Here is a 72,089-nt window from a genome sequence, read left to right as displayed (position 1 = left end):
TCAATGGTTTGGGGGCCATCTCTCCTTGATTCTAATTGGGTTTCCATCGAGCATGTCTAAACCCTTTTTTTTGGCATATTATCAAATGTCATCGATTCACCCCCACAGTATTATTCTAGTTGAGTTCAGGGCCCATCCCTTTATGTTGGTCACTATTTTTTATCTTATTTGGTTTCTTCACTGTCTTTGTGGTTTTGCTGACTTTTTGGGTAACTGATTGAGATACTCTTACTTAGCTTATTGCTCCTCTATCATTGTAGTGGATTTTGATCTATCCTCCCAAGCTCATGGTTTACACAGGCCCCATCTTTGTTGAGCTCAATTAGGATTGATATTGACCACCTCCCTCCCTTCCAATTCTCTCATGATGCTCCTATTCACCTTCTCCCCTCACAATAGGAGTTGAACCAGCATGTCAGACTTGACATTTATAGAAAATATATCACCACGACTTGTTGTAACCCTATAAGCAAGTTACACCTGAAGATGGCCTTTTACATCGAGCACTTTTTGGTCATTAGAGACAATAGTATTATTGCCCCCCAACTACTTCTCTTGCCTTTGGTTTCATGCCTTACGTATCTCTTTGGGTTCCTTTAGGGTTGGGTCCCACCGGCTTCAAATTCAGACAAATCACCATATGGATAGAGAGGACTAGACTAGTTATTTGTGTACCATGGGCATAGCCAAGATGGAGATCCATTTCATTTTTCACTATCCTGCTTACTACAAGATTTGTGGTAGATCCTATTGCTTATTTATGGAGTGTAGCTCCCTCATGGCCTTTTTCAATTACACGGACCAGAGATGCCTTGCACTATACCTCAGAGAGATTGTGCAGCTCAGTGACCACACCTTACAGCTCTTATTCCCCCAAAGAGTGACCCTAGTTTAGCTTATCACTTCTTCCTTCTCTCCCTCATCTCCTACTCATGGTACAAAGAGTCCTTTCAATGCCACCATCGCCAGCCACTCCAGATTTGTGAGACCTTGTTGTTGTTATACTCATCAGTGACACTCTCCCAACTTTTCTCAATGGTGGTTTAGGGCACCCTTCAATGCTTGTCTTCTTTTTACTGAGGAAGGACCCTTAGTCCTTGCCTCATTCTTGTGCTCCTTGCTTCTTTTTGTTTCTCTTGTTTTTCCTATTTGCTTCTTTCCTTGGCACTGTTTGGTGCTCTTGCTACTAGCAGTCCTTCATCTTGTATGCTTTTCAGTCCCATAGACACTTGTAGTTTCTTGTTGGACATTAATAAATTTATCTTATCTCAATGACATCTTGTATGTTTCCACTACTATGGGAATCACCTCTATTCTATCTTTTATTTATTAGCATATTCCATAGAACCTTAACATATCATCTGTTTGCATATATTATCTATCTTAAACCATCTAGCTCTATGTATATCAAAAATCAATTTAAGAGAATCATTTAAACCATTATGGTATCAACACCTAGGCCCAAAACTAACCTCTTTTTGAATCAATAACTACCACATATATGTTAACATTGTCATTGTTGATCCAACCAGTCACATTGGCATAATGTAGTAGAGTTGGTATAAGTGTGTTGTCATTGAGTGGCAACTAGTCGAAGAGTACATAGCATCTCATGTGTACTAGTACACATCTTCACTAGTTTGCACAAAAGAATAAGACAAAGCAAAAGCTATCACAATCATCATGATGATTCATCACTATGACATGGAAGAACAAGTATGGAAAAATTTCAAATTGTTTGGTATTCTGACAAGAACGGTGGAGCATAGAAAGGAAAATTGAATTTAGACAATGTAGGTGTCACAAATTGATCATGAACCATTGAGAAGCTTGAATTCACTAGTTTGAGTAGGATATTCTCCATGGGTTTTATCACCCATAGATAAGAGGAGACTTCACACATTCAAGTGTGTGGTTGGAATGAACAAGTAAGTATGCTAAGATGAAGAGATTGAGAACTGGAGAAGACAAAAGAAACCAAAAAGAAGATAGAATGTCACACTAAGATCATAGAGAATGAAAATCAAAATGATAGGCAAAAGCTATTAAAAAGAAGACTAAGAACAAGGAGCAACATCCAATCAAACATAGTAGTGTGCACTATAGGCACATGCAAGTAAAAAAGTGAACAACTAAGGAATATAATATATATCACCAAGTGCACCCAAGTGATAGGAGAGAACATGATATCTCAAGAGGTATACACTAAAGATCTATCAAAAAAGGAAGTTTTATTTATTCTATATCATATTTTTATTGCTTTCTAACAACTGTAATCATCTTGTAAGCTCTTGATTGAGCATGCTTTAGTAGTAAGCATATGTTAAATCCTCTAACTAGGTGCCTCTCAGAAGGAGTGCTAAATCCTATAACCAGGTAGCCTTAATAGGCTATTTGTAATCCTAACATGTTACTAACATTCTTGACAAAATGTGTTCTAAAATAGAACAGGTTGTAGCTCTTAACAAGGAAACCTTTTATCTATAATAAACAACTAGTGGATATATTATCCCCATTGTGGTTTTTATCCTCACTTCAAAGGTTTCCACATATAAAAATCTAAGTGTCCATTGATGAATTCTTGTGTGTGTGAGTTCATTTGCTTCTATCTTACTACATTTATATTTTTTTTGGCAATCAAGTGGTTGTCAGTTAACATATTTGGAGCAATTGAAAACGTAACCAGTTTTAGAGTTGGTACTAATTCACAACCCCCCACCTCTATACCAATTGGGACCAACAATTGGTATCAAAGCTTGGACCCTAATAGTTGCAAGTATGTTATCTTATCATATCACATTAACATGAAACTTTCACAACTACTTGTGGATCTATCTCTTAACATATGATATCTTTGGATCTTTTTACCTCTCCCCCTTCTCTAGTGTTGCACATTAACCACGTGGAGTGTGATGATTTTGTATATTTGTAATGTAATGTTCCCTATAGAAACCATTATATCTTGTTTAGTGTACCCATGATTAGTAATTATACCCTTCAATATAGAGTTCACATTCCCACACATGTTTTGATTTGTTTATTGTGTTTGTTATTTTCATGTAAGTATTGCTTCCCATGTTTAGAATTGTTCTCATGACATGTTTCCATTTCTATATCTATGGTTTATGGCATTAATTTTTGCTCTTTATGTAATAACTTGCTCAAAGTGGTGCATTGCACTAAGATGTACAATCACAATGCATGATGAAGAATTTGAAGGCCCATATCATTTTTTTCGTATTACTAAATTATCACAGCAATATGTTAACCACGAATTTGCATTAATATACTTCTTCTAGTTAAGCTCATTGGCCTATTAAAATATAATAGAACTAAAACTTATTGAATTTTTACACTCTTTCTAATGTAAATTTCGTTAGATTCACTTTAGCCTACTTTAACCTTTCATCACAACTAAACAATAAAAACTTCCCAAATCTTACCCTAAAACCATTAACCACATCTACAAAATTGTCTTTACATCATGTAAACACAATTGTGCCCCTTAGTGCCCTTGGTCCTATGCATTCTTGACTCCAACATTTTCATAGACATTCTTATCCTTTTCATAACCATGTGCCTATGTTTACCTTTAAGCTTCACAAGACATTAAACCATTCCCTCACTAGACATCATTAGCATTTCCTCCATTATGAAAGTAAAGCGCAAGCACATAGTCCAACTTGCAAATCATATCATATATTTGATGTTATGTTTCACTTAATATTGTTCCTTTTGGTATTTCCTTGAGTCTATTGTTGTATCATCCTCTTGTTTCCCTTATTCTTCTCTGAAAACCCTTGTCCGACCACTTCCAAACCTAAAAATCATTACTTTTGGAACATTTGTCAAATATGCATCCTTTCATTTAGGCGTAGAATTTCATGGTCATATTGGCTGTTTCTTTTACTTTTGAGCCACATAAGATAGACTACAAATTTATTGTAGTGTATAGTGACATGCTAATTGTTTATAAAATTATAAACACGTTGCTGAAATTTCTTAATAAATCATAAAATAATCACTATAGACAATAAATATTCTATTTAGTAATATAGATAGATGTTAATTTATTTTATATATATATATATATATATATATATAATTTATTATATATTTTTATACTTACTTTAGTACTTTAATTTTTGCATATATTATATAACAATTTTTTTATATTTTTATAATTTTTATGAGTTAATTTTATATTATTTTTATCACAAATAAAAATTTCTAATTTATTGTATATTATTATTGATTTAGAATCTTTTCTAAATAAAATATATGAATTTTGAAACAATTAAATGCATTGAAATGACCAAACCATCATAAAAATATTCATATTACAAGAGGGGTGACTATCAAACCATCTTATCCCTTTGAACATCTTGTCATCTCTTTATGCAAATTAGTTTTGCTTTAGATTCTCCATATAGAAAACATAGATTACAAGTTTCACTTCGTGATAGAGAACTTAAGTTCTTAAAAGAAAAATCATGAGTTCAAAATCCAAGAAAATAAACCTTCTGTGTAACACAATCAAATATAATAGACTATAAATTTCCTTTCCTCCCTTTATTTTGATTGATATAACGCTGTCATGATTTCTTAATCATTCTTACACCATTGTAACCACCCACTTTGGAAAATATTCTAGCGACTCCCTTTAAAAGAAATGTTCCAAACAAGTAAACTTACCATGTTGACTTGAGTTGACATTTTTTTCCCTATATTGAATTTTTAAATTGGTTGCCATCAAGGTATGTTTGTGGCACTAATTGGGAACAAGAGGATGATGTCGTATATTTTTTAGTCTATGAAAATCACTATACCTTTAAGAAACAACATTGAATCAAAAAGGATCAATTTGTAAAGCTTTTAGTATTCCAGTAACTTCACATACTCTATTGGACTGTAATCCTCTCTTTTCCAAATTAAAGTAACATTAGACAAGGGTGTATTAACTTAAATCTTTGCATTGTCCAGTTAGAATAACATTAGATAGAGGTTTGGCATATACATTTTAAAGGGACTGGTATTCCTCCTATCCATGTTGATATTGAAAGCATTCATCACCTTAAGCCACCATTTAAAGCATTACTGCAACAATAAGAATACCCATGTTTTCTTAAGATGATACTGAAGATATGAAATCCCTTTGGATTTTTCATATTACTAAATTTGAAGCTATCAAGCCCATCTAAATCTTTCATATAACCTCAGAAATGCTAGCTTAATATATGAACTATATTGTTGTTTACCAACATTTTGTTTATTGAGATTTTTTATAGTTTGCATTTATAGTGCTAATGATTGTAGTTTCGATAGGATGATTTCAATCAATGAAATCAAATGTTTAAATGACCTATTGACCTTAAACAATTGATATCTATTCATCCTTGCTATTATCATGGAGCATTATTGATAATAATTGTTAAGTAGTCGTCTGGTATTGTGGTCGAGCTTGAGGTTGTGGGTTACCTCGATGGTCTCCAGTTTGAGACCACCCAAGGTTTGAATGGTGCATGTGTGTTATGGGTGTGTTTGTGCTCCAAGGGGAACAAGTTTCGCCTTGCTCCCCCTAAAATGGTTTGCGGACAGATAGCGAAGACACCCCATTGGTTTTAAAAAAATCAATAATTATTATAATTGTTATCATATATAATCATGATAATACATTGATAAAATATCATAAAAATTGATTAGTAAAATAAACATAAATATCAATTATGCTCACATGTATTGAATACATAATGTATAGATGTTATGAGTGATGGGTCGGTCATGGTTATTGGCTAGTTTCATCATAGTCAATGATATATGTTAAAGTAGTAACTAATGTAAGTTAAAATATTAATAAGGGATAAATAATCATATGGCTTCAGCCTTTTACTGATAAAAAATAATAATAAAATATTAACAAGAGATGTGTTTCATATAGAGACATATCTCTACATGAACTCTTGTTCATGTGGAAACATGTCTCTATGAGAAATACACTTCTTTATATCACATACATATTTATTGAAAGAGTAACTTGAAACACACATAAATCAATAAGTGTTATTACAAGCTATAGTGGAGATATATCATATCATTTCAAGTGAAAAACATTACATTAGCATCTGGGAAACAAAATAAAATTCCCTAAATTTAAATATGATCAAACTTTAATATGATATCATAGCCAGGTTCACTCTGGCATTTGGAATTGAAGAATAAAATTTGATGATACATTTGGAGGAAATAGTGTTTCAGTTGGAAGTGGCTTCAAATCAAAGGGGATCAACATTTCCAACACATTTATTTGTGGCCCATGATTCTGTGATCAACCGCATTGGTTGATGAACCATGACTTCAAAATTTGCAAAGTTGGTATTTCTACATGGAGGGTCAGTATTAAAGGCTCACAATTGACCTTTATCCTTTTAGACTATCATTTGTCTTGATCAAACACACATACTGATTTGGGTGACCATTTGTGAAGGAGTTTCTCTCAACATTGCTTAATAGCCTATGTGATATGATCATGATCAATCTGGAGGCCCTTAATATTATTGCTTGGCCTGAGATCCCCATTTGCAAGGACTAGGTACTTAGGTAAAGCATGATGTCAAGGTTTCTTTTGTATACACCAAAAGATATGCTATAAATCACTACCTCTGCTATCATGGCTCCTTGAATTCCTTTGTGCATCACTGGGAGACAATGATAAAGTAGCTAATAGCGACAAAACATATAAGAGCGGTTTGGTAGAAGAGAATGACAAACTGCATGTATGATATGGAGATAGTCAACATCAACAATCATTGGCCACCATGTTGTTTTGTTAACAATTGATATAAACAAGGAATTTTGTTACTCAACATCATAAAAATCAAATAGATGTTTGCCAAGTGTATGGAACTATCAATATATGTGACTACTAGTTGGATATGAACCTTGCTATGTTATTTAGATCAGAGTCTATGTTGGAACATGCATGTTGGGTAGATTGGTGTACCCATGCTAGTGGGATCAAGGCACACAACGTGAAAAAGGAAATTACACGACACAATGTCAATTTGGTCTGTGAGATGAAAGGGGTGTTGAACCTACAATGGACGATGTTAAAAATATCACAGTGGGATGTAAGAACTAGATGCCACAACATAAATCCCCATAAAAAAGTGGAAAAGACTACAAGAGTCAAATTTAATATACCCATTGACTGGTCAACATTAATAATTGCATTTAAATTTATTTATTTTAAATATAAGAATGACAAAAGAGTATAAACTAATAGGTTCTAATTTTATGAATAACATTGTTTAACAAATTCAACAATTGACTAATCTAGTATATTTGGAAAAAAAAAAACCACAAGTCAATTATAGGATTATCAAGATTGTTTTGAACATGATGGACTAGCTAACAGGAGCTCCAAAACCTGCTCAAGAACATACAAGGCGAGAATATTGTACGAGTGTTTTACCACCCTATGACAAAGCTATTAAACTTTCCTAGAATCTTTCCTGACATGAAAGATAACCAACCCGACAACAAGGAAGTCTAAACAAGTAAAACTAAGAGGAGTAATGGATTTGTGCTACTTAATGCATCCAAGTCCAAATTTTCAAATATAACATCATCAGGGACATATCCACCCTATATATCCATTTGATTATATTTCATACAAATGAAAAACTTAAAATGGATAACATTAAGGTATATCCAAAAGGAAAATATTGATTACACTACCACAAGTAACCAAAATAGAGATATCTTCACTATTTTTAATAAGGACATTATTCACAACCATAGCCCAACAAGGATAATAAATAAAGTAAAGAAAGATTTCATAATATTATTTTTGGCCAATCACATTTTCAAGTAAAGTAGAGCCCTTAGCCATCATACAATATACTACTTCTTTGGTAACAATTTATTCGTGCAAGAATCTAAATATATAAATAAAAACACATTAGTTTATAAATGAAGATGCAAACTTACATTCAAAGCATATGCCAAAATATTATTAGAATTTTTTTCTCATTTCATGCCCACCTAGCTATTCTCTTCCCAAAAGTATTAGTTAGATCTTATCAGCAATAATTAATTTTCAGTCCCTAAACATTTTCAAAGATCAATTTATACTAACTTCGAGCTACCCACTTCACAAACTAGACTACTTAACAAAGTCATCATAATAACCATCTAATAAAGTTAGAGCACCCAACCATATTCTTATGGGATGTATCTTATAACTTCTTAACTAAAGAAACCCTTAACTACATTAGTTAATGCTATGTTTGATTTCATACTTATAAGGTGCATGTCATTTTGAATCTCAACTTTTGTCTAACCATTCCATAAAATCTATATCTCAAAACAAATTAATGAAGTAGTTTAGAATATTAAATAAAATTCTAATAATACTAAAAATACCCAAACAACATCCTAGCTCAAGAGATAAATCTATATAAGAATACTCATTATAAATAATTAGGATGAATACAATTTAATAAGTTACATGTATTTTGCAAGTAGTTATTTCTTAACTTCCTATTGATGTTAAAATAAAACTAGTGGATCACCCACAAAGTAAAAATAACTAATTTTACTAACCATAAAATGAATTAATATTTATCTAGAAATAAATAGATAAATAAAAATCATAATTAGACCACCATTCTATAAAGTCAACTTTCAAAATAGAAGTCACATTAATTTTCAAAGTATTTTTAATCTCTTATCTATTTATATAAGATAGTACCAACTTAATCATTAGATTAAAAAAAAAATATTTCCATCATTTAAATAAAATAAATAAATTCATGTTTATTTTATTTTTTGATTTTATGAAACTACCTTCACCATCAAGTTCCTTTTGATTTCTATGAATATGCCAATTTCACACAATTCTTACATCCCTGTAGAACTATTCTATCCTAAAATATATACATAAAATTCACCATATAAAAAGGAAACAAACAAATGAGAATATAAGATGGGTTTCTAAATTTGACCCAATTAGCGGCGAGCTAAAATAGTTGCTAGAAAATAGATTTATAGAAAAGAAAAGAAAATAAAATTCCACATACCATGAATGGAGTTTTGAGGGAAGGGTAGGTGGTCAACATAAATCTCTATTGGAAGGAAGAACTATTAATAATTCTTAGCTTAAGAAACTATAATAATATCAAAATTAAATGAATAGATAAACTCAATACATTCTTTACTCATTCAAATTTAATTTAGAAGAGAGAACTAATGTTTTATATAGCATTCATGGATACTGGGAAAAAAAAATTTATTCAAATCAAAATTTAAAAGATACACCTGATGGATCAATGCTCTCTAATCTCACAAGCTTTTCTATTGCTTCCATCAAACCAAAAAAACATGCCATGAATCTCCACAATTTCCTAAATAATTTTTGTTAGTTTTAGTTTTTGATTAAGATAAACAGATTTTGAAGGGTGCCTAAAACCCTGTACAAGATTAAAGATTTCCAATAAGTTCAGATACAAAGATACAACAAACAAAAACAGAACTGGTCACTCCCTGAACATAGGGTAACCAAGGTGACAAAAAGCCTATCACCAACCAAAAGTAAAGATCTAGCAATGGGGCAGAGCCAGATATATCACAGTTTGCCCTTTGATTTAGAGCCACCCTTGCATGATCAGAGGTTCATTTCTAAAGGAGGAGCAGATGGTCTTGTGTTCTTTCTTTTTACAGCAGTCCAACCATCCTCCACCTTAGCTGCCTCAGCAATCCAATCCCCGAATGAAACTAAACAATGAAGCCCAGGGTAATCCGAAACACCAACAATCTTCCTAATAGAGCCCATTGCCAACTGGACTCCCACAAAACCAAGAGGAAGGACAGGGCCAGGGCCAAGAGAGGGTAAAGGGTCCTGGCCCCCAACAGGACCAGGAAGAACATCCAGTTTTAGTTAGTTTTAGTTAAAGAAGTAAAGTTTCTCATTATTCATAATTTCTAATTTTACCAAAACATCTCTGCGCAATAACACAAAATAAAAATAGAATGTGGAAAAATGGGTTGTGACAGCTGAGTTTGTTGGAAGGCATGTTGTCTCTAGCAAGAATGAGCATTGACACCTAGTATCTCCACTTGAAAATCGATGTTTTTAAATGAAACCTTAATCTCTGAAACAAATTGTTGAAGATGTATCAATGAAAGACATAGACGATGGGTCGAATAAACAAATTGTGATATCATTTGTATCGAAACTGAGGAATTACACTGGGCCCCGTATGTGAAAAATTGAATAAGTTATTTTAGAGGGCATTATTCATTGAGTATTAGAGAGTTTGGTATCAAATAATTTATAAATTTGGATGATCTGAAGTTTATTAAAAGCGCAAATAATAATAGATGGGATTTATTTTTGGTTTATGTCCTCAGCATTGTTCATGGGACCCATATTTATAAAGCACGTCCAAATATCTAATATTGGAAGTTGAACTGATAGTTTTATAAGAGTCATCGCCTATGGCATGAACACTATATTTTAGAATATAATTACTTGTCTGTGTTGGATAAGAACTGTCACCATAAGATCCACCTGTGCAAGGACTATGTGTAAGGATCTGCCAAGGGAGAACCACATTGGATCCAGAGTTTGCCTGCGATGGTGAAATGTATTTTTAACTCCATCAATGGTCCTTGTACGTGTATAGCCTGGAGGGCGTTATCCTTTGACTAAAAGAGATGAGAATTTTTATGATTATACCTTGTGATCATGAATTTTATGTAATTTTTCATGCTATATCATTGGAATGGTGAATCGTATGTGTTTCCAGTATTGGCATTTCCCTTTATGATAGTTTTGTTCCATGAGTTATTTGTAATCTCTCTCTGAAATACTTTCAGAATGGATCAATAAGCATAAGTGCTTGCATTCATGGAAGGAAGAATCGATATTTGCTGCCATGAGACTAATTTGGTGGCTGAAACATTTCTTCAAAGACGAGGAATTAACATTCAAATGGAGCCTGACATTTCATTAGAGGTAACCTTGGAGGTAAAGAGGTGGATGCATGTACTTGAAACTTTAGAAGGGAACCACATTATCTTGAATGCTTAGTGTTGCCAAACCTAAGAATAAATCCACAACTTAGTACATTCACTCATGTTACTATGTATCAAGGTATGCATTCGTGACAGAGGAAGCAAATAGAGGACATGATTCAGTTGACTTTTTGAGTATCTTGGTCATAGTTATTCAATATGCAGTAGACCATGTCGAGGTGGATTCTCTAGCAATCAAAAACTATAGCAGTCAGTGGACTATGATTCATGAGATGAAGTTTCATGTGTATAGACTGAAAGTAAACCATAGATGGACACTTGGAATGCTATTCATTCAAAGTACATTATCACTGAAGCTCTAACAATCGATATTTTCTCTAAGCCTTCTGTCAAAGTAAAGTTTGCACATTATTGAAGACAAGCTTGGAGTTATGGATCAAAGCCATTACTGAAAGGGAGCTTCAACATCAGTGATTGCCTGAGATGTACTTTATAGCATCATTCTTTATGAGAGAGAAGTTTGAGGCAAAAACCCTTGTTCCACCCTCTAGGAATATCCATGGTGGACCCATCCTCTGATATGGTTCATGATGAATGTCATGTAAGTTATTACATGATCTTATAGAAACTTCTTGAGAGGTGGTGATCTTTCAATTAAGTTTACTTATAGTTACCATGGTAAAATGACGACTTTAACATAGTTTAACCTATTGTCATGATGGGTATCACAAGGTTGGTATCCAAGAACATGTCATGATAGTTCATGTCTCCTACATACTTTAAACTAAGTAGTGTGCAAGTACGATGAGCCATATATTTGATGCGTCATGGTGGATGTAATGAGACGTGGCATTCGTAGATATCTATGAGCAAATATCTTCTCTGGTAGACATCATGAAATGTGATGTCAATGCACATACCAAGAAAAGATAGTATGGTGAATATTGTATGGTTGATATTCTTGAACATATCATACGCCTAATGATACCATGAGATAACATATGTTACGATGGATATCATTTTTTATATCTACGTCGACCATAACTTTGAATATTACATTGAAGTAATATTCTTCCTCAACAATACAATAGTATACTATATTGTTTATTTGGATAGAAGCCATCATAGTTGAAAAACTCTATTTCGGCAATATCTCAGCTAGCTCAAATTTTTTTTAAAACTCGGCTAAAAAATTGACACTTTTATCGAACATTTAAAAATATATAATTTTTATAGATATATATTAATAAATAATTATAAAGACTATAAATAAATATATTTGTTCTCTATAATGAATTTATAATTTATAAACACTATAAACTTATAAATGTTAATAAACAATGCATTTACATATTAGCATTAAGAATAAATATACAATATTATAATTTATCAGATATACAGTTATTATTTTATACTAATTTATAACTCTCTATAATGAATTTATTAATATACAATATCATACTACTTTAGTATTAATATATAGTATAATAGTATTATAAATTTGTATTATACAGTATTATAAATTTACAAAACCAGTTCAAATAAGTTAAAATTTGTATATTATAAACTTATCTATAAACTCACGATCATCAATTCATAACTTATATAAATTTACAACTTATAGCTTTATAAAAACATATATAGTGATGTTGATGTGTATACTTGAGCATACTAGTGATGTGTATGTGAGGAGATTTGACTATTATGCGCTGACTTTCCAAGTCATTCATTGGGCATAAAATTTGGCATACTTACACAAATTTACATTAATTTTTCAAAAATGTTTTCTATAACCTGTTAAGAGCAAAACCATTATCTGTGTATCATACAATCAATACTCCATGCGATGGCATCTTTGAGGCATATCGTTGAAATAGTTCATGTGTCTAAATCTGTGCTTCTACATTTTTTCAGCAATCTGAATCTATGTGCCTTAACAGTCCTCAGTAATTGCACCTTTCCTCAACAGCCATTGCAGCCCTTTTGTTAATCGTCGCAGTTTGCGGAAAAATGAAAAACTTTAAACATTTTTCTTAAAAAACTTTATTGTTTTGCAAGTTGACTTAATCAACAATTTTTTGACCCAAAAATCCTAAAATTTGTGATTTTTTCATCCCAAATTTAGTGTGATTTTTCCAAAATATCATCGGCAATTTATTTGGCAATTATATCAGCTAGTAGTTTTGTTTGCAATATCTTGTGATATTAGCGATATATCACAATTTTTTAAAACTATGGAAATCATCCTTCCTACCTAAGTGTGAGTGTTAATGATTGTAGCTTCAATCGAACAATCTCAATCATTGAAATCAAATGCTTAAATGACCTATTGACCTTAAACATTGATATCTATCTTTCACTATTATCATCATAGAACATTATTGATAACATAGATGTGAGTATCACCGATTAATCGGCGATACGAGATAAAATCGCGATTTTTTGGGGCCGGCGATTTAGTCGCCCCAAAAATCGCGATTTTTTTTTGCAGATTTTTTCCAAAAAATCGCAGATTAATCGCCTAAAAAATCGCCTAAAAATCGCGATTTTTTTGCAAAAAATCGCTCGCGCCCGGCAGTCACATAAAGTGACGAAAAAACACGTTTTTTTCATTATGTTTTTACATTGCTTAGGGTGTTTTGGAGAGGAGAGGATAGAGAAGGAGTTCTTGGCAAGAAATAGGCAGAATCAAGTGCATTTGGAGGCCTTTTGATTCGATTTCTTCGTTACTAGGTAAGTGATTTGAATCTTTGTTTTTTGTTTTTGCAAGAGATTGTATTTTTTTTTCTTGCATGTAAATGGATAAAAATACATTCCTAATTAGTTAGGAATGCATTTGATGAATGTAAGCAAGATTAAATGCATTCATTTGCATTTTTTTCCATTCTAGATCGAATTTATGCTAAAAATTTGCCCTTTCTAAAAAAATTTGAAACCCTAGCAGCTAGTTTGTTTGAATGTTATTTGGATTTCAATTTATTGGTGCTGTTATTGGAATGTTGCTTGAATTCTTTGTTTAACTGTTAATTTTGATCTTGTTATAATTTATTTATAGTTTTTTTTAAAAATTTGTATGTGTAGGCAGCCCGCAGCAGTTTTAAATGGCAGACAAATGGCCATTGACTCCATGCCCCTCAGGCTACATTGGCACCAAGCCAAAGAATGCGAGAGATCAAGCATGGAAATATGCCTATGAAGCACCTGATGAACCAACCAAAGTGATTTGCATTCGATGTGAAAAAGTAATATCCGGGGGCATTTACCGGTTCAAATATCACATCGCAGGGATCTCAAAACATGATACAAATCCTTGTGAGAATACAACAGAAGAAATAAAAAGGTTTGCAAATGCCTTGCTCGCAGCTGGAGAGCAAAAAAAATTGCAAAGAGAGCGGAATAAATTGCATGTCAGGGCAGCCATAGCAGAGACCCAGGGCAGTTTCGTTGATGTTCAAGAGGAGGAGGCAGCCATTGAGAGCATGGCTGGCTCTTATTGTGGGCCGCGTGTCCACAAACAGGGTGTTTTTTCTTTCACGAGTTCCACTCCCACTCCCACTCCTACACCTCCTAGCACTTCCGCACCATCAGGATCAGCAGGTGCTTCTGGGATAGGGAGCTATTTTGTGACGAGGCACACACCTGGTGCACAACCTTCATTAGAGGCCACTAGATGGAATAAGGAGGTCCATGACCAGTTGGACAATGCACTAGCAGATTTCTGGGTTTTCAACAACCTTCCTATTAGTGTTGTTGACAGTCCCTATTGGGAGGCTTTGGCCACAGGGTTGACAGTTGCAGGAAAGGGGTACAAGTCCCCTTCTCGTTTTGTGTTGGGTGGCAGGTAAGCGAATAATTTTATTACACTCGATTTCCTTTTAATTTTTAACTTTTTACTTAGTTCTAAATTTTAATTAATTTATCTAGAAATTAGAATGTTGATTACTAAAGTCTAAATCAATTTTAAATTACTAAGAATCTAAGACATAACTAAATTTTGTTTTTGTAGGCTTATTGGAAATGCTGTTGAGAGGGCCAAAGCATTTGTTGAGGAACAGAAACAAGAATGGACAAAATTTGGTTGCACCATTCTTTCTGACGGGTGGACGGATGGGAAGAGCAGGACCATAATTAATTTTTTGGCCTGCTGTAATGATAATGTGGTGTTCCTAAAATCAATCGATGCCTCCAACAAGGTAAAAAATGCTCAGACATTAGCATTGATGTTGGAGAATATGGTCTTAGAGATTGGCATTGAAAATGTGGTGCAAATCATCACAGACAATGCTGCTGCATATGTATCAGCAGGTAAACCGTAATTTTATGTTGCATGTGCATTGTGAATTTCACAACAAGAATTTTTAATAGTTTGATATATTTGAAAAGTTGGAAACTAATTAGTATTTGCTTTTACAATTGGCAGGAAAACTCCTACAGCAGAGGCACCCCACTCTCTCTTGGACCCCGTGTGCAGCACATGTCCTTGACCTTCTTTTGGAGGACATGGGCAAACTTGAGTGGGTCACTCCAATTGTGGAGGATGCAAGGCGGGTGACAAAATACATATACAATCACCCATGGGTCCTTAGCCTGATGAGAGAGCACACTGATGGCAAAGAAATTGTCAGGCCTGCCGTCACAAGGTTTGCAACGATTTTTTTGACATTGCAAAGCATTCTCGATAATTTGGCTTCTTTGAAGCAAATGTTTGTTTCCAAAAAATGGCTTGCTTCCACATTTTCAAAGAAGAGTGAAGGAGAGAATGTTGTGCGGATTGTGTTTGATAAATATTTTGAAGATAAGGCTGATGAAATAGTAAAGGTAACTACAAAACTTTAAGTTTTAGTTTGCACTTTACAACTTTATAACATACTAAGTTTGTAACTCAAGTAAATAATAATTTTGTAACTTGTCAACTAATTTCAAATTTATATTGCAGGTGTCTGAGCCTTTAGTCAGAGTTTTGTGTTTGGTTGATGGAGACCAAACGCCAATGGGTGAACTATATGAGGCCATGGACAAGGCCAAAGAATCTGTCAAAAATTACTACAAGGGGGAAAGCATCAAATATGAACCCATTTGGCAGATCATTGATAGAAGGTGGAATAATTAGCTTCACCAACCCATTCATGCAGCAGGATATTTCCTCAACCCACGTTTTAGGTATACTGTAAGCTCATTCTTACTCAAATTTAAGTTAACAAAGACTTGAGTTCATTTTGCTTTCGTAGGGTGTTGGGTGTGTACTAAAATTGGAAGACTTATTTGTTTTTGGTTTTTGGTTTTAGGGCTGATGGTACATATGCAGATCCTGATGGAGAGGTCATCAGAGGCCTAAGTGAGTGCGTCGAAAAGATGGTAACCAGCGAGGAAACAAGAGATAAAATCATCGCTGAGCAGGAGATCTTCACTTCAGCAGGAGGCAAGGTGTTCTCCACTTCTCTCTGCAAGAGAGCAAGGCTTACACAAACCCCAGGTAATACATTTGCAAACTTCTGAATCTCAAATGCTAAATTAATATTTATGTTTCATTTTTTGTTGTCTATTAGTATTTTCTAACTTGTACAATTTTTGTGATGCAGTGGCTTGGTGGACCACTTGGGGTGCAAGCACTCCAAATCTTGCAAAATTTGCTCTCAGAATCCTATCACAGCCTTGTAGCGCATCACATTGTGAGCGCAACTGGAGTTTGTTTGAGGCCATCCACACAAAAAAGAGAAACAGGTTGTCCCAAAAGAGGATGAATGACATGGTCTATGTGCAATATAATCTTAAATTGCGCATGAAAAAGGCGCAACAAGATCCGCCTGGGCCAATCGATTTGGATGAGATAGATCCTTATTATGATTGGACGGCACAAGAGCAGGCTCCCTTATTTACACAGGAGGACATCTCCAATTTGGAGAGGGAGGCCGCGGAGGAGGCTGCGAAGGAGGAAGGGGGTGGAACTGGATATGACATCGATTTGGATGACATCGAGGAGGGCGATGATGAGGATGATGACATTGAGCTTACTGCAGAGGACCTTGAGATCTTGCGCGCAGCGAATGTGGAGATATCGACATCTAGTTCTATAGCTACACCATCTCCTGCATTGGCACAGACACAGACACGGGCACAAACCCTGCGGGGTTCTAGTTCTAGAGCTTTACCCTCTCCCGCACTCGCTAGTAAAGTGACTGGGAAGAGGAAGATGTAGTCCTGTATTTGACATTTGTACTTATTTGTAGTCATGTTGATGTGCTTATTTGAACTCTTTACATTTGACACTTTATTTATGAGAATACTTCTCATGTGTTGTGAACTTGTTAGTTGTTAGTAATTTACAACTTGTCACTACTTACTTGTTAGTAATTTACCAATTAATAACTCTTTTTGCATTGATATATATCTAAACATGATTGTTTCTTATGTATTGTTAGTAATTAAGTCATTAGATGCAAAAAAACATTGAATTCTGTAAAAAAATCGCATTTTTTTATTAAAATTTAGTGGTTTTTTAGTTCCCGATTTTTTCCCGATTTTTCCCGATTAAACTTTTTCAGGCCTAGGCGATTAATCTCCTCAGGCGATTTTTACATCTATGATTGATAATAACTATTGTTTAGATATATAATCATGATAATACATTGAGAGAATCTCATATATATCAATTCGAAAAATAAACATAGCATTATTGATAATAACTATTGTTTAGATATATAATCATGATAATACATTGAGAGAATCCCATATATATCAATTCGAAAAATAAACATACTTATCAACAGTGCTCCTGTATATCAACAGTGCTCTTGTATATTGAATACATAATGTTATCATTTCATGAGTGATGAGTCGATCATGGTTATTGGCTAGTTTCGTCATAGTAAATGATATATGTTAAAGCAATAACTAGTGTAAATTAAGATATTAACAAGGGGTATCTCTCACGTAGAGACATTTCCCTACATATATTCATGTTCATTGAAAGAGTAACTTGAAACACACAAAAAACAATAAATGTTATTACAAGTTACATCAGGCATAATATCATATCATCTCAAGTGGAAAGCATTCATTATGCATCTAGGATACATAAATTAATTTAAAATTTCCTAAATCTAAATCTGATCAAATTTAACATATAGAACATGATTAAAAAGAATAAGATCAATTTTAAAGCGAACCAGGAGCCATTATGTCTTACACAACGAACTGAAAGTAACACAGCTGCAATACGTCCATTAAATTTTGACATTTGGGCATATTTTAAGTGTTCAGCCTTCGACACATATGTTCAAAGCATATCACAACAAAATAGAAAATCTGCAAACAAAAGGAAGTAAAGCTTTGAAAGATTAATCATGGTCAGAGATTGTTTAAAGCCTTTTTTGTTTAAAGTTCTCATATATAATAGGAACATAGTCTAAGCATGTCCCTTCATTGGACTTCCATTGAGTCACAATTCTAAAGGGAAAGAAATTTAATCATTTTCTAATAATTTTATAATTCACTTACAACATTTGAATAATGTTAGTTGAAATATACTCAAAAAAGCTCTAGGGCTAAGGAGAATAAATGCATTCCCTGAACTTGGAAGTGGGACTCACATGTTTAATTGTGTGAAGCGAATGCAATAGTTATCCTGCTGCCATAATAAGCCCCCCTCTTGGATCCATAGTTACAATTATTGTATTGTATAAACAAATGTTGTTTCACGGATTGAAATTAGTGAGGCATTCCAATTAGAGGCAAGAAGATAAATCAACGTTGATCTTTGGGCATGATTTGATAATGTTTTTTCTCATAGCAAACCTCTTCTGGTTATCTATTAAACTGTATCCTGTTATCATGTGCAGGCATTTGAAAACGGGGTAAACTCTAGAAGTTAATATCTAACAGCTTGTTACTCTGTAGTATGAAATGTGTGAGTTTTGATTAGATAACACACTGCTGTAGGGTTTGAATTAGTCATTGTCGTATTCAGTATACAGCCAAAAGCCAATAATTAAATGAACTCTATATTAACTGGATTACTTTTACATAAACCAAAATTTTTCCACTGGGCAATGGTTTTAGGATCTGAAGTAACAGGTCTAGAATAATAAAGGAACAAGTTCGTCATTTAACATTGACTCTGTAACTCTAGTGTTTGGTACCATTTTTGGAAATAATTTCCTCTGAAAAAGGTCTACTAGGGGAATTACGATCATATTAGCATTAGAAAAATGGCTACCAGGAACTATCACTGTCAAGAAAGAACTATCTATAATTTACATTTTATAAACATGGGCTAACTTGCCTCTTTAGAACATATATAAAACAATGATCAGGAAAAGAAGATATGTATGCACTTCTTGAGGTCCCTCAGGTTATATGGATCAACAAAACAACAAAAAGGAATACACAACTCATGACAAATATCATAAGCCAAGTGAAACAACTAGTTTTGAAGCTTTCAGAATAAATCTCTCCAGCTCGTTCAGTTGCGCGTCCTGTACTTGCCAAACTGTGTTCCACTGCCCGCTCTGTAGAATCTAGTATCTGAGGGCACACAAGAAAAGTTATACTCACATCAAGCAGATAAAAACTGGGACTTCATATATGTCAGAAATAGATTTTGTGCGTAAGCTTTGGATGATAAAGTTTAACTACCAAATCAGGGTTTCTAATTGATACCTTGTCAGTATCAAGCAAAGACTGATTAATCATAAGACTAGTTTCCTTTAGCTTGTGTGCTAAATCAACCATTTCTTCAGTCAAATCCTCCTGAAGTCTCCTGTTAAAATTGGCTGTTAGAGGAAATGATACACAATAATATTAAATTTAACTAATGAAAAAAGAATCAAAATTTAGGTTAGGACCTAAAAATCAAATCCATCACAACTATACAAAATGTTCTTCAAGACTTCATTGCAACTTAACAGTATTCCATCTGTCCAAAGTCACACCTGTGCTTTTCGATATGCTCCTGAGCTGGTGCATCCAATTTTACTGGTGAATCTGTCTTCGCTGTTACAATTTCATGACCCTTGCTCTGATCCTTGCCGCTATGCCTGTCTATGTCTGATAGTTAGCTTAATTGGAAGGATGCCCAGTTCTTTAATATATTACTACTGTTTTTTGAAAAAATAATTTATCTATGTGATAGATTTTTGGAATACATTGTATAAATTCTTTGATTTCTTCTTCTTTTTCATCAAGTTTTAGGATCATATGACATGATCCATCATCAGGATGAAAGAAGAGAGCACAATGTTTACACAAAATAATCCAGAAAATTTATACAGATTAAACAGATCATTTACACAAAATTTTCATGACTCCTTAGAATTGGAGAAAAATGCTATGAAATGCAAAGGAAGAGAAATAACAGTAAAAGGTCTTATAATATATTTTCAAAATCTAGTTCCACTGCTTTTTGGGAGATTCTGATGCATATTTCTAAACAATCAACAACATAATCTTTTATTATTTAGTCAAGCCTAAGGCTTACAGCATATGAATTAATTATTTAACTGATATCATGTCTGTTTTCTTTTCTATTTTTATGTGTATGTTTATAGTGTCTCCAGTTTGTCACCCACTTACACATGTCTCTTCCGTAATACTGGATTTGAGGATGTAGATGCAATACTCCCTTCATTGGTTATGTGTCTCTCTCTCACTTCAGTCACTTTTTCAATGGAGATACCATCCGATACTCTTGTGGGCTCTGATGCTTCCAGCTGTAAACCAAGAAATGCAATTAAAATGTTAAGGAAATAACTGTATTCAGTAATAAATATCCTTACACCAGACTTGCCTGAAACAAGAAATAGATGCAGTTGTTAAAACAAAATTACGAGTTGCATAAAAAGGAAGCAATGCACACAGTCAGAATTTACTGAATATTTAAACATTGTAATGATTGCAAATTATTCCCTATCATTGGCCAGATTTATTCAGACAACGTTTAGCCCTGGGGAAAACAACTTGAATTTGTCTCTCGCATTGGCTAGATATCTATGGCTAGTTTACTATCGTGTGGTATAAGATACTGAGGGATTTCAAAAACATATAGATATCATAAATTTTCAATTAAAAAGTATCAACAGCACTGCATGCTTTTGAGGCCAAACAATATTACGTTGGAGTGGCTATCAAGATCTTTCTTGACAGAAAAGGCCAAACAGGCTTTACAGGTAAGGCTCAACAATCATATCCAAATATATTTAATACCTATGTTACCAGGTTCCCCTGTTTGAGACTGAGTTCTGGTTCAAGTTCTAGTTCTGGTCTGGTTCTCCTACAGGTTCGACCCAGCTTCTTACAGTTAGAACCCAAGTGCCCGGGCCACCACCAGGCCAGAAAAAGAGAGGCGAATCCCAGGTGCACCCATAGCTGTTAGTGCCAAAAGACAAGCCCCACATGCCTTAAAAACTATTTTGCACCACAAAAAATCCTTATGCAAATACATTTTGACTCTTGAGACTTGCAAATTCTGAAATATAATACAAGGTATTTAATTTATAATTATAGCCAATAATGGATTTATACGTATCACACTTCTAACTTATTATTTTTATATGATTGAACATGTATGCTGTCCATATAAATTTATAATATATTAGTATGTGTATATATTTGAATATATATATATAGAAGAAACTGAAACCCAAGATGAGGAATTTTGTGATATTGCTATCAGGATTTAACTGTGTGATTTTGAGTCAAACTCATTGACCCATGTTTCATGAGTAGTGATTCAACATGAATCCATCTCTCGTGAGAATAAATGGAACACTTAGCACTCATTGGATCTAGGTGATGCTCATAGGGGTGAAGCACCAGGACTTCCCGGGAGGTCACCCATCCCAGTACTACTCCAGCCTGAGCGCGCTTAACTACGGAGTTTCCTCCATGGTTAAACAAGGAATTTTTTTTGCCAAACCCAAACCCAAAACTGTATCAGAACTAGAATCGGCTACATAGTTTAATACAACAATTTATAACCATCATAGCCAAGGCTAAACAAATTAAACAGGCACTAATTACCAAGATCAAGAAAAAACACGATTACACAAAAACTCTCTGAGTTGGATCTTTTGCAACCTCAACTGAATTTGAGGATTCCTTGGTGATGTAGACCTTCCCTCACAATGTTAATCTTTTAGAGCTATCAAATTTCCACAATCCATTAGTGTTGTGATTTGATTTCTGGATTTGATTATGTGAACAATTTTTTACATCAACATTTTGGATCACATTTCGTGATCCATCATCAAGATGCATGCAAGAGAAGAGAACGGAGGAATCTTCCTTGTCACTTGCATGGAAGAAAGCTTCCAACAATCTTTTTCATTAAAAAATCCCTTGTTATTTGGGATTTTAGAAAATAATCACGGTAAACAAAAAAGCATTATCAACCACCATCTACAGCATGTTAAATTCCCATGTATCGAGTCTTTTGATATCACTATCCTACATGATCAAACTTGCTCCACACCATGCAAATGCTACTGTCAGCTCTCAGAACAATGTTACCATTAGATTTTTGAATCATGGCAGCAGCATGCTCTATACAACCTTTAGCAGTGCTAATTAAAAGCAATCAACTGGTCCATAATCAACTCTTCCATTAACATATACAATTCATCAAGAAAATCTTTTATGGGAAAGAAACTAACTACAGAATGCATTGTAATTGAACAGATATTTGAAGTCCTTAATTTCCTTGCAAAAGGAAATTAGCTAGGTACAAATGTATACAAATATAAGAAAACATACAACTACAAAGGAGACTGAAAATTACTTGGGGAAGCCTACTTGGGGTACAGAAAACCACTAGCAAACCTAGGAAGTATTTTAATTCCTTTTGAAACACTTAAAGAAAAATTCAAAAGAATTCACTTTTGATCACTCAAAAGCTACTTTTTATTTATAAGAAATCTACTGTATTCAACCAATCTATTTCTGAAAATGCTCCCTATGCCCTCCATAACGGCAATTGAGGATATTTCAAGTTTGGTTCTGCTGTGTTACTTTGGTCCACAATTTGAAAGCAGATCATTTATGTCAGTCATATATTTTAGAATCAATAAACCTCTATTCTTCCTCTGTTGTTGTGAAGTTGATGGAATGGTCCAACCAGTGCCTTAATTAAATCCAGATTACATTGGCTCTAATAATTGTCACAACGCCAAAAACTGATCAATAAACTTAGAGCTAATCTTCAATTCATATCCCATGAGATATATCCACTTGAAAGTTAACAAATATTAATTTTCACTTTAAATATTTAAATTGGTATGCGATGTTGCCTCCGAACCCTGCAACAAGGTTTACCACTTATTCCTTCAAGTTGAATGAGGAGAAATGAGAATAAATTAGTTGGAGTGAACACATGCCGAAGATGCCTCTGAAATGAACCGCCACATTAATCAATTCTACTACTTCTATACCCATTGAAACCACTCTTCCTATTAGTATTATTTAATTAATGTCTTTGCTGCATGATCAGTTCAATCGACCACCCTTCTCAAATAGATGACTTCAAATTCCTTCACAACTTTTCTGATCAAAATACCTCGAGCAGATCACAGATAGCTGACCACCTAAATCACAAAGGTAATTTAAACTGAAAGACTCTTCAATATAATAAAATATGGCATTTGTGTCTCAAATAATCCCAAAGACAGAGAAAACAAAAAGGGACTAGTGTAGATTCTGGTAATGTAGGCTTTGAACTTGCCATATGTCAGGGGGTAATTATTTTTCCTACACATTTTATTGAAGCTTTCTTAGGTTATTTGTAGCAGTTAATATGAGAACACATGGCAAAATACTTCAGCTACATGTGTCACTGTCCCACACAAGTAGCTGAGTTGCACACCCTCTTTTGGCTTCTTGTGCTCCCTCTCATACCCACTATTTTGTCATTACCTAAGTAGGTTATGCATAGTTGGGTTTCTCACCTCTTTTGGCTTTATGTGCCACCTTTCATAACTCCATTTTTGTCTTCATGTAAGGAGGTTATACCACATGTTTTAACATTTACCACGCAAGCAAAGCCTCCCACATTTTATGGGAAGTAGGACTTAATGCACCTCTTGAATGTATATATCTTTATTTTGCTATATATTCAACACTCTCCTCTCACATTCATTAAAGTGATAGCTCAATAAGATAAGATGAGATAAATTTATTAATGTCCAACAAGAGACCACCAAAAGGTTCTATGGAACTGAAAGCTTACAACCAACAAGACAACCAGTAAGGGGAGCACCAAACTGTGTCCAGAAAAGAGTGAGCACAAAAAAACGAGAGAGAGAGAGAGAGAGAGAGAGAGAGAGAGAGAGAGAGAGAGGGCCCCCAAGGAAAGGACCAGGGGTCCTTCAAATCCAACACCGACGAGTATGGACCATGGCAATCAGGAGCCCCAAACCGTTAATGAGAACCATTGGAGGAGTATCGCTGACAAGTGAGCCCATTGTGGGGCCTCACAAATCTGGTGTGGCCAGCGATAGGTGTACTACACAGCCGCGTCACCCCTTGGCCAAAGACGAGGTTGAGAAGAAGGTGGTGATAAGCCACTCTGAGGTTTGGCGCTAGGGGAATAAAGATTGAGAAGTGTGGTCACAGAGCTGCATGATCTCCTAGAGGTAAAGCACGAGGCATCGCTAATTTGTGTAGCTGAATAAGTTGAAAGAGACCTACACTCTCTAAACAAACAATAAAATCTCCCTCTAATCTCATAGTAGATGGGGCATCTAAGAATGAAATAGGTCTCAATCTCTATCACAGCCAAGGTACATAGCTGACAAATGTAGTCCTCTCCAAAAATATGGTGATCAACTTGAATCCAAAGCCGGTTGGCATCAACTCTGAAGAAACCCACAAAGATATGTAGGGTGTGGCTGGAATGGTAAGACAAATAGGCTAGGTGAGCAATAATCCCATCCTGGATATCCAAAAAGTTCTCAGCATAAAAAGCCATCTACGAGTGTAACCCCCCAGGCGAGTTACTCCAGGTCGTGATAATGTATTGTTTGTAAATATCAAGTCTGACATACTTGTTCATCTCCTGGTGCAAGGGGAGGAGGTGAGCGAGAGCATCGAACGAGAACTAGAAGGGAGTGAGATAGTCAATCTTGATCACGATCGATCTCAACAAAGTAGTGGTCGGGGCAATCCGCAATATCCACTGAGGAACAATAAGAAAGATATGAGTATCTGTGGCGGCCATCTGCAGAGTCCGCAAAGCCACGGAGACAATGAAGAAACTAGACCAAGTCAAAGATGGCCCTAAGCCTGAAAGGATGAGCATTGAACTTAGCAAGTAAAATACTGTATGAGGTGGATTGATGACATCTGATGATGTGTCAGAGAAGAAGAATCTGGACCCGTTCAATCGTGGCCCAATCCGAACCAAGGAGAGAGGGCACCCACACCATTGAGCCATACAAAGCTTTTGGTTTGACTAAAGAGTCCAAAAGGGACAACTTAGACATAGTGTCCTAGAAGTGATGTCTGAAGCACTCTCTCTAACATGGCAAGGGAATCCAACTCTTTGCTAACTCTAGACAAGATGACTAGCCGCAAGCTGAAGCAAGGCCCAGAAAACTTAACCTCGATGTATGTATACGAAGAAGCAATCTTGACCTCCAAGCCTTGAAAGTAAAAAATGGAGATGTGAGGTCTTTAAGCAATTGAAAACCATAACTCGAGATTGCAGTCACTCTCAGAGAAATGGAAAAGGGTACGGGGGTGGGTCACAGCGGACGAGGGTTGGGAGAGAGTAGGCGGGGAGTGAGAAGAAACACACACTGTCAGGCTAAGGAGGTCATGGTCGACTAAGGGGAGGCGGGAGATGGTGAAGCTGCAGATGGAGGGAATGAAGGAAGCACAAGTGAGAGCATAATCCACCACGCTCACACCACCACAGTGAGGGCCAACAAATAAAGAGCTCAAAGCGAGGAAAGAAAGAGAGACCATTTAGAATCACCACATCAAATGACTGGCAAAGCTAGAGGAGGTGGCAACCATAGCAAGAGAGAGGTTTGCAGTAATCCTCAGAAGAGCACTGAAGACCCATACTGCAAGATTAGTCTCAAAAGTACAAATCAAGACTAAGCCCCTGTCATGAAGAGGAATCTAAAGGTCTCTAGTCTGTGCATTAAAATCCCCTAGGATGATGATATCGTCCATGGCCACGACTTGGAAATGTGCTCATGCAAGTCCATAAAAGGGTCCCCATCCTTGGTATTATGTATGGCATAAGGAGTAGAGGCAGGAGGAAAGTAGCAGACCGAAACGAAGATATCCTTGAGATGTTGGCTAATGTGATTGACATGAACCATAAGAACCTGGCATCAATAAGAGCATTGAGAATATTCTCTATTTTCTCTTGCATTGCCTCTATTTTCTCTCATTTCATATTTTTCTCCATTCATCTATTGCTAGAGTTGCATGTGATCTACAATTGACATCAAATCTTGGCTTGGTTCTCACTTCTCACAAAATTTAACATAGTATCAAAATAGTGTTGTCAAATAGATCACTGTTTTCCTCTTAATTACTGATTCGGGTGTAGGTGTGAGAATCAAGCGTGCATATGCACGATTCTTCTTGGGGGGATATATATATATATATCACGCAAAGAAATGAAAGAAATATACAAAATTAAAACATTTGATAGTATACTACTGCACTAATACACATTTGGAATTCAAAAATTCAATACAATAGTTGAATGGCCTATTTTAGGGCCATTTTAGGGTTAAGTGTTAAATTATATAGGTCGTTGTTGGTGGAGACTAACTAATTGTATTTGCAGAATAATATAATGACCAGAGCAATATTCAATTCTGTTTCTGAATTCTGATATAAGTTTAATTTATTTCTTTTATATATAATATATATCACTTGTGCTGATGAAAAACAACTCTGTCTTGATAAGTGCAGATCACCTTTTGGACTATACTGAAGGAATGTGGCAGATCGAAATTGTGATATATATATATATATATATATGGCAGACTGTATTTGTTTTCACTGAGATTTACATTACCACTTTTATTGATGTGTATCTGCAGTTTTTAACGAGGCATATATATATATATATACTTTGAAACATGGCCATGTAGGGGCATGACCCTACGCATCTCATGCCACATAGAGTCATGACCCTACGTGGTCATGTTCCAAGTCATATCTTTTCAAAGTATTATAGCTGATAGCCGATACTTCGATCGCCAATCTTGATCGGCATTTGATCTTTAACATAACCGATACATATTATGATTTGATCGGTATTTGGCATTTGATAATATATGTAAATATATTCACTGAGATTTACATTACCAGTTTTATTGATGCGTATCTGCAGTTTTTAACAAGGCATATATATATATACTTTGAAACATGGTCATGTTCCAAGTCACATCTTTTCAAAGTGTTATAGCCGATAGCCAATACTTTGATCGGCATTTGATCTTTAATATAACCGATACATATTATGATTTGATCGGTATTTGGCATTTGATAATATATGCAAATATAAGTTGATGATAATTTTGTGTGTGTGTGTGTGTGTGTGTGGGTGCGTGTGCATGCGTGCGTGCGTGTGTGTGTGTATTAAATCAGATTTTCATATTTGGATTTTCATCAACTTGTATATTAACATATATTATATATACTTATAGAATTTGCTTCAATTTACTATGAGGCTAACTTTCTCAACATTTAGGAGCAAACAAGAGAATTAAAAAAATCATATTTGCACATGTCTAATAGTGTGAGTTACACTTGTATACATGGAAGGTGTCACTTGGGTTTTAATGGTCCTGACTACTCTTGACCATGACTTGGACACCCGTTTGGAAGCTCACAGTTTCATGGAAACACAAAGCGGTCTTTTCGATGCCATTGTTGTAGAGATTTGTCATTACCTTGGATGGTATTGCAAGTTTATAAGGTACAAATTAGTTATTTGCAAGATGTTGTCATGTTGATAGTAGTACTCTTCATTTGTGGGATTTTCTGATTATATTGTGTGACTTGTTCCAAGTTTAGTATTATAAAATCTACATTTGAAGGTGGCATTTTTTACCCATATGGGTTTTCCAAGATATATGTTGTGTCATTCTTCTTCTTGCTACTTCTTTTTGTATTTCAGTTTAAACTAAGTACTATTTATGATTTATATAAGCACTGGATCAAATTTTAAGATGTTTATTACTTCTAAGTCTAGCTAACGATATTAACCTCCATATTGAACATGAAAAAGGGAGAAGGAAAAACACCTACAAACAAAGTTCACAAAACCAAGACAAAAAATGTAAGCTTTTCTTTTGAGTTTCCCAACTTCAACTTATTTATTTCCATTTCAAAACAATTTCATTCTAAGTAATGCAAGTCTTCATATATGCAACAAAACTAATGTCAATTTGAAAATGCATCAGATTTTGAAACCAAAAGTTTCATAGCTCAAAAAATAAAAAGCTCGCATACTAAGAACCATGCAAGCACCATCCAGTTAAATTACACAGAACAAGATAAGAAATCAAAACGGACAAGTTTATCTGACTTCCCACATAATTGTTTATATAGTAATAAATTGAAAGGCACAAACTGGATAAGATTAAAATTGGAAAATAATTCCAGTCTGTAGGGAGATTGCATTTTGAAGAAATGAACTCACAATACATAGCCACCTGTAACATAAAAGCATGAGTTATTATATACCTGAGAATCAGAATATATTCTTGCTGCAAGTGCCTCAATCTTCTCAGAATATTCCTTGGCTTTTGAAGCAGATATACTGCACAAAGACAATAAGCCTCATTGGCAATGGTGTACATCTGACTAATGAAATACATAGATCTAAGACTATGCTTAAGCGTAGCCATATTAAAGACCCAAATCCATTCCACTGTTCAATACAAACTATGCCTACATATATAGCCTAACAGTACGTTGAATGGGATGACACATAGTGAAAAGGCTATCAAGATGGTGCTCCGAATTCAAATCCCCGAGATGTAGACATTCTTAAGGCATTGCATTTAGATTTAGAGATTACACTACAAACTAATCATTCACGAAAGAATTGTTTAAAAATTTCTCCCTTCCACAAACAAGCCTATCCCTCTGAAGAAAACTACTTAGTGGAACGCGACTAACCTCAAACAACAACATGTTAATCCTGATGCTAGGGATGGAGCTGTTATGGTAAATCGATGTTGTTGTAGTTGTATTAAACAAAGGACATGAAAACTCCTTATATAGATTTACAAAGGCGATGTTTCTAAAAGAAATAATCGTGAACTAAAGATTGAAATACAAACTATTTAATAAACTAAAGACTAACTAAGATAACAATTAAAGAAACATTATAACATTCTAATAGCCTTCCTTAATGGTCATCGTCTAACTGATATCTTTTAGTCACATATTCTACGAATCATTTTGCTACTGCTGAGACCCTCCCTGAATTTGCAAAATGTTAATGACCAAAAAGCCAAAATCTGTCCAAAAAATAACAAAGAAGGTTGTTCCCTTCTTCAAAATGCTCTGCAAAATGAGTCGAGCCTCCCACTAACTCGGCTACTGAGATGAGTCTACCACTAACCCTTTCAGAATCAGCAAAACATCTAATCAGAAGTCATAAAATATCAAACCTAATGCTGGATAATGAAGCTGCTCTTCCCTGGAGACATAGATAAACACTAAGAACAGCAAGCACAATTTTGAGGAAAAATCAGCAAGCCCTCCAAACTTTGCAAGTGAGCATGATGCTCCAAACAAACTACGAAAAGCCACGATGTTTGAGAAGAAAGATCGATGAAAACCCATTACAATTTTTGAGGTGAAAAATTGATCAAAACCCAACATGATTTTGGAGATGAAAAATCAATCAAAACCAAATAGAATCCAAGGCATGGATAATAGAATACAAAATTTCATTTTTGAGGAAAAAATAGTAAAACCCAATAGATAAATTTAGAAGAAAAAATGATTAACCCACAAAGAAATCCAACGCAACTTCCGAAATTACAGAATCATAAAAGAAAATTAAGCAAAAAATTATGAATGAATGAAAGATTATAATAATGTCCACAAGGCCAAAGCAACTTATGGGACCCCTAGAAAAGCACAAACCCCAGCAAAAGCGGCAAACATTGGGCCTTTTGAACCTACTTCTTTAAGTCTACTCTTTGACAGTGGATGTTGACCACTAAGTTTGCTGACTTGTCTAGCTGTGATTCCTCATAAGAGCACCTAAGTTGTCCGTTTCTAGAATATCCGCATAGCTGGAGCAGATGTCATTATATGTTGGGCATTCCATGATGAAATGTTGCTCCATCTCCACCACTCCTGTTTTACAAAACAAATATTCTCTTTTCCCACTCTTTTTTGGTATCATCCATCTACCAGTTTCACATCTCAACTGATGTGAACTCGTTCTAAGATGCGCTATGATCATCTTGGCCTTCCAGCTGATATTTGCTCCTATGTATGCTTTCTCCTCATGGTCTCTCATTGGATTAAATTCTTTGATATAGTAGTCCCTTTTGCGCCCATTTTTTTTTCCATATGAGACTCTTGGATTTTTCTTTAACAAACTTTTTTATTCCATCAATGTTATCCAGGCATTCATGCATACTAACACTCCATTTTTCCATCCATTTGACATTTTATTTCATCCATGTGACATTTCTTCTATCAAGTCTTCTCAATGATCAATTTAGGCCAATGTTGTTTTTCCATGCTTTGAGTTTTCCTTAAATAGCATAACAACTTGACCATAGCTAAAGCCTCTAGAGGGAGATGCCTATTTCTGCCAATAAGATTTCGTAGGGAACCGCTGTTTTAATTTTGAGACTGCTGATGATTAGGTGCTTTTGGATTCTTTCTACCTATCTCCATTTCTGATCTGACATGTTGCTTCCCCAAATCTCACATCCATAAAGGGTCACCTGGGTGACCAACAAACTAAAGAGCATCTTTTTGGTTTTCTAGTCCCATAATTTTGCATTCCTGCATCTATTTTGTAAAGAATATAATTATTTCCAGCCTCCCTGAATTCTTTATGCTCTACATGTTTCCTAGCTGAGCTTGTGTTGAAAGTCGATTACAAGATACTTGTACTCATCAACAATCTCTAAAGGACTACCATCGAAAAGGAAGATGTTTTACTGCTTCTTGTTTCTTTGCAAAGAAAAAATCATCAATTATGTTTTGGTTGTGTTCACTTGCATCCCGGCCATATGACAGAAGGCACCAAGCACCTTCATGTGGTCTCTCAAGCCATCAACAGTTTTAGCGAACAAAATGAGATCATTCGCATGTAGGAGTAGCTTTATCACATTGTTAGCTAGTTGAACCTCATCACCATTAATCTTGTCTAGCCATTCGTCTATCAATATAGCCCAAACAAGGTAGGTGAGAGAGGGAATCCCTCTTTAACTCCTATATCGCTGTCAAAGCTCTCTAACAGCCCCTCCATAGTTCTGATTTTGGCCCCAACCTGCTCATACAGTATATGTGTTGCAGCTCTAAGCTCAACACGAATTTTCAGCTCTTCCATTCTAAGCCACAATTTGTCTCATGGCACTATGTCAAAGGCTTTTCTAAAGTCAACAAAGCAACAAAAAGCCTTACACCCTGTGTGTTCCATATTTTTTCAATCAAGAATCTGAGTGTAGCACCATGATCAACCCACCTACCCCTTGGCTCTTTTACCTTCTGATTTTGCCCATTTACTGATTTTGTGTTCAACCATGCTGCCAAAGAGCTTCCCCAAGAAGGGGTTAAACATGATGGTCCGATAGTTGGATGGGTCATTTATGTTTCTGCTTTTATGAAGAGGGAACCCATCAAAAAAAAATTTAAGGGAAAAAAATTATTGAAACCACAAGAATTTATAAGGGTGGTAAAACACGAGACTTCGCATGGTAAACCCGCACATGCAAGCAACATGCAAGTAAATGCAACCCTAAAAAATCAAAGGCTTTTGCTGCAACCAAGAAATTGTGGGATGAAAACCCTTAACCAAGGTTGTGATTTCTAGCAAAAATCCTCGAAAACAAACCACAAAAGTTTCATAAAACACCTCTAATAATTCTTATTTCTAAAAATCGAAAAAGCAAATTTTTGGGAGAAATTCCATATCAAAAGAGGCTCAAAGTTTCCTTAAAAAATCGGCCAAATTCTATGAAATCCCATTGACCTGCTCTAATAACATGTTATGGTAAATCGATGTTGTTGTAGTTGTATTAAACAAAGCAGATGAAAACACCTTATATAAATTTGGATTTAGAAAGATAATGTTTCTAAAAGAAACAATCGTGAAGTAAAGATAAATATAGAAACTACTTAATAAACTAAAGACCAACTAAGATGACCATTAAGGAAACATTACAATATTCTAATCGGGGCCGATTACAATGTTTCAACAAAGTTTGAGCCCGTTGTCTCAGCTCATAGTGACCTGACAATTGAAGAGGTGATGCTTGCAACAACAAAAAAACCCTACACCCTCTTTTAGAAAGGTATCACAAAATGTCATATAGATTTGCAGTTTAGATCCGTGTACAAAAAACACAAATGTGGAACACCTGTCAAGGAGAAAAAGGAAGCATTGTGCAAAGCAGAAAATAGGAAGTGTCCAATGACTTTTAACTCCCATGACAAGAGGGATAAGCAGGAACCATAGGAAAAATAGTTTTTGTCTTATATGGGGTTCCCACCATTGAGGTCAGTGTGAACTTTGGTACTTATTTTCAGCTCCCTCATTTACTAGGCTGACACAACTACATTTATCTGATGTAATCTTTTGTCAATTTCTTTCCTACACAACCAGCTCTGGGTTGTGTTTGTTTGGCCCTCCCTTTAGAAACAGTCTTTTGTAAAATATTTGATACTTTTTCATGCTGGGAGCAGTCCCCAACACCACAATTCACTGATCAAAAAAAGGAAAAAGGATATAAAGACATTTTTATTATATTTTCAATTTTAGTGTATATATCTATATTAATATAATTTATATTCCCATCCCCAAAACACATTCCCTTCTGTCCCATCATCACCATCCCTGAAGGCTGAAACAAGGGAATATAGTTTGAAAACTAACATGAAATGATTTGAGATTCTATGCATACTTGGAAATTTACAGGATACAAAATCTGCATTTGTGATACAATTTTAATTTGCAAGCTTCTCATAACAACATCAACGGAGAGATGTTTCTTGCAGATTATATCGACCATTAATGTATGTACCTCCAAGTAAGTAGTTCATTTGATTAAGTGATTAAAAAAATCACTAGATGGATTATCATTCACCTCTGTAACCTTTAATCTTTTTCATTATCAAGTCAGTTCATAATAAAAAGAAGCCTAAAAACTTAGATAACGAAGTGCACCAAGATGATAAACAAACCTTGGTAAGCCTTCTGGTGTACCTTCTCCGGTCAATTGTGCCAGTTGCTCACGTAATGTTGCAACATACTGCCAAAAAGTAAACCACCAATTATCATTTTCGTGCCCTAGGGCACCAAAATTTATTATACAGAGAGGATTTAAGCAAAGTAAAAGTGGAGAGTTAAAAAACAACAATGTAAAATGTAAATCACAGAACAAACTAAATCACACAAGAGGCTGCTGCTACATTGAATGCCACACCTGCACCTCTTTGTTTTGTGGATAGGCAAAAAGGGGAAGTGTATGTCACTAACAAACCAACAGGGAAAAGAACATCAAAATGTGATGCAAAGAACAAGTTTTACAATACTTGTCTCCAACTTACTGTTATAACACTTAAAAAGAATACTTAGATATCCATAACAAAATGTGTGTGATATTTTGTATTTTCTTAAGGGCTGTACTCTTATATTTTGTGGTATTACAAACGAAATATGATGCAATAAGTACTCCCTCCTGCCCTATAACACAACACTCAGACAAAAAACACTCCCAGAGACTCTCTGCACTCGAATCAACACAATAGATTGTAACAAAGAGATATAACTCATTTCTCATTAAATATGAAAAAATTCAATTACATACGTGGCCTCTTCAGTGGCCTCCATCATAATTTAGCATTATTCCAATTCATCAGCATGTTCCCACTCTTTGTATTCTTCCTTCAGCAAATTACTGACCTACCTCCATTCTCAGCTTTTTCTTTTCTGCAGTCGTCTTATCTATATCCTGCAACCTCCTGTTCCTATTTCTTTTCTATTGGTCTGCATTTCCAGTCAAATCCCCTGTTCTTATTTATTTTCTATGCCTCTCTTTCCTGTTTCTCTCACGCAGCCTACATTTCATGCAATGAAAGAAGTCTTTGCTTGTCCTCTTATACCCTATCTTCCTTTGCTCCCTCTTTTTGCACCTATTCTGTATCTTCATGCAGGCAAAAGTTGTAGAAGTTGGATCTACACCCACCAATTTATTTGCTTGAAGTTTTTAAGGCTTTTTCAACAGAGCATACCCTGCAATCATTGGGATCCATAAGACTCATTTGTTTGAGGCATCTCTCGACAGTTCGCATGCCCTGTGTATGCTTCCATGGATGTCCATAACCTGTTTCAATGCCCTGCAGCAACGTTGTTTGGCAAACACTGGGGAATTTGTTTTAAATTGGGCACTCATTTCCTTGAGTGCATTACATTTTATGAAGCCCCATATCATTAAAGCACTCTTTTGAATAGTTCACTTGCTCTTTCTACATTTCCATATTTTGAATACATGTTTATCAAGGTAATTGCACTTCAAACATTGATGAGAAGACTCATGACCCCGCTGATTCTATCGTAATCTTGTAGTATGCTTTTAAAGTGCAATATAGAACTCAAAGAAATTAAAAGGCTTAAATACCGATGCTAGCCTGCGAAGCTGAGTGGAAAGACACCAACACACCAAAACTAGAGAAATCAAACTGGAAATGTTTTTGGGTGGTGCAAATTGTTCGTTCACCTGCATGCTCCTGCACCAGACTCGTTAGCTAGATAGGAACTCACAAAAAGGAGTTAGGTAACAGGATTACCCTTATGGGTTGTACACAAGCCTCAGCGAACTCCAGCTCTGTGACAAGTACATGAAATCACCTCTCTTTCCTTCTCTTCCAGGCTTCCAACATCTGTAGAGTGGAATTACCAGCCAAATTTCAAAACACAGAACTATGTTAACTATATAGGACAGTTCAATTTATACACAAGAAGTAAAACCTCGCAGATACTATTCTTACCATAATAATGATAGGCAAGGAAATGATCTTTCTTTATTTAATACCAAAAACCACACACGTACATTACCAATGTTCCAAATATTCATAGATGGGTCGGTCAGTTGGAAACCAACCGATGCATTTCCTCACCGGCTAACTACCCAACCCGACCAAATTAAAAAGTACTAAACATAACAAGTATTTTATTCCGACTACATCTATCCCCCACCAAAAAAAAGTCATCTTCCAGACGACTTTACAACCTGAACAAAAAACAACATTAACTTCAAGAAGAAGGATTGGAGGACATCCCTGTGCTCGGCATTCCCCTTAGCCGTTGTATGTCGCATTCTGTTGTCTTTTGCTTTGCCCGCACGCCCTATAATACTCTAAGTGTGTCCATCTTTTTAGCCTTTGCCGCAACAACGGTGCACTCCAATTTAGTTTTTTCCTTTTTCCAAGCTTCCTGCATAGCAACTTTCTCCGCTGCCCACTGCTGCTGAAGATTTTTTCTTTCTTGCTCCCAATCCTTAGCTAGGCTCTTCTCCCTTTGAAGTTTCAAAAAGGTTCCCCAGAAAGCAACCTCCATTGTTGTCAATGCTGCTAGGAGAGGCGATTGTTCCTGTCCAATGGAAGTGATAGAGCTGCCCGTCCATGTAGCAGCCATGTCCTCATAGGAATAACCTCCCTGTTCAAGTAGGTTCCAGTCCGTATGGCAATCGGTGTGCATAAAGGTGGCCAATGCCTCTACCGTAGCAATGATGGCCTCCAAATTCTAAGCCTTCGCCTGTTGCATGATCCTCCTAGTAGAATGCTCCATGGCATGAAGCTCAGTGAGGAATAGTTCAGCCTTGGCTGCAAAGGATGTTGTATCTGATGGTTCGCCGCGCTCACTTTGTATGTCAACATGTTCCTCAGCAACTAGTGCTAGGGGTGAAGACACCATGCCTTCCTCCTCAAGTAACCTGTCTGCTTCCTCCAATACCATATCTGTATCCGTACCAACTAGTGTCGTCATGCTATCCTGGGGGTGAATTTTCCCAATTGTTTCCTTGCCTCCTACTAGCTATACGAAAAGAGCAACCGAATGGACTACTTCTGGGCCACGGGGTGTTTGTACCCTTCCTTTATGAAGGCATTTGGTTTGGCACCTCAAATCTATGACCTTAGTACCAGAAGATTGTTCTTGAAGGATAAGTGGCGCCATCTTAAGAAACAAATACACGAGAAGCTCCCCATGTCGGGATTTGTTGCCTGCCATCTCCACTCATTTTTTCCGTGAGTCCTGCTTGATGTGGATCACCAGACAGTTTCTAGTAAAGTTTCGGGGGTTTTGCTACCCTTGCTGGAGGTGGTCCCTCTGACAGTGGTAAAAACGTTACTGCCTGTGGAGTCCCCTAGAGATGAATCAACCAAATCTCTACATCCTGGGAGTCGGAAGAGAATGAATCCATATCGCTGCCTTCTTCCTCTGAACTTCCACCATCCTCATCCTCTTTTGCTCCTACTTCTTCAGTCACCACTGTTTGTTTCAGTTTCTTTTTCTTGGGTTCACCACCATTATGAGATCCAACATCCAAGGTATCTAGATAGAGCCAGTAGTTCATAGCTGGTTTATATGGTTCTACTCTACTAGCCGGAACCAGTGTTCCTTGGTGTTTACTGTCCACCTGCATGCGCACTGCCTCCAAGAACAAGGCCACTATATGATGAGGCATATAAAAGGCCTTACGCTTCAACTCCGTAAATTCTCAAAGTCTATCTAAAAGAAATTTAGCCCAGTTATATATATGTCCATTGTATAGTACATCCACTATAGGCAACATCCATATTGCAATGTCAAAAGTGCAGCTGCCCTTAGTGAGCTTACTTTTGACCAAATCTACTAAGCAATGCCATTCATTATTTGCTAGAAAAAATTTCTTCAGACCTCGATTGTTCTTGAGGATCCCTTCCCATTCCACACTTGTAATGTCTTTTCGACACATCAATTTCAGCCACTTCTTTTTGTCTGCTAGTGTCATGGAAATTTTTTCCACTTCTTGTCCTCTATTAGGAATTCCGAACACCTTGCTTATTTCTTCGGCTGCATAAGAAATTGTCACCTGCTGTTGAAAATGTTGGATTATAGATTTATGACTTGCTTTCTCATACCCTGTGATTAAACTCTGTAGGATGGACTCAAACCCTTTTAATTCAAAAATGGGCATGAAAATAATTTTATCTACCTCGGCTATACATAATGCCTTCCTCAAGGGATGGTCGGTCGTTGCCTGCTCCCACCAAGTCTTGCACTCACCTCCCAGCACACTTTCAAATGTAATATTTTCAGCAGTAATGGTGATTTTCTGTGCGCCTTTCCCTTTATCCTATGTCATCTTCCTCAGCAATTTCTTCTTTTTAGGATCGATTATGTTTCCCTTGCTCGGGTTTCCAATGCTCAGTTTCACCATTGTGTGTTGTTGTGTTAGTGCCCAGGTCTTTTTAATTGATTGTAGATGCCACCAGCTGAATTGTAACTGGTTGTTGTAACTCCGCTGTACCACCTGCTGCTGTCGTACGAAAATCTATTGCCATACTGGTGTTTGCCGTACAAAATTCTCCTTACCTCCAAGCTGTCGTAGTGCTTGTCGTACGAAATTTTCCTTGCCTCCAAGCTGTCATACGGACCGATGCCACCGTATAGGAATCCTCCATACTGAATCCTTCTTGTTTCGCTGCCGTACGAGTATCTCTGATATGAAATATGTCTGCCCAGAATGTTGTCGTACAGGGTACGAAAGTCTGTACCTTGCAATGACACCGTACAAAATGTTGCTATTGTCTGTGTAGATACGCTGTACAGAGGGCTGGCGTACAAGTACAGCTACGACTATGTCTTTCTTTTGCCCCTGTACAAATGTTTGTACGGACTGTTCTTGCCCTTTCTTCTCCACTGTTTGTATGGCTAACATTTGTACGAGTACTTCCTTCTCTCCTTCCCTTGCACGTACGGCTGGTGCTTGTTGTTTCTCGGCTGCTATGACAAGTATCTCCTCCTTATATAGATTTCTCCTAATTTGTTTCCCTTCATTGCTCGTGCCTTTTATTTCACGGACTCTTTCTTTTTCTTTTTCCTTTTCTTTTTGTTTTTCAAATTGATTGCTTGTTGACTCATTTCTATCTTTATAGGCTTTTAACTTAGACCCATTTACTAGGTTTCTGATAGGTTTGTTATCCAAAGTAGTTAACTTTATTGCTCCATTCTCCTTTACCTCAGATATTTTAAATGGTCCTAGCCATCAGACTTTAAACTTTCTTGGTTTTATTTCATTTTTTCTTTAAATGTTTTTCATGCCAAAAATTTTGCCTTTGCTGGGCCACTTTCGTACTCCATTGAGCAAAAGTCCTCCTTTCATCCAATTTAAGTAAAGTACATAGCCATTCTTTGAGGCTCTCCTCATCCCCCATCCTGTTTTCAATTGCCACCCGTAAGCTTGGTACTACATGTTCCATGGGTACCATAGCCTCCTGCCCATACATAAGGTAAAAGGGTGTATGTCCCATAATCTCCTTATACGTAGTCCTGTATGCCTAGACCACGGCTAAAATGCGCTCCTCCCAATCTTCCCCTTCCACTCCACAAGTTTTATAGAGGATGGACACTATCACTTTATTCGTGGCCTGTGCTTGGCCATTTGCTCTAGGATAATAAGGACTTGATAAAGAATGAAAAATTCTATATTCACTTATCATTTTGATGGTATGATTAACAAAATGTACTCCTTGGTTACTAGTTAGCTGGAGTGGAATTCCAAATCTGGTAACAATTTGCTCGTACAAAAATCTGGTTGTGCTGAGGGCAGTATTGTCTGGGAGAGCCCGCACTTCCGCCCATTTTGTTAAGTACTTTGTTGCCACCACTATGTATTTACATCGATGACTTTTTCTTATGGGTAAGGGTCCCACAAAATCTAGTCCCCACCATTCAAATAATTATTGTGGTTTAGACGGAAATAATGGCATGAAGTCTCTTTTAAGCGGTCTTCCTGCTCTTTGACAAGTGTCACAACTCAATACCCATTCCCTAGCATCTGCGAACAATGTGGGCCACCACAGTCCTCCCAAAAGTACCTTTCTCGCCATAGCATCTAGTCCCATATGACCTCCTGCCAACCCTTCATGTGCCTCACTGAGGACCCCTAGAATTTCTTCCTCCATTACACATCTCTTCAATATTTCGTCCAGTCCCATTTTGTATAATAACCCTTCAATTAACTGGAATGTGCTACTTTTTAAGGCAATTTTTCTTCTTTCTACTATAGGCATTTCCTTGGGAAAAGTTGTTGTCGATAGGTAGTGTCCAATTTTTTCGTACCATTGGGGTAAGACTGTAATCTTAAACAAGTGTGCATCTCGAAAATCCTCACACACTCCACTACCGAAGGCTTCTCCTGACTTAATCCTTGACAGCTGATCAGCGATCACATGAGATTTTCCCGGCCTCACTATAATTTTGAATGTAAATTCTTGCAGCAGTATTAGCCATCTACTCACTCTCCCTTGGATCACTGGTTTGTTTACCAAATACATTAGCGCCTGGTGGTCGACAAAAAATGTAAAGGGTGTAGCAAGTAGATAGTGCCTAAGTTTTTGAACTGCATAGACCATACCAAGTGCTTCCCTCTCTATGGTACTATAGTTCCGCTCCAATTTTGACAGAAGCTTGCTGGCAAAATATACAGGGTGATCCAACCCTTCCTTGTTTGGGCCAGAGTGGCACCTATAGCATAGTTGGATGCATCTACATGAACTCGAAATTCCTTGTCCCAATCAGAATAGGTGCTTCCACAAGTCTTTTTTTAAATTCTTGAAAAGCGTCTTCCTATTCCTCCTTCCATTCAAACCATTCCCCTTTTCTAGTTAACTTTTCGAGTAGAAGTGATACTTCAACTAATCCTTTGATGAATCGCCAATAATACCCAACATGCCCTAGAAAATATTTGATACCTGTCACATTCTCAGGTGCCTCCATTCCCAAAATTACCTTTATTTTGTCTAGATCTATCTTTAAGCCTTCTTTACATACTATATGTCCCAGGAGTCTGCCGTGTGGGACCATAAACTAACATTTCCTAGGATTGAACGCCAATCTCGCTCTTTGACATTTCTCCAAGCATTCTCTAATAATTTTAAGGTGGTGCTCCTTTTCACTGTAAACCAACCAATCATCAAGGAATGCTTTAAAATTTCTTGCCGACATACCATGGAAAATGTGTAGTATAATCCACTAGAAGGTAGCTAGCACATTGCATAGTCCGAAGGGCATCCTATTATAAGCATATACCCCATTTTCCACAACAAATGTGGTTTTTAGCTTATCCTCCTCCGCAATACTAATCTGGTTATACCTGGAAAATCCGTCCATGAAAGAGTACATCTCATGGCCAGCTACTTCTTCCAAGATACTGTTTGTAAATGGAATTGGAAATGGGTCTTTTATGGTCACTGCATTTAAACTTCTAAAATCTACGCATATCCGAATTTGAGTACCATCCTTCTTGAGTGATATTACAATAGGAGAAACCCATTTGCTTGTCTGAACTTTAAATATTATCCATGCGTCCAACATCTTTGTGATTTCCTCTCCTACTCACTCCGCATAGTTCTTATTCATTCTATAAGGCCGTTTTCGCACTGGTCTTGCTCCAGATATGAGTGGAAACCAGTGGACACACAGTTCAAGTGGTACTCCTTTCAAGTCCTTCTATGTCCATGCAAAAACGTCTCTATACTCCATAAAGATTCTGAGGGCTACTGCTTTCAGCACTGGATCCCAATCATCACCTATAAAGATTTCTTTGGTTTACCCTATTTCTCCTAGGTTTAGGGCCTAGAGTCTAGCCTCTTTGTATTCCACTTTTTGGTCAAAAAATGTGGGTAGGTGTCATGGTCGGGGCGGTTACAACTTCCTTGTAATCCGTATACCCTTTGGGGTATCATTCCTTTGATTCTTGTATTTGTAACATGTTGCAATCTGCTTGGAAGACTTCATAATCTCCCATCTGCCAGTGAAATAAACCCTTAAGGGAGTCTGTATCATCCTCCAAGTATTCCCCTAACATGAGTACTCCCTCCTTGTCAAGTTCCATCCCTTCATATTCTTCTTCTTCAGAGTCAGATGCCAAGTCCTAACTTACTGACTGGTTCTTGAGATCTATTGTGTACTTCCTTCCGATTCAATAGAAAGGGTGTTTCGTTTCCAGTTGTGATTGGCCTTTGCTACTATTAGCCATTCTCTCCCTAATAAAGCATCATATCCTTTCTTTTCCAAGGCAATAACCACAAAGTCTAAAAAAAATTGTTGGGTTCCTATTATTATCTTTTGCCCTATCAAGGTGCCAATCGGTTTGATGCCATGCTGATCTGCTCCTACGAGCTGGAATTCAGACAAGCACAAGGTAGGTTTTCCAATCACCTTCCAAGTATCTTCCGATATATCATTTACTCTGAAGCCTCCATCAATTATCGTGTTTGAGAGTTTGTACCCCATGATCTCCATCTCTACCACTACTGGTGCTCTCCCTAAACCTATTGTAAATAAGGTGTTTTCTTCCTATTCCACTAAAAGTTCTTCTTTTTCTACACGCTCTACTGCTTCTGGTTCCACTTGTTCTACTATTTCTGGTTCCCCTTTGGGATCCTGCTGAGTTGGCAACGTCCCTTGTGTCAATGCAACTTGTAACTGGGGTAGTGTATCTAGTAATTCCCCAATGGAGACCGGAATGGTAGTTTCTAATACTTTCCTCATGATGTTAGGTACCCACTTCCCCCTAGAGGTTTTGGCTGGCTTAGTTGTTGTTTCCCCTCTCAACTCATTTTGGATGTTCTTCTTTGCCTCCTCAAATCTGGCCTTCTCCACAATCACCTCCGGATACATGGCTTTCTTAGCTTGCATCCTTGTTATTGCAAGTACCTCACTTTTTGATCCTGCAATATCCAGAATGTTCACACCTTTTTGCCTTGGGCAATTCGTACCCTCATGTTTGCCCAACCCACACCATTTGTAGAGCATTCCTCCATTCTATCCTCCTCCATTTTGACATTCTCGAGAAAAATGGCCCCATTCGTTGCATCTCTGGCATTGGATCATGGGTCGTCCTCTAGAATTATATTGGATTGCCCTTCAGGGTATGTTGGTGTTGCTATTGTTATTACTATTATTAGCACTGTCTCTACAGTTATTCCTGTACCCTCCTGGGGAAGCTTCTGTATTATTGTTCTTTGGGGGAGTTGTTGGTGGTGTAGACTGTTCTCCAGCAAACAATATCTAGGCGTTCCTTGTTTTTAGGTTGTAAGGGTAGTCCTTGATAGCATGACCCCCTATCTAGCAAATCTCGCAAAACATCTTTCTCAGACATGCTCCTTTTGTATGACCCTCTTTTTGGCAGTCTGTACACCATAAGTCTTTACCTTCCTTCCTCTCATCCTTAGTTCCGACTACTTCCTTCATTAGCCGTTTGAGGTCCTTCATTAGCCGTTTGAGGTCCTTCCTCAAGGCTTGGATTGTTTTTGACTCTTCCTCACTCTCCTCAGAACTCTCATTAGAGCTTCCATGCCGTCTCCTCTTCGAGGTTTTAGTTTCGCTTTCAATGTCCATAGCGCGCGTACAAGCATCTCGAAAAGTGGATGGTGGAACTATCTTCATTTTTTTCCTTAAGGACGAGGTGAGTCCTCCAATAAACCATCTTTTCTTTAACACGTCCGCAGGCTTATTGTCCAATTTGGTGATGAGATCCTTCAGCCGTCTGGTATAAGCCTTCACCGATTCCTTCTTATCTTGCCTGGTGTTATAGATTTTTGTGACAATTTCATCATCATCTCTTAACAATTTGAATTCCTCCTCAGATGCTCCACACAAGTTATCCCAAGTGTTCTTACCAGCATCCAAGTCTGCATACCAATCTATGGCAATCCCTCTTAATGTGGCAGGAAATGCTTTCAACCATTCGTTATTGTCATTCTCCCCGTTCGCTTGCCATATAGTTATACAGGTTTTGCAATGGCGAACAGGGTCCTCTGATCCGTCCCCCGTAAATTTAGGCAATTTTTGTTTATCCATTGTCATTTTCTTTCCTTGTTGCCGCCTTCCTAACGGAACCCCTCCTCCCGAGGGAACACCACCACCCGATGGAACCCCACCTCCAGATGAGACACCACTTCCTAATGGAACAACCCCGTCGGATGGAACCCTACTTCCCCCTGGAACACCCCCTCCAAATGGAACACCACTTCCCAATGGAACTCCACTTCTTGATGGAAGTTTACCTCCCGATGGAACACCACTTCCTCATGGAAATTTACCTCCCGATGGAACATGACTTCCTAATGGGCTAGACTCTTGACTCCTTATCTCCACTTGAGGGAGTTCTTGTTGTTCAGGGGTTTTTGGTTTCCGGCGTGTCCGAAATAACCAAATTGGCTAGTTCCTCAGTAGTATGTTCAATCCACCCTTCCTGACTCTGATGGGAATCCCCTTGTGTTCTCCAATTACGATGTCTTTCTTCTTACTATTGGAGACGTAAGGTTCTTAGGGCGACTTCCTCCTTAGTTTCGTCCTCTAGTGTTGTCCTTCGGTATTTATTTGGAACTAGGGGCATGAAGTAATTCAATGCCTATCTCCCTATCTTGGCTTATTAAGTTCCTCTCCTTTGGGATTCCACGCCCTCTTAGTAAACCACTGAAGAACTTGTCGCCTTCTTCTTTCCCTCTCGATTTGTGCTCTTTTGTCCTCAATATGTAAGAGGTTCCTTGCCAAAAGCCTTGTCATGCATTATCGGTGACACGGAGAGTTTGTCGCGTACCGTGCTCTCAGGAACCATCCTCTCACAGGCTTCCTTTTGCATGTACTGCTCAACCGCAACTTCCCGCGCTATCACCAAGTCACGTGTCAACTGATCTTCCCTAGTTATTTCTTCCTCCTCTCCGTCGCTATTAGTAATTTGAATGCAAGGTGTAAATGGTCTTCCCATTAGTCCATCCTGTCAGCACAATACCTCCAGATCCAAACTTATGCAATGGCGCCAAAAATGTAAAGTGGAATTACCAGCCAAATCTCAAAATACAAAACTATGTTAACCATATAGGACAATTCAATTTATACACAAGAAGTAAAACCTCGCAAATACTATTCTTACCATAATAATGATAGGCAAGGAAATGATCTTTCTTTATTAATACCAAAAACCACACACATACATTACCAATGTTCCAAATATTTATAGACGGGTCGGTTAGTTGGAAACTCACCGACGCATTTCCTCACCGGCTAACTACCCAACCCGACTAGATTAACAAGTACTAAACATAACAAGTATTTTATTCTGCCTATAGCATCTTACCGGAGCAACTATTGTCCTTCGGCTGCAAGTTTTCTTACCACTCTTTTCTCCTCTTGTGGATTTGCTTCCACCATGTATGGTCCCCCTCCATTGGAGTGTTTCTCCACTACTCTTCTCCTTCACAGGATGCAACCCACCATTATTCGGCATCCTCCGCCAATTAATCTCTCAACTCTTCTCTTTTTTTGTGGGTTTTGACCCAACACAAACCAACTACCTCCGCCAAGTTTAAGGGTAGTATTCTCAACTGCTTCCACATCTTGTAAATCTCTTCGCAGTATCATTTGAAAAACGAAATCATCATAGGTCTCCTCATGATCCCTCTCATCCTCTTTGAACTCATTGTCTCCTCATCCACTACAAATCATTCGCTTTGCTTCTAAGTTGCCAATACGGATACAAGAATGAGAATGGATACGAGAATTTGATACGTAGATACAAGCAAAAACAAATTACCTGTGGATGTGTGCGTGTGTATTACAATTATATATCTATATATATAGAAAGGCGGTCACCAAACATTTGCAAACTTGCATGTGTAGTTGACAGTTATTCCAAGTGTTTAGGTTGTTTATATTTACTTTTTGATATGTGTTTTTCAGTTTAGTCACCTATAAATTTATCAAATGTGTAGCATAGATGAAAAAACTTGCAAACTAAAAACGCAATCATCATCATATAAATATAGAAAGGCTGTCACCAAACATTTGCAAACTTGCATGTGTAGTTGACAGTTATTCCAAGTGTTTAGGTTGTTTTTATTTACTTTTTGATATGTGTTTTTCAGTTTAATCACCTATAAATTTATCAAATGTGTAGCATAGATGAAAAAACTTGCAAACTAAAAACGCAATCATCATCCACTCATCCTCTCCTCATCCACTACAACCATTCACTCGCATTCGCAGTGTGTGTGTGTGTGTGTGTGTGCGCGCGCTATACATGCAGTGAATCAAAATTATTGAAAGTGAAATAATATTATATTAAATTTGATTCATTAATAAGTTTCAAATTTTAGTTTACATATTTAAATTTGTTTATTTTAAGTTTTAAAACAAGTGAGGGTGTAAAACTTCTTTGCCATTGCAGAACCTAGTGTGAACCTAGACCTACACATGGAGCGGACTTGGACCTGGACCTGCACCCGCACCCAACCCTTGACCCCTATATTTAGTTTACATATTTAAATTTGTTTATTTTAAGTTTTAAAACAAGTGAGGGTGTAAACTTCTTTCCTGTTGCAGAACCTAGTGTGAACCTAGACCTGCACATGGAGCGGAACTGGACCTGGACCTGCACCCAGCCCAGCCCTTGACCCCTATATTCGGTAACATGGCTTTACTTTGTAGCTTCAAGCTCTCAATCACTCAGGATTTCATACACATGCAATGATCCTCTTGAGCTCTCCACAACCGCTTCACACTTCCAGATGCAAATTGCTTCACAATCAGCATCTGTTTACACAGCTCCACTCTTCACCCACAGGCCCTAGTGTAGACTACACACTCAGTTCCTCTAGTTCTCACACCATTTGATGCAAGTAATCCCTCCTACCTTCTAACACAAAACTCAGGCACAAAACATTCACAAAGTCTTCTTGCACCCAAATCAACACAACAGAACATAACAAAGAGATAAAACTCATTTCTCATTAAATCTGCAAATAATTTGCATGGACTCCCTCACAATTTGGCATCATTCCAACTCCTCAACACGTTCCCACTCTTCGCACTCTTTCTTCAACAATTATGCCTCCAATCCCAGCCTCTTCATTTCTGTAGTCACCTTCTCTATATCCACAAGCTTTGTTCCTATTTCTTTTCTATTGGTTTGCATTCTTCGGCAATTCGTTTGTTCCTAAATCTTCAGCACACTCTGCCTATCTTTCCCATTCCTCTCAAGCAGCCCATCTTTCATGTGATGAAAGATGTCTCTCCTTGTCCTCTTAGCTGCCACGCCTCCCACACTCTCTTGGCCTTGCACTTACTTTACTCCCTCTTTTTGCACCTATCCCAAAATGTCTTTTCAGAATTTCCTCCTCTATCTGACTCAACTCTTCCCTCTTGAGTAATTACAACTTCTCACTACACAGCCACAAGCAAAGCTCTTCTTGTTCTCTGCTTCGTGCTTTACTCAAATCAATTCTCTTGCAAGCATTTTGAGTAACCGCCAAATATCTTGATGCTGGCAACGGGTTGCAGAACTTGGTTCTATGCCTGCCAATTTGTTTCCTTGAAAGGTTTTTAAGCCTCTTCTCGACAAATCCATCTTGTGCATATCCTGCAATCATTAGGATCCATGAGAAACATTTCTTAAGGCATTTTGTCAACAGTGTGTGTGCCTTGTCTATGCTTCCATTGATGTCCCTACCCTATTTCAAAGCCCTGTACCAAGGTTGCTTGGCAAACTTCAGGGAATTTGTTTTAAATTGGCCTCTCATTTCCTTGAAAACCTTCTGTTAAAATGTATCACATAATTAGAGGCCGCATACAATTGAGGCACTCTCTTGAATAGTTCATTATCTCTACCCATGTTTGCAAGTTTTTGCATACATGTTTATCAAGGTAATTGCACTTGAAACATTGACGAGAAGACTTATTACCTGACTCATTCTACAATCATCTAATAATATGCTCTCTAAGGGCCATATTGAAGTCATAGAAATTAAGAGGTTTAAGCAATGATTCTACCCTGTAAAGCTGAAATGAGAGATGTCAACACAAAAAAACTGAAACCAAACCAAAACTGGAGAAATCAAACTGGAAATGTTTTTGGGTGGTGCAGATTGCCAGTTCACCCATGTGCTCCTGCACCAAATTAATATCAATTACATCATCCAACATGATGGGTGTTGGGATTCATATGACTTTTCTAAATTTGGGTCCACGTAAACAAGATTAATAATATATGAAGATGAGACATATACAAGTCACAAATTATTATTTATCTGATATAAAACAATAGCATTCAACAAGTTTCAAATATTGTTATGGACTCCCTAGATTTAATATAGATTATGCTCTTATTGAATAAACTATCTTGAATAAAAAGATTTCATAGCAAAAAAATTAAATGTTGCCAAAAATACAACATGATAAATAATGACTTTCAGTTAAATCATTTTCACCATCATCTAATATGTAAATAGTACTAGATTGGGTTGGAAACAATATTTATTGTAGATACTCATTCCAGATCAGATTCATATTTCTTGACCCACTTGACTCTTCTAAATGACACATTGTCAAATAAACTCTGTATAAATAAATTAATGGAGGAATCAATTTCATTAAATCATGTTCTAAGAATTGAGAAAACCACACAAAATTGACTTAACCTGCCTTTTAACCCTCTAACTGGAAACTAGATAGTCTGCACAGGCCAAAAAGTTAACTTTCAGATGTTAAGTATCTCGCAAACTTTAGCCAAGAATTGAGTAAACTAAGTCAAAAAAAGAACTCAATGTTATAATTCTATATATTTCACTGATCTATTGTGAGTAGCATAACAACATATTATGCTTGTTTGACAATTATCCCAACTACCCATGTGATCTAATTCTAACACTGCACGTGAATGTTTCAACTTGATTACAAATTTGATATAAAATTCAACTTAATGTTATTATATTAAGCACTCAAAAAAATTAGCTGCAACTGAAATCACATTCAATGGTGTCATGCCCCCACCATGAAGGGAACATCAATGCCTTAAGAAAAATAATCATGTTAAATCAGCAATTTACAAGTACCTATTCATGAACAGAGCTCACAAGGACTGAATATAGGCATCATTTTAGATAACACTAAACAGCAATTGAATTGTTGGAAAATGCAAAGAAAGCTGCAATCAATTGTAATAGCAGCAATTATGATTAAGCATAATTGCAAGAAACTAAAGTTATTGGTTTGCATTAATATTTAAGGAACAGTGATCCTTCATTAGACAGGGAGTATACATCATAAAGCAGCGATATTAATTCAAACATGGGGTGTGATAAAAGGAATCATTGTTAATAATTAATAATTATGAAGAGACAAAACTAAAAGTCAGTCCAAGGAGACACAATCCATTCTGAAAGGACAACAATTTCCAAATGACGCCTACCTTCATAGGAAGGTTAAAGATATATGGAAAGAGTCACAATGGAAGAAGGATGGTGACAAGACATTAGATAAGGAGCATTAGTCTCATCAGACCAGAATTTGTAATTACTTGCAGGCAGTAACATTCTTGTCTATTGTGGCATGCACAAATATATAAATATGTACACCTAATATATGCAGCAATATAATGTGCAATTATTTACATATTAATATGGGATAATATATTTGGCAAATAACATCATATATTTATTAGACATAAGCAATTATATGGATTTCCAAATAGCAAGAATCAATCATGGCGCGGTGAGGAAGGGAACTCAAGGAAGAATGGCTATAGGCTTTCTTACTAGGTACACCACCTTGTATGAATAGAAAGAGGCCACATGAAGACACGAGAAGTGGCATATCCTCTCTTGGGCCTAGTGTAGAGGATGGCTTGGGCACCCAATAAAACAAAGAGAAACTTGTAGGCTTCCCCACTAGGTACACCGCCCCATATGGATGGCAGAAAGCCACATAACGCCAAGAGGGACGATATATCCGCTCTTGGACCTAGGGTAGAAGATCGCTTTGAGCACCCTATCATGCCCACTTGTCTGAGCTTCATTATGACAGAATACAAACAATAAATTAGATATCTGACCCTTATAATTACCTTCGACTCCAATAATGGTTGATCTTTTGAATTGTATCTTCAATATTTCTCTAACATGATTGCAAGATCTCAACAAGGATCTATCTTGCTTGTAAATCATTTAGGTAAAGTTATATCTCTAACTATATTATGTTCCCTGTTTTAACGAACTCAAAATTCTAGGGCAAAATATAGGAGAGTCCAGAAAAGGGGCCACATTACAAATTGACAAGTATAAATACCCTCAAAAAAACTAGATTTATAGAATATTCATTCCAAATTTTCAAATGTATTTAGGAAAATTGGAATTGTTGAGCTAGAATATTATGAATTCAAATTTAAGATTTATAATATAACAATATGTTCCATAGGGATGGGGTTATCTCCCACCCTAACCGCCTTGTCTTCTGCATCTTTTCTCATGTTCCCAAACAATTTCAAATATTTTTCACACATTAGAGGCATTTCTTGTGTTAGGTGGGAATAAATGAGGGTCATCCATAGACATCCTCAATAAGCTAGGAAATTCTTACGGACATCCTATTCACTCCACTTAGTTTGCGAATTCTAATATATTCCCAACCTTAATAGCCAAGAATGGGAAAAGAAAAGAACACCTTTTAAGAGTTTAGAGAAAGGAAAAAAGGTAGGATGTTTTCTAACAATAAATTTATTAGTGTTACAATTAAATCACAAAAGTATTTTTCAATAGCTAATGATTAATCATCATTGTTCACTGGCATAAAGTTTTTTGGTAATTTTGAGTTTCATCTCTTTAGAATATTTGACATAGTTTATTCTTGCATAGATGTATTTAGTATATCATTGTTCATTATTTATCATTTGACTTTCAATACTTAAATGTGTAGAAATTCTTCTCATTCGATTTTCAGCTGTGTGAAATATTAAATCATGTTAACAATTCAACAATGCAACTATATGTGCATGCATGTAATGTTTCCTTCCAAATTTACCTTAGATTTTTTCCTAAAATCCTAGTTGCCACAAATAAGGGTGAGAGTTTTGGCTCACTAAATAAAGCTTTCCTCAATATTGCAATCTTGGATTCAAATACTACAAAACAAGATAAAGAAAAACATATGCAATACATGTACATCCATATATCTAATCATTCTATCAAACTATATTAGAAAAAATATTGGGAGAGACAGGTGTGATAGAAACAAATAGTAGCCACCTTGTATAATTAGTAAAAGATGACTTGAATTAGTGAGTCCTTTCTTGTCCTAGGCCACAACAGTCCTACAACAACTATTACAAGATTCAAGAATTGGCAAATTAACGGATTTCCGGATGATTGATTGATTAACAGAAGAACAAATGTGTTCCTTATAAAGAATTACAAGGACGTTGTTTCTAAAAGAAACAACGTAGACTGAAGACGAAATTAGAAACAAAACTGAAGACAGGATAGGAAACATTCCTATCTAGACTGAAAGACACAGGATAGGAAACATTCCTATCTAAACTGAAAGACGGACTACAAACAAGTAGTTGACCATTATAGAAAGTATTCAACTAAGGAGATAATATCTTAATACCCTCCCTTAATGGTCAACGTACAAATGTCGAAACATTCTGGGATAACTAAGACCCTCACTGGATCTACAAAATGTTGAAACCAAGAAGCTTTGCCAAAAGAGTACTATGACTCAAAACAGATAGCAATTACAAAACTTCGTTTTTGTGGAAAAAAAAGTAAAACCCAAAATCTCATACAACCTTGCATATTACAAACAACATAAAATGATTTTTAAGGAGAAAATCAACAAACCGAAAAAAAATAGAAACAGATTCAGAAGGCAAAAAATGCAGCTTCGCCTTGATCAAGAAGCTCGACAACTTGTGTTGTTCTGCTTGGTCAGAGATCAGACGAGTCTTTGTAGTTGACCATCATAGACTGCCCTCCAACATCAAATTAGTCAAAGATGCCATTCTGAAGAATTCAAGTACAAACTTCAAGACTAAAATTCAACAGGCACGGATTTCAAGGCAAATTCCTAGTTGACCCAGAAAAAATCAATAGGTACCCAGAGGAACTAATACAAAACCCAAATAGAATTTGAAGTTGGATCTCAAATCCGTAGGCTCGAAAATCAAGGCACAGAAAACAAGGCACCCACAAAAATCTGATGAAGGCTCATTTGAGATCTCGAAAAACCCACTAAAAATATGATATCCAAAAAAAATTTAAACCCAAAAAACTAGGTATGAGGAAGCAGATATGTGCGGAATAATTTCGAAAATAAGGATCCAAAAATTTCAATGAAGAAATTCTTATGTTCGCAAAAATTTAACCATGCTCTAATACCATGTTACAAGATTCAAGAATTGGCAGATTAACAGATTTCCAAATGATTGATTGATTAACAAAGGAACAAATGTGTTCCTTATAAAGAATTACAAGGATGTTGTTTCTTTTTCAACGTAGACTGAAGACGAAATTAGAAACAAAACTGAAGACAGGATAGGAAACATTCCTATCTAGACTGAAGGATGGACTACAGACAAGTAGTTGACCATTATAGAAAATATTTAACTAAGGAGATAATATCTTAATAACGACAACCTCCTCACTGGTCCCTCATGACCCTTCTCTTACACCTCAGGCCCTTTTCTTTCCAAGATTGGTTTAAAGGCAATCAATCTCTTAACATCATTGTCATCGTAACTTAAAAAAATTTAGCTTTTACTAGATTCACTAGCACAATGCATAGAAACTGTACTTCTGTAAAATTGTTAAATTCTTTCAAGATAGTATCCCTCTTATCTAATTCAGGATTATTTGTTCCTATTTCCTAAATTTTATAAAATATAATAGGAAATTTCTCAAACAGTGTTGTCTCAATAAGGCTAATCTTAGAATTATCTTACCATTAGCTTGCTTAATTTTCCAAAGATTCAGACCAATACTTCTTAAGCACCTATTCCATCGGTTGAGTGTATTTGAAAAAAAAAATTTGTGGTTAAATTCAGCAACTACTCTTGGAAAACTCAAGCCAACATCTGAAATGACATCCATACAAGGTTCCATAGAAAAGCATGCACACCCCCCACCCCCAAAAAATGCACCATGCAAGGTATGGGTCATCCCTATAATCACCCAATTTTGGTCTAGCAAACTATAAGCCCCCATTTTGAGTATTTTAAATCTATATGCTAGACCAGATTATGCTTTAATCAATTTTCCATAATTAATTTAATCAATAATCTTCAAACAAATCATCACATAATCATTATGTGATTATATCCTAAAGTTTGACAACTTTATCCTAAGTTTATTTAATTAAAGGAACGTGTCCCCTTTTCATTGAATAAATATCCCCTTTATCCTAATTTCACATGAAAAAGGCTTGGACCCTTTTATAAACCTTTCCATAAAATGTGTATCCTCAAAAAACTTAGAATCGGACCCTATCTAATCTCAATTTGATCAAACTTATCTCATTTCTACATCTCCCCAACATCATTTCGATTCTGATCCTGAGAGGACAGGAATATTCTATCGCTGCAAATTGATTATAATATCATCGCCAGAGGCATCTCAACTTCATCGCTTCAACATCAAGTTGAGATCCTTCAATCTTATTGCATGACTGATTTCATCACACCACGTCAAATTACTCAGGGTGGGTGCTCAATCTAATCAGGGATATATCAGTTCTCATCGCATCACATCAATTCTAGTATTGTCCGATCAACCAAACTTGTCCTAATGTTCACTTTAATCGCTTCACATCAAATTATGTATTCAAGATTATCTTTCTGATTCTAGTTCAATCGAGTTCAGAATTGGTCTTTCTAATCTTCATTCGATCAAGTTCAGAGTTAGTTATCAATCAGCTCAATGTGCTTCGTTTGATCAAGTTTAGAGTCATATCTTTCAAAACAATTCATCACTTCATATCAACTTTTCGACATCGTCATATTCTTTAACTCAATGTGCTAGCTCGCACACTGACTCAAAGATGGGCAAATGTAATCACCCAAATTTGGTCTAGTAAACTATAAGCCCCCTTTGAGAATTTTAAATCTATATGCTAGACCATATTATGCTTTAATCAATTTTGCATAATTAATTAATCAATAATCTTCAAACAAATCCTCACATTATCATTTATTTGATTATATCCTAAAATTTGACCACTTTATCCTAAGTTTGTTTAATTAAAGAACATGTCCCTTTTTAATTAAATAAAAATCCCCTTTATCCTAAGTACACATGAAAAAGACTTTTTCTAAAATATAAAATAAAAATAAAATCTCACTACTTGGGTGCACTTTCCAATGAAATGGAATCTTTTGACTTTTCAAAAGACTTTTTGCCTCTTTATCCCAACCACTCATTGGAAAGTGTACCCAAGAGGTGGGATTTTCTTTTTATTTTTTATTTTTGAAAAAGTCTTTTTCATGTGTAAGTAGGATAAAGTGGATTTTTATTTAATTATAAGGAGACATGTTCTTTCAATTAAATAAACTTAGGATAAAGTGGTCAAACATTAGGATATAATCAAATAAATGATTATGTGATGATTTGATTAAAGATTATTGATTAATTAATTATGCAAAATTGATTAAAGTTTAATATGGTCTAGCATATAGATTTAAAATACTTAGAAAGGGGGCTTATAGTTTACTAGACCAAAATTGGGTGATTACAATCCTTAAGACACCAGGGCAACTTCCCACACTGCCACTAGTAGGAGAGAAACTGTGAAAGAACCGAACATCTTGAAGGTGTTTGATGGTGTATCCCTGACGGAGATGTTGAAAGGGCATCTCCTCCTCTCTGGTCCCCTCAAACGATAAACCAATTTCAGCATGGGGATGTCCCAAGAAGCCAAAGGAATGTTCTCCCAATGCCACTAGCACAGGAGAGCCATCCCTAGAATGTTTCCCTGTAAGAGGATAAGTCTCCAAGCCACCCCTTTTGATGGGGATTTTGGAGGGATGCTAAGGAGTCTCTAAGGCAACAAGTGGACTTACAGAAGCCCCATAACTATCTCCAAAAGTTAAGAACTCAAATTTTTATTTAAAACATTTTAATATTTTTGGAAATCTAATTCACTAATCCTGATGTTAAAATGCTAATGGGCCTCACCAACCCTAACATTCAAAACAACTATAAATATTTCATTATAGTTCTCTGAAGAATAAAGATTTGATAAAAATAGTGAGGGCTTCATATTGGAGAAAACAAAGTCATTAAATGTGAATGAAGGCATGCAATATTAAGGTGGATCCTTTGCTCCAGTCATGTACCATAACAAGGAACATATCCAAAGTGCTGCCCCAAACCACGCAAGGGAGGTCAACAGGTGTCTCCACCCCTTGACCCTTGTCCCTGAATTTAGGTCCTTGATCCCCCTATCCCTCCATTCCAAAAAATCATGAACCATGGATCAATACCTTCTCAAGGAAGTGTTTATCTTATGCATCGTCTCAGAAAATGTTTTGCCATACAATTGAACAAAAGTTATTCCTCTAAAAAGAATTTGTGGTTCCTTCATTGTCTTAATCTCTTAATATTGCATTTGGACTTCTGCCAGTTATGTCTCATGGCAGTTACAGTTTGGATCATAACAGTAGTACAAACTGAACACAGTATTTTGCCCTCATAAACAAGGAATGACTCAAGGAAGATTACTTACATGTATAAGCTTGGCTTGATTTTCCTGTTGAGGAGCCGCAGCAAGCAACCGTCTTAAATTTATTTCAGTTTTACTCAAACCCATTTCTATCTCAGCAAACCTGGACCAGAATAACACATGTCAAGCAACATGATCATTTGACTAAAAAATTCTAAAACTTTTCTAGTGAAAAGTTTACCATAAAAAACCTATTAGAACCTACCCTTTGAATTCCAAAATTTACCGGTCCATAACAAATCTTACCATCCCTCGAAAATTTTATTGTCAGAATGTCCAATGCATCCAATGATTTATTTTGGTAAACAAAGAAAATAATTCATTCCTAAACTCGACTATTATTCAAAAATATACAGAATGTTTTTATTAGCATCCACAGGGCACTGAGTATTTAGAACTCCTTTTACACCAACAGTATAAACTATAAAGTCCTCGTAAGTGAAAAATTGCATTGCATTTACAAATTTAAATAAACTGCTTTCATTGGATAGGATACAGGATGTCAGCATTGACATGCCCAACTTACTTATTTTGTTGAACAGTTTACATATGTCTCTTGCAAAGTATCAAACTGAAATCTGTAATGAAGTTTCTGATTTGTATGTCAGCTGTTATTTGTATCTCAGATTTTCTGACTAATGGTTTTAACTTTAATGCATTGTTGAAAAACTCAGACTCGGCAATAACTTGGACGCCCCAAAAAATTTGAAATACTCAGCAAAAATGTCAGCAGATTTGTCAAACATTTGAAAATATATAATTTGTTGAAATATGCTTAAAAAACACATACACCAAATTTAATATATAATATTTTCATTACATATTAATCAAAGTTTAAAGTTAAATACAGAAATTTATGAATATATTAATTAATATCCATAAATTTAAAGTTGTATTTATAAATCATTTATCAATGCATAATGATAAGAAATTAGAATCACAAGATTATAACTTATATAAATTTAGAATTATATAAATGTTGTTTCAAAGTAATTGTAAACCAAGATATTGAAATATTGGTGTTGAATAATATTGACCCAATCTTAATAATAATCAATATGAACAGCAGCGCTTTGATTAACTAATATCAAATGAAGTCAAGTAAATGTTAAAACTAATTTTAACAAACTATATAGATATATATTATAAATGTATCATCTGAAAGATTGTATATCTAGCCTTGGGTTTTGTAGCCTTCATTCCCATGGGTGGCCACTGTACTCTTTAGTCATGGGCAATAATGATATTATGCAGGTGATGAAATGCCATTGCCGTCACTGCAAGTTACTGTCACTGCATATGCCAAAAATCTTCACTGCAAATAAAAAAAACTATTGCTGCAAACAAACATACCATCACGGCTGAAATAAAACCTAAACTAACTCACATTTTTTAACTTTTCTCACCAGTCACGATTTTGACTTTAGGTTTGACTAAGAGTTTAGGAATTTTTTGCAGTTACAATTGCAGTGGGCTTATCAATGAAGTGTCCCGAGTTTATCCACAATAATATGGAGAGGAAATTCACTCACGATATATCACTATTTTCATGCGAGATTTTCAACTATAATTTAATGGTTTAAACAGAGAATATGAATTGCAAACATGATAGAGATGTTCATAACAAAAAGAACAAATACATTCTCAAGATAAGCTATGTCATTGACCAACTTGCTTAGTAATCATTTTATTTTAGAAAGGGAGATGGACAAGTTTTATCATCATAAATTTGCAGCATCAACAAAGATATAAACTAGTGAACACCTTCATAAACTCAACGATTAGAACTAATTTTAGAATCAGAATAATATGTATACTGAAAAATTTAATGTGCAGTGTGCACATTTAAATAGGTTCCTTACTCTGCAAAATACCACATCTCAAACAACCTTCAACAGTAGCAACCTCCTTGGTCAATATTTCTGAGGGAGAATCTCAAACAGCAGCAACTGCCTGGTCAATAGTTATGAGGTAGAACAGCAACTGAATTCCACAAGATATGGTTACAGTACATTATCAAATATCTGCTCAATACAACACTCCAACCATCCAGTCTATCATGTAAACAGTCCTGCAACCGAATATAAGCAGTCCACTAAAAGCAAGTATCCTCTCTTTAAAAACTTGAAACCTTCAATCCAGTGCACTAGTAAGTCTCAAAAAATTTACAGACATTTCCAACCAGCCTGAGATGATGTAAATTGATAAGAAATATCACTCTAATAAGCTAAGTCACAAGGTTCGAATCAAATTCCAGATCGTCAACCATAGAATTCAGATGAAATTTGGCAAGCTTGAAAGTTCAAAAAAATATCAATAATAAACTTGCATTATATGAATTTATTTATTTTTAAATAAAGTAATATATCCACATATTTGTCAAAATAGTTTAACATTGCTAAATAGATTAACTAAATACATCAATATATTTAAAATAAAATAATATTATATTACAGATCATAAAATTTGGATTGTTTGGAAGAGGTAAAAATTCACTAAAATTCAAATTTCATAGATGAATGAATGATTTTAATGATGTCCACGAGATCAAGCAGCCTAAGAGACCAAAAGACTGTAGCACTAAGCAATTTCCATATTCCTTTCCATTCCCAATCTTCTGGATGAAATTCAACACATCCTGTAACTTAGCTTAGAAGTACAAACATGCCCAAAAATAACGGAACTGGGATGCAGAAGTTTAGCGAGTAAGGGCACTGTAGCAAGCATGTATGTTGCAGTGCTACACTGTGGCAATCATACAGATCACTGTAGCATGCTTTCAAAACTCATAGAACCTTCAAATCTTCACAAACTATGCAAAGTCTTTACCAACTGATCAAATTAGCACAATGTGAATTCTAAAATGAATTCACCCAATAGGCTCAATGGGTTTTTGTCCCAACCACCTACTCACCCAATGGTTTTTGCCCTAGGGCACAAGCTCTCCAAAAGTCTCCAAGATAAAATATCAAAATCATAAGCATGTCATACTTCCTCCATCCAACATCCTTAAAAAGAACTCCAAGAAGCATCTAGAATATTAGGCCAACTTAGCCTACTTTGATTTTAATCATATTTGGAGAACTTTATCTAATAAACTGGCATTTAATAATATTATTACAATTTTCCCACCTGAGTTTGGAACTATGATGCTATTTGGTTTCTTAGGGTGGCTTTGGCACCCTCCCCTCCCTTTTGATTCCAGTCTAGTACTTGCTCACACTCCTTTATGAATATTACTATGTCAATTAGTCCAACTTTGAGATTACCGGACGCAGGTTTTGTACTAGGATGCTGGTTTGCAGATTCAACAGCATGCCGATCATAACTCAATGCCAATGGCTGCCGGTTTTTGTCTAGTTCTGACCTGTTTTTTGTAGTCTCATTGGGTTTCCATTATAGTTCATGAATTGTTTGATTACTGGCTGGATTCATTGACTGAAGCCTACATACACTGATTGTAGCCCATTTGATATGGGCACTCTAGATTCAATTATGGCTTCTCTCTGTTGCCTTCCACTATATCAGGTTCATCTAGGAACTGTAAACTTTGTAATTTCTATACTTGGTAGGGATTGAGGGTTTTCTTGATGGTTCTTTCCCTCATGAACCTTGAACCGGTGTTATTTATTAATATATCAGTGGTTTGCCACTTTTCCCAAAAAAAAAATATTATTACAATTTTATAATTATTTAATTGAACCCGCATGTTCTACGTAGTTGTGTTTCCGGGATCGAATTATGGGAATTGTTTTCTTCCAGACCTGTTTAATGTAAAGATTCTAATTTGGTCATGATTTTCGCTCATTGTAGTAGTGGATTTGCAACAGTTTTTGTTTAAATTTTATGGAATATGTTGCAGAAATCAACGAATCTAAGGATGTTGATGAAATCTGCAAAGTTTCTCCAGCTGAGGAGAATTTATCTTTGATGGGCTTAAGTTTTGTCTTGCAAAAAAATTGCTTTGGATGTAGTTGCAGGTACAGGATGATTCTATTGGGACTATTGGCAGAGTTGTTGCAGAAGTATGTGACGAGAGATTTTGGTTCTCAAATTATAGACACTGAATCTCTTCCCCATATAATACCCAGCTTAATTGCATCAACTAGCTGTCCAGCTCTCATAAATTTCTAAGGCTTGAACAAATTGTTCTGTTATTGATAAAAAAACAATATCACAAAACTATGCTTAGATGTTAGAAGTAATTTTGAAGAGGAGATTGTTTCAGACATGGGAAGAATTGGACTTCTTTTGTTTCAATAAAACTATGCTACTTAAATTTAACAATAGAATATAAAGGAACTAAAGAGCTGTCATACACACAAATGAAGTGTTCAAATGTGAAAATGCATTACAGACACAATCATTCAGGAGAAATCTTGGGAAGGATGTAAAACTTGGTTTGATAGTGGCAACTACTCTTCTACTAGAGTGCATTTGTCAAATAGACAACTGCAGATGCATGTACACCCCTTGTGAAGGCTATTTTTCCAAAATACAACTTATTCATCTGTAGATACAACTTACAACCATTCAATCGTCCTCCTCCTCTTGCTTTTGAATTGTCAATTCTTTCAATTAGGGTGTTGAATGACTCCAAACATACATATGAAACCTTCTCACGTGAAATTCAAAGAGATAGGATTGCCAAAAAAATTCAGATTATCTTTTCTCGCATTTGGGTGGAACTGCTCGTTTTTGGCAGGCATTGATTAGAAAACAGACCCCTATGGGAGACCACACAGAACCAATTGTTTCATAAAACTGAATTTTATGGGATAATTTTGCACCTGGGACTTGTTGAATTGTCATAAGAAGATGAACTTTTTCGAGGATTCAATATGGATAATGAGTTCTTTAGAATTTTGATTTCTTGTGTACTAGATTCATTGTAGTCTCCTTGAAATATATTGTTAAGCATTACCTTCATGTCATTATCAATAAAAATCATTAGCTTATGATGCAGATCTGAGTGCAGATAGAGTAGGGATGGGGTGGGCCTTTAACATGTAAGAAAGTATATTTAGAGTAATGTCATTTCCTTGTACATACAATTTTGTCCTTGAAATCTACAACTAAACCTTTTCTTTCACTCAATACCAATAAAGGCCATTAGCTAATGATGCAACAATTAGTTCAGATTCAACAGGGTGGGGAGAGCATAAAAAGAAATGAAGATTGTTTTGATGTTTATAGCATCAGAACAATGGGACTTGAGTAATTATTTTTAAAGGTTACAAAGAATTGAAGGAATTGTGAGCTGAACAATGTAAATGTAACCATAGGACACCTTGTAAACCCCAGCAGTATGTTAAAAAGTAACTAGATATATGAGGAGAAACCTAAAGGAACAAGGAGGCAATGCAGATGAAAGGTAGAGACCAAGACTGTTGATTAGCACTGCCACATGCCTATATCAAAGTTCATTGTTGATTAACTGACAACTGGAGACCAAGACTGTTGATCAGCACTGCCACATGTCTATATCAAAGTTCATTGTTGATTAACTGACAACATTCTTTCAAACTTCAAGGCTGGCATGGACTTCATCGTCAAGGGCTTGAAAGGACAGTTGTTATTATTTGTTAAAGCATGATGAGACTTTTTTTTGACCACTCAATTGAAAGAATAATTGAATTTGCTTGGAAGTAATCCAACTTCCACAATGAGTGAGCTTTATAAGTATCCTATATGGTATTATAGACACCTATGTTTTGAAGCGCATATACAGATGGCATCATGATTTCTTCTACTGTTTTCCATCTGTGGCAGTGGGTAGCAGCACTCACTGAACTCTAGGAAGTGGTTAGTTCACTAGATTGTTATAAAGTGGATGGAGACATATGATAGAGAAGACAAAATAAAGCTAGAAAGGTAGGTCCTGCCTTGGATGGAGGCCAGTCACTGCTAAATAAATACTGCAGTGATTGGCAAAGTTCTTCAGTTAATATACCCCGAGAAATTGGTAAGACACATTTTGGCCACCAAGAATCTTCATATTGGCCTAAAAGCCAATTTTCCAATACATTGAACACAACTAAATTTCTCGATTTAATTCTCCATTGTATTAAACAAGATAGATGAGAAGTTTAAGCCTTTTAAGCTATGACATGAATAAAATAACCATCCCAGAAATATAGAGGCAACTCTATGAGACAAACCTAAATCATTGACTGTCTAGAATATCAGAAGAGTTTTAAACCGTTCTAGAGTGAGAGTGAAAATGATGTTTAGAGTTTTCCCCAGTTTACACGCATTGGACTGTCTACTAAAATTTTCTGTAGTGGGTTTTCTTGGTTGTTAATAGGCAAGATCTCCTTATAATATTATACCATCTAAGGGCAAAATTGACATAAGAAAACTAAATAGAGGATCCTTATTTAGAATATGTTGAAATTATTCAGAGATGAAACAAAGGCAAACTTGTATAGACTAGATCATATAAAGAATACATTAATGCTATCTAATATCACAATGCCTGGAAACAGTGTTTGTGCATTTTTAATAGTCAGAAGCATTGTTAACCAATATGATATCGCAGTGTCTGGAAACAGCATCTATGCCTTACTAGTAGCTAGAAGCATTGTTAACCAAGAATAGCAAAGAATGATTAAATGATCATATAAAGAATACATTAATGCTATCTAATATCACAATGCCTGGAAACAGCGTTTGTGCATTTTTAGTAATCAGAAGCATTGTTAACCAATATGATATCGCAATGTCTGGAAACAGCATCTATGCCTTGCTAGTAGCTAGAAGCATTGTTGACCAAGAATAGCAAAGAAAGATTAAATGGATTCAAATGCTTTTGCCTGTCAAGTTCTCTGCGCTGATTTGAATCTACAGCCATGACTTCAAAGGAATTGCCCTAAATAAAAACAAATTTTTAATGCAATTATATAGATCAAGTACTATATGACTTTGCCTATGGCATGCAGGAATTGAATGAAAATTCTTTAGTACGCACGTGCAGCTGCAAAATCAATCTACGAACACCTGACCTTCCAGGTGGATGGGAATAGGAATCATTAAAGAGAGTTCCTCGATTCACGACCAACCCCACAATCAAATCGATCTTGGAATTATTAGAGAAAAGGAAATTCTAGCTGTTACGTATAAAGATAGATCGATATCTGACAAGCCCTCCTATATTATTGTCCAAGATCAATCTTTTTCATGTCAAGGATCGATATGTTCTTCCACCATCAAGACTTTAGATACGATGGTCTGTCTGAAGTTTGTGATCTCTCAATGTTCAAATCTTTATTTTCCCAGTTTGGAAGATGCCGAGCAAACCTAGAAAGGCCACAAATACCTTTAACTCTAATCTCAAATCCCTCACTGCAATCCTTAATAATAAAAGGTCGGGTGTGAAACCAGAATACCCACCATAATTCCCAAAAATCAACAAATTAGTGCGAAGGATCTCAGCTGAAATCACTCACCCACAAATACCGAGCTAAATCGGCAAGAAAACAAATATCCCCTTTGTCCGCGAATCGTTGACAAAAAATCTTCAAAAATGCCAAAGATCAAAAGCAAAAAAACACTTACGCTATTTATATGGGTGTACATCCAGTCGGCACCATGCAGATTGGGAGGAAAGGGCCAACCCAATTTATGAAAAAACAAAGCTAAGACCTTCGATGGTTTGCTAGATAATTAGAAAAATATTTATAACTCAAAACTGAAATGGCCTACATTTGACAAACATAAAACTCCCCATGCTCGCACACCCGTGAAATGAGGTTTGATTTCTGAAATTTTCTATTGTTCTTAGATAATCAGTCAGAAATGGCCGAAAAAAAGTTTCCGAGATTTTCTACTGTTAATAAGCAGAAAGAAATGGATTAGGTTTTATCGTGACAATTCATGCTCGCAGACACATGATGTAATCAAATAAAGTGTCTGCAATTATCTCTTCTCGTTGGATAATTCTTAAAAAAATTATAAAAGTTAGAAGCAAAATAGTTGTGCTTATTTAGAGATTTTACAGGCGATACAATAGCAATACCTCTTTCTGTTCACGACAATGCCCCCGTAGCTCTCCTCTCCAGTTATTTTGTTTGCTACGCCAGTTGTTGAGAATGGCAACTGAAGAAAATAGCCTTTCCACAATACCTTTGGGACATGCGTAAAAAAAAAAAATTCTTTCATTAAATTGCTCTCTACCAACAATTTCGTTTCGCTTTAAGTTTTACCATCCAATCAACAGAAAATGCCACAGGAGACTGTTCTAATCTAAAATATAATTAAAAAATAATAATAATAATCACTGAAAACCACTACCAGATATCTTTCCTGATGGAAACAAAACACAAAATTCATAATCTGATTACAGTTAAGGACTGTTTTATTGGAAGTTCTGTAAAATGTTTCTACATTTTAACTTTTTCTTATTCCGAGAATTTATTTATCAAACTTTTCAAATAGCTCAAGCCTCATCACATACAAACAAGTCCTACTCAACAAGTTATGCCTCAAAAAGTTGTCATGCCTCAAACATTCACGATTAATAATTTTATTATCAAGTTAAATTTTAATTATATTTATAATAATTATTAATTCAACAATAATAATAAATTTTTACATTTAATTATTAATAGTATGTATTCTTTTATTAGTCCCTACCTTTTAAAAGGCGGGGAACTAATGTTTTTTTTTCACGCCCTTTTTTTTTTTTTTTTTTCGTTGAGCCCCTGTCATATTGCAAAGTTTAAGGAGTTGTATTAAGAAAATGAAATTATTATATGCTAATTTCAGATTTATGATTGGCTAACACTATTTTGCTGGGGTTTTATTCACTTTTATGAAAATTATTATTGAACAAAAATCAACATTTGTAGATAGGACTAAGTCGGTTATAAAAGGCAAGAGTATTAATGCAGATTAATTATTATTAATGTCATGATAGGGCGACCAACAATAGAGATAGGTTAGCATTTATTATGTTAACATCAAAGAGCCACCGACAATAGAGGTGGATAAACACTAATAAAATGTTTTCCAATTTTCAAATTACGGAGCAGCAATTTCAGTGCGATTTGTAGAGGCAGAGGTATGAAGGCTAGCTCTTGCGATTTATAAAGTGATCTATTGTAGTATACTAGTATTCCATTTCTTCGTTCCATTGTTTTTTTCTTTGCGATTTTATTTGTGTTAGCATGTGCTTCAGAATGATTTTTGGTCTTGGCTGCAAAATATCTATTTTATTTTGAGTGTTGGACACGATTTGTTGGGAACATTTTTGGTATCGACGTACAAAATAGAGTTTTGATTAGTGATTAAATAGATGTTTTAAGCAATAAAATTAGGGTTTCCAGAAATAATTCTGGTTTGAAGCTGCAATTTCGTTTTTGTAAGCTAAAATATAGGGCTTTTAAAAAGCTCACGATTGCGAGTTCGAGCTTGTGCGTCTGAGCCTGCACCTAGGCGAGTTTCGTTGCCCTCCTATCCAAACTAGCAACAAGCCGCATCTTCTCGTTCTACTTGTGTAAACTGCTTGGAAAGGAGACAAATTTTTGTTCTAAAAGAGCGCAATTCTACGTGCCAATTATAGAGGTAACATCTACCCTTGCCATCCATGTCTCCATTTCATTATTCTGTTCTATTTCAGTCAATATTGATTATCCAGGGGTTTGAGGCATCTTTATTTTGTTTACTCTTTCATCAGGATGTAATGCATCTAGCATTAGAGTGTCTGATTTTTATGTATAGGCATGCTTCAAGAGAAATAAAAAGGGGTCTCACAATCACTTTGGAAACTTTAGATGAGCAAATGTAGCTGATGCTAAAACCCCAGCTAAGGCGGCCCAAAGACGATACATGATGCACCTTCTTTTCTTTCTTCTTCTCATCTGATTGCCCTGTACACAATTTAAGGTCCCTAATATCTTTGGTTTTGGTCTCATTGTTGAAATATACGTGAGAGATATTATATTTATATCCATTCTAATGTTTTGGTGTAATTAAAGGTTAAAGTAAAAACTCCATGCTAACAATAGTGAGAGCAACTAACTTGCCTTTACACCTCCTACAGAGTAAATTGTAAGCTCTTTGAGCATTTCTAAGCTTAGCATATGCTATGTTTGTTTTATTTGGTTTAGTTTTTAGCTACTCCTCATTAGATTGTGCTTGATTTGTCGGTGTACACCAATCCCATTGAGCCACTTCATTTAAACAGGGATACTATCATTTTTCATTTTAGATCCTAGTTGTGCATTAAATATAGATTTTCATTGTACTTCCATTCTATTAAATTAGAAATTCAAACTATAGCAAAATTATTTTGCAAAAATGCTAGAGAAAATATGGCAAGTACCTTTGCTTCAATTAGACATGATTTATGAAGAGAAACTAGATTTGAGTGATCAGGTTGGGACAGTTGTTCCTTTGGCTCCATTTTGAAACAGACACCGTTTGAAGCAATTGAATGTAGCACCACTAAAGGTGAACACCTTTTGCTTTGTCTAGAAAATTCAGAGATACGAATCTTTTTGCTAATTATACTCATCAAATAGGCATCTTCATATTGAGGGTAGATACACACTTCTCCCACATAGTTATCTTTATTATAAAGCTTAAAATTCAGCTTTTCACAATCCATTCTCACTAATATTTTGTAAGGCAATTTCTGAGTATGTTATAAATATGGATAATAAGTGTCAAGCATCTTCCCTTACGGCTATCCACATCTAAAATCAACAATAAATGCCAAATTCTCCCCTTACTAACTAAGCAATAGAATGAGATTGATTCAATGTATTTAACAAAACTCGTCTGCCAGCCTACCATCTCCAACTGGTCAACCACAATTCCAAAAGCTTCTCAAATCTTGAATCCCACATCTCTAGATTATTGCCCAGCATAAATATTATACATTATTCGACCTCACATTTAAAATGCCTATTCAATCTTATTCGTGTTACTATTTACCATCCTAAATTGCTATTGAATGATCAAATGGCTTGATTAGCTCTGCAAGAGGGGAACCAAAAACATATTTATTATATTATTCCTCTTTGAGTATAACATTGATTGGGGTCCTTTTGCAACCTTGTAGGAATAAATTCAGGTGTTTCATTAAGTTTCCATTGCTTCCATTTCCATTTCCTGTTACCTTGATGCTTCAAAAGTCATTTCTGATTTAGCTTTATATTTAAGTATTATACTTTAATTGATTAGATATAATTGATGGATGTATTTTTACTTCTTGTGTACATTGAATTGTGTTTTTTTTGACCTCTATTTTGGATCTTATACTCTATTTTAGATCTTTCAGTGATGGATCTCAAAAAAAATCACAAGCACAATAAAAGCTTTCTAAGAAACATGTATCTCATATTAAATAATTTTTTAATACAAGTAAACATGTTTAATAGCTCTAATTATTTCACTATGAAATATTCCTTTTAATGAATAACTAAAATTATTTCAATCATAAGTATTAGATTTGTGAAGAAGAATGAAAACAATTTTTTTTAATAAGAATTGTATATCTAACATTTAATTTAAAAAGGTGATTTAACATGTTTACGATAATTCTCATTGTTTCATTTTGAAAAGCTTTCACAAGCTAATTTTTATTATTGTAAGCAAATGCATCTAAAAGCACTCCTCTTGCTCACACAGAATATCTTCTCTTTGAGCTTGCTTTCAAATTCATAATTGCGATATTTGTATCAATTGTTTTGGTTCATTGAATTCTACATACATGAAATGTATTCCTAAAATACTCAAGTATTTTGATAAGAAAATTTTATGCACATAGGTGGCAGGTACAAAGTTTGCTGCATCAGGATTTTCAATAAGAAGAAACACAAAAGACAATCTTGTTGCAAGTACGACGAGTTATATAGTCAGTAATCAAGTGAGCATTTTACAAAACCCTTTAAGCATTTAAATAATAAGAATAATATAAAAATTCTTTCAAATTATTTTGTTTTTCCTAATAACCAATTGAATTTTGTATTCCTCGGTTCACTTTTTCTAGGAAATTTTGAAACTTCCATAAATAATGATGTGAGTACCTATTTACAAATAATAAGAATAATATAAAATTTCCTTCAAAATTGTTCTATTTTTCCTAATAACCAATTGAATTCTATATGCCTTAGTTCACTTTTTCTAGGAAATTTTGAAACTTCCGTAAATAATGATGTGAGTACCTATTTACACCCTTCTTTTCAGATACTTGAATATAGCACAATTGCCAAAACGTTGATTTTTCTTTTGCGCAAAACTCTATTAGAAAATGGATTTCCATAATAGCTATGAAAAATTCACATCATCATAATCTAATGAGCCACAAACTGGGCCAACCAAACTACTACCTCCAGCATCATTTAATATCTCATAACATACATAGCTAAGAACACCAACATCGATCAATGCAAATATTTGATACTCACTATGATCCTTAAAAGAAATAATATGTCATGGCGAAAAAAAAAAAAAGGGAACTGACGAAAACCAAAGACAACAATCATCATCTTCCATGATACAAAGTCAACCACCTCCAGTGCAATATACAACACCTATCAACTTATCAAGAATAGGCATAACAACAACACAACAGGGTCATGTCAAAAGCAGGCATTCATTGCATTGCCTCAAAAACACAATATGGAAGAGCAAGAGCACAAGCTTTCTTCAACAAAATAGAAAGCAACAAAATGTTGACAGTGGCAGAACAAACAACAAACTTCGGTTGCATTTCCATCAAATTGGAAGATGCAATTCTAAACAACTGTCACCATGCAGACAAATCTCAAAATCAATTAAAGCATATTGACGCATTATAAATGACACACCCATAAACCCATGCAGCATCTGTGAAATGTTACACTTACAAAAAAACACACAAGTCATCGATGAAACATTTCTCAATGCTTTCAACTCTCTTCCAATAACACATGAAGAGAAGAAAATTGAAATCAACAAATTGATATGTACCCAATATTTCAAAGTTGTTGTATCTGGCAAAGTTCCTCCCTTTGCTGCACCTTGGAGGATACAAAGAAATAGACGTATTGATGTAGTGCATACATTGACCTCACTAGAAGAAAGACTTGTCTCCTCGTGTATTGTGTTTGCACAAATAAGACAACTAGGTTACAAAAGGTCATAGTATGGCCTAAACGAAACAATAATCAATGTGCCTGTAGATATTGATAAAGTACAACGAGTATTGCCTTGACAATTAGATGACAATAGAACAATTACAATAAGATTGAATCGAAAACTAGAGTGAAAAAATGCATACACCCAAGGCAATATAAGACCCCTATGTGTAATGAATGCATTATCAATTCTAGTAACCACGCCCTTGTATATTAGAGAGAACGTTGTCATAGATGAGCATTGGGAAGCCATTCTAAGGGGAAAAAAACAACAAACAACATGTCTTGGCAATATAGAAATAGAAGACTTTAATGAGAATGATGAACTAAGTAACAAACCAGTCTTAGAATCACTTATCCATTGGTTCAATGACACACATTCAATAAAAGATCTTGACACAATGATATTTGAGATTGCACCTTATGAAGGAATTATACCTCTTAGAATATTTCAAGATCAAAACTCGGAGGAAATGAACTTTCCAACTCTCTTCTATGCTTATCCAAGACCACAACATGTTGTCTCAAATTTCTCACTCCAAAAAATAGTTAAGTGGGAGCTCATGCATCTGGATAATGACTTTGCAACACATATTACAAACATTTTCTTCAAAGCAATAAAACTTATCATTCAACAAATCTCCTCAATTGCATGGATTTGCATAAGAAAAGATGAGCTCAAAGGCAAAAAGTTGTTGGCAAAATATATCCGCACCCCCACAAATATTGAACAAATATTAAGATCACCAATTGGTTTCAGATCATTGAAGAGTATTCTTACATCACCTGATTACTTGGACAACACAAGGAAAAACATATTTGCAATGATAAGGCAATTAGGACCCCCAACATTCTTTGCCACATTGAGAAGTGTTGAGCACTTGTGGCTGCCACTAGTACAAGCTTTGGATGATATCTATGCTAGCAATAACTATAAAGAAACTAAAACTATAGAAGATAGAAATCTAGACTTTCAAATAAGACAAAATCTAGTTCTATGCACTCGATATTTCAATCATCGACTCAACACATTCTGTAGAATGATGTTAACAAATATAGAATTATTTGGCAAAGTGTCAGATTACTTCTTTGCCACCGAAGTCCAAAATAGAGGAAATGAACATTTGCATTTTATGGTTTGGACTGAAAACGCACCCATATATGGACAATGCACAAATCAAGAAATTGAGAACTTTGTCGACAAATATATCTCTTCTAATTCTACACTTCTAGATGGAAATCTTGCCAAAATTCAAACGCACCATCACACAAAAAGATGCAAGAAGTATAGGACATCAACTTGTCGCTTCAATTTCCCTATGCCTCTAATGAGGAAAACAACTATTCTAGAGCCTTTACCAACAATAGACACAAGAATGAAAGAAAAAGCAATAGAGCTCTTTAGATAACTTGAGCACAAACAATATTCAAGAGATGTTACATTTGACCAATTCCTTAATGACTTCGACAACATTGAAGACAATTACATCCTAATGCTATGGATGACATTAAGAAGAAGAGTACTATTACTAAAAAGAGACCCGAGTGACATATGGACCAATGCATGTGCAAGGCAAGTGCCATTGTTATGGTATGCAAATACTAATACACAATTTATAATGGATGCCTATGTTGTTGCATCTTATTGTTGCTCTTATATGACAAAGCAAGATACAACAATGGCATTAGCCTTCCAATAGTTGCGCAAGCAAACAACAACAACTTATGACAATAAAACAAAATTCATACGCAAACTTGGAAATGCATTACTAAACTATCAACAAATGTCTAGTTGACAAGCTATCCTTAGCATTACACAGATCATCAAGAAAAACTATGTTTATCAACACTGCACCATCAGAGAACAAAGTTCTCATGCTCAAAAGTCCAAAACTATTGGCTAAAGAACATGATAACTTTGAAAACATCATGTATGCTTTTGCAATAGAAAAATACATATCAAGGCCAATTACATTAGACAATTTACCACTTGCTGAGTACACTGCACTCTACTATAATAAATCAACTAGTTTTGAAAAAAGACGAAAAGCACAAATTATATGCTTTGTGAAATACAATCTACACATTGACTATGATAATTATTGTAGAGGGAAACTCATGTTGTACATACCCTTCCAAGTAAATGAGGAAACATTGTTATTAGAAAACAACACATGGGTTGATGCATTCAATGCTAAAAAGACACAAATAACAAAAATTGAAAAAATGTTCAATGCACAAACTAATTATGCATGGGGTAGCATAGACGATGCACAAAAGGAACTAGAGAACACTGAAAATGCAACAATGATATTCAATTGCCATTTACAATCCAACAATCAAACAAAAACACGAGAACATTATGACTTAGCTAATGACCTAATGCATAATAGAAAACTCAAACCAAATCAAACTATTCAAATTGTTCATAATCCATTATTTTTTAGAAATTGCACACCCATTTCTGCAAAGGACCCAAGAATACTACACAATGCAAAGAAAATTAAACAAAGAGCAACAAGCAATATTAAAAGATGCGGTTATGACAAAAAGACTTTTTCCACATAAACCGCTATACTTATTCCTAATAGGAGGAGTAGGAATTGAGAAGACCTTTACAACAAAACTACTCTATGAGGCTTTGATCCGTCTATATGATAAACAATTACATAGTGATCCACTCAAACCAAAAAACATCATTGTAGCATCAATAGAAAAGGCTACGTACAACATAGGAGGCATAACTGCACATTCCATATTTCATCTACCATGTAGCTCATCAAACATCACACCGTTAGACTCAGACACCCTTGACAGTTTAAGCAAGAGACTAGATCAACTTCAAGTTCTTTTAATCAACAAGACATCACTAATAGGATCAACAACCTTATACAATATAGAAAGAAGACTTCATCAAATAAAACATACACCAACTCAACCGTTTGGAAACATAGACATCATATTTTGTGGTGACTTTTTCCAAGCACAACCAGTATGTGACAAATGTATTTTCAAGCAACCAAGAATTAATGGTGAGAAAATTTCATACACATTTTGGACTGACAATATCAAATACAATAACTTGAAAACTGTTGTTAGATAAAGAAATGAACACTTTGTCTCCATTCTGAACCGTATAAGGATCTTTGAGCAAATAGATCAAGACATTTCGTATATAAATAGAGCATGTCATAGGCCTATACCTAATGATCCAAAAGTGCCACATTTGTTCCAACCCAACTCTGTTATTGCTGAGCACAACAAAAAAATGTTAGACCTACTACCGACAACATTCTATAAACTTGAAGCAATTGATCAGAAAGATACAACATTAGACAAGAACCCTCGTCGAATAGAAAGGACAAGCTTACCATCGACTATATTCGTCAAGCTAGGGATCCTAATTAAGCTTATAGCAGGTAATCTTGACACACAAGATGGTTTGGTCAATGATGTTGATGGCACATTCTAACTACCTGCGGATAATAATGAAGACATCCTCTGGATCAAGTTCAATGATCCTAATGTCGAAAGACTACAAAGATAACAAATGCAACACATATACACAAATACAATACCAGCTACATGGACACCACTCACACAAATTACAAGAAGAATGTGAATATTAACAAACATAGTCATATGATCATAATTCCCTATACAACTTACATCCACAAGAACTATTCACAGAGCATAGGGCTTAACAATGGACAATATTGCTTTTGACCCCACAAAGGTCTATCAACATGGCCTTTCCTATACTACCCTATCACGCATTAAAGACGTAGAAAAATTGTACTTGATGAACAAACTACACCACAATAATTTTAGGCTTTCCCAAAAAGTTAAACTAGAAATGCAACGGCCGCAAACATTATCACAGTGGCCTCTACATTATACTCTTTCTCTTACATCACTAGCCACCATTACAATATGTACTTTAACTACTC

At 35.6% G+C, this 72,089-nt stretch overlaps 3 protein-coding genes across 5 annotated transcripts; 2 read left to right on the top strand and 1 right to left on the bottom strand.

Annotated features, from left to right (window-relative positions):
- Positions 1–14,138: 14,138 nt before the first annotated feature.
- LOC149562876 (uncharacterized) lies at positions 14,139–15,982 on the top strand. Its single transcript, XM_089828035.1, has 4 exons — positions 14,139–14,377; positions 14,450–14,878; positions 15,044–15,342; positions 15,458–15,982. Exons 1-4 carry the CDS (start codon positions 14,139–14,141, stop codon positions 15,871–15,873), a joined length of 1,383 nt encoding a protein of 460 aa, XP_089684161.1. The 3' UTR covers positions 15,874–15,982.
- Positions 15,983–15,997: 15 nt separating this feature from the next.
- LOC149562875 (uncharacterized) lies at positions 15,998–17,340 on the top strand. Its single transcript, XM_089826336.1, has 2 exons — positions 15,998–16,510; positions 16,617–17,340. Exons 1-2 carry the CDS (start codon positions 16,390–16,392, stop codon positions 17,231–17,233), a joined length of 738 nt encoding a protein of 245 aa, XP_089682462.1. The 5' UTR covers positions 15,998–16,389; the 3' UTR covers positions 17,234–17,340.
- Positions 17,341–19,113: 1,773 nt separating this feature from the next.
- On the bottom strand, positions 19,114–63,444 carry LOC149562874 (Membrane fusion protein Use1). 3 transcript variants are annotated; one of them, XM_089826332.1, is made up of 9 exons: positions 63,308–63,442; positions 63,033–63,139; positions 55,019–55,118; positions 33,442–33,509; positions 28,744–28,819; positions 20,608–20,744; positions 19,968–20,072; positions 19,696–19,795; positions 19,114–19,560 (listed from the first exon to the last, which is right to left on the bottom strand). In XM_089826332.1, exons 1-9 carry the CDS (start codon positions 63,344–63,346, stop codon positions 19,384–19,386), a joined length of 909 nt encoding a protein of 302 aa, XP_089682458.1. In that variant the 5' UTR covers positions 63,347–63,442; the 3' UTR covers positions 19,114–19,383. The 3 variants fall into 3 exon arrangements, with proteins under 3 accessions (XP_089682458.1, XP_089682459.1, XP_089682460.1); XM_089826333.1 differs by lacking the exons at positions 63,033–63,139; positions 63,308–63,442 and adding an exon at positions 56,878–56,972; XM_089826334.1 differs by lacking the exons at positions 28,744–28,819; positions 33,442–33,509 and having other exon boundaries at positions 63,308–63,444.
- Between the last annotated feature and the right edge of the window lie 8,645 nt (positions 63,445–72,089).

Source organism: Cupressus sempervirens, chromosome 4 (genome assembly GCF_028749045.1).
Source record: "Cupressus sempervirens isolate cs-2001-9-10 chromosome 4, ASM2874904v1, whole genome shotgun sequence".
Classification (NCBI taxonomy): Eukaryota; Viridiplantae; Streptophyta; class Pinopsida; order Cupressales; family Cupressaceae; genus Cupressus; species Cupressus sempervirens.
The sequence above is the reverse complement of the archived record's forward strand: the minus strand, read 5'-3'. Positions and strand labels throughout refer to the sequence as shown.

What these genes read in the sequence shown, in the direction of transcription:
- LOC149562876 (XM_089828035.1), top strand. Translation starts at nt 14,139, where the DNA reads ATGGCAGACAAATGGCCATTGACTCCATGCCCCTCAGGCTACATTGGC. An exon ending in ACAACAGAAGAAATAAAAAG is followed by an intron (nt 14,378 to 14,449) that starts GTTTGCAAATGC and finishes ATTGCATGTCAG; the next exon opens with GGCAGCCATAGCAGAGACCC. An exon ending in CGTTTTGTGTTGGGTGGCAG is followed by an intron (nt 14,879 to 15,043) that starts GTAAGCGAATAA and finishes TTGTTTTTGTAG; the next exon opens with GCTTATTGGAAATGCTGTTG.
- LOC149562875 (XM_089826336.1), top strand. Translation starts at nt 16,390, where the DNA reads ATGGTAACCAGCGAGGAAACAAGAGATAAAATCATCGCTGAGCAGGAG. An exon ending in AAGGCTTACACAAACCCCAG is followed by an intron (nt 16,511 to 16,616) that starts GTAATACATTTG and finishes TTTGTGATGCAG; the next exon opens with TGGCTTGGTGGACCACTTGG.
- LOC149562874 (XM_089826332.1), bottom strand. Translation starts at nt 63,346, where the DNA reads ATGAATTTTGTGTTTTGTTTCCATCAGGAAAGATATCTG. An exon ending in GAGCATATCGAAAAGCACAG is followed by an intron (nt 19,796 to 19,967) that starts GTGTGACTTTGG and finishes CAATTTTAACAG; the next exon opens with GAGACTTCAGGAGGATTTGA. An exon ending in CTTTGCTTGATACTGACAAG is followed by an intron (nt 19,561 to 19,695) that starts GTATCAATTAGA and finishes GTGTGCCCTCAG; the next exon opens with ATACTAGATTCTACAGAGCG.